The following is a 72,089-nucleotide window of genomic DNA, read 5'->3' on the forward strand; positions in this document are numbered from 1 at the left end:
GTGTTGCTCCTCCGCGAAGAGGGGGAGCGACACCATTTTGCCCATAATGTCATGTCAAAGAAGAATTGCCATGCAGACAGAGACTGTGTGCAAAACAAGCTTTAAGTGAGAAGGTTCCTGGTACTGTAGTAGGAGGGGGGCTCCAAGGGATATCTTGCCTTGGAAACTTGCCAGCAACTGGGACTTTTATACACAAAAGTGGCTACCTAGATATAAGCTCTCAGTGGAGAAGCTAACAACCAATCATAGAGTTAGGATAACAACCAATCATAGGTTGAGATAACAGCCAATCAGAGGCAAGAATAACACCCATCAGAGAGCTGGAGTTGGTAACATTATCCAGCCTGCTCATGATAAAAAACTAAGTGTTGTTACAGGTGGCCTCTGTGAGGAGGCAAGCACTTTGTCCGCTCTTAAATGGACTCTGCCCCTTTTCTATTTCTGACAGGAACCTCATCACACTGCCTATTAACCTGTCTAACTCCTCACAACCCTTCTCTCCACGCCTTGGTGTCAACTACCTATTAATGCTCATTGGTACAGGGAAACAGTATTCGGATGGATAGAGGGAATTGATAGGCTCCCAATTTGGGTAACAAGTTGATGGGCTCCAGACATGGTAAGATAAACTGGGTGCTCACTGGGAATCCTGTCTCTGACATTTGGGCTTCATGCTGTTTGGACCTAGTTTAGGTCCAAATGTTCTGTACTATTCCAGTACCAGTTGGCAGGACATCAGTCCCTCCACAAGAAGGATTTGGTTTGGAACAGTACTCTGTTGATTTGTATCAGAATTTCTTTTGCTTTGGTAAAAATATGTGTACTTCAATTTTAACTTTGTCCAAGAGCTCTCTGAGCTCTATCCTAGCTGATTCGGACATCCTATAGTTATGGTTGTATTGATGTAGGCAGGCAGATAGGACAAAATTGATTAGATTTGTGAGCTGGGTGACCATGCCCCTGTGTGATCTCATACCCCTACCTGACCCCACCTGTATGCTCAATCAGGCTACATAACCACTCCTTTTTGAAAGAAAACTCATATTTAAAAAGTAAAAACTTTTATACTTTTTTTAAAGTTTTAAGTAACTTTATTTAGTTGCAATTAAATCTGGTCTATAGCTGTTTAAATCACCCTGAATTAAGTGAATGATTTTTGTTATTTCATAGTGATTAGATATCAAATTTTTTTAAATTTGATATCTTTGACAGGTTTTCTCAAAATCAAGTCCTAAATTGAGTTTTTTGACCTTGAGGTTTCCAGCTGGGTCCCTGGATATCCTCAAAGGATGTAGTTCTCAGGCTTGTAGAGACAATAGCTAAGTAGTCTCATTTGTGTGGAAAGCAGTGTCAAGTATAATCATAAACTTTAAGCTACATTCATGTAGGCATGTTACTGATGTAAAGATTCTAAAGACTAATAACATCAATAGAGCTCTAATGTTCCTGCCAGTCATGATTGTTATCTTAAAAAGAGGGATGAGTGTAGTACAGTTCTCGGACAGAGAGATGTGACACTGAGACTTTTTATTAATGCTGGTATGAGGCCCAGTACATTTACATCCAAAAGACTTTGCACTGAACAAAGCAGGGCATTGCCTTAGACACTATCTTAGTCTCTTTGTCTCTCTTATATGGTCATATTCCAATTGGGTACTTCAAGGCTAATGGGCTGCTATAGGGTTGCACATGTATATGTAGTTACTGGTTAGGCCATGGTGCCCTTTCTTTGTTCTGGGAGGGCCCTTAACTTTCTGTTTGAAAGCCCCTAGCTCAGGGGACTTGGGGCTTTAGAAGATCTTTGAAATTGTTTTTAGCCCATCATTGCTTGAAATGGTGGAATAGCTTATAAAACACAGTTGTGGTTTTTGAAAACTGTTATATATAACAGAAACAGCTACATCTCCTTGTTCATTGCTAAATTGTCCAAATTTCAATCATAATTTTAAGTCTTTTGTAATACACAATTCTTGTTGTCCTCTGGAAACATTTTACAATGACAAAAGACTCTAACAAATATTATAAATACAGATTTCTGACAAAAGATCAATGGACTAAAAATTTCCAGAACTTTAAAGAAGAAAATGATAGATTTATGAAATTGCTACTGGACACCAAATAAGACAAGAAGTAATTATATGAGATTCAGTGACCAGGTGAAATCTGTGGGTTTACAAGTCATTTACTTAATCCATTGTTGTTTCTATTCTTAAATGTTTTCTCTTCTAGGTTTAAAGATTTTCATGAAATTTCAAAAATTTTCAACACTTTATTAAACTATATTTGTAAATAAGGATAAATAGATTTATCTCTTTCCTCCTAATTCTTCCAAAATTCCAAAGCTTTGGGGTATTTTTGTTTTTCATGGCAATCAGATTGTTTGCATGGGTTCAGTAAGAATCTGTTTTCTTCATAAAAGCATTCAATTTGAAACATTGGCATACCTAAAAATATAAGCAAAATGCCTGACTGCAAGGGCTCCCAGCCTTTCTGTGAGTAAATAAAATTATCATTTCTTAATAGGCATGAAACTTTTAAAAAAATTTTATTTAAGAGGGACCAGCACTGTGGTGCAGGTTAATCCTCCTCCTGCAGTGCCAGCATCCCTTATGGGCTCCAGTTTGAGTCCCGGTTGTTCCTCTTCTGATCCAGCTCTCTGCTAAGGCCTAGGAAAGTAGTAGAAGATGGTCCAAGTGCTTCAGCCCCTGCACCCATGTGGGAAGAAGCTCCAGGGTCCTGGATTTTGATTAGCCCAGCACCGACATTGCTGTCATTTGGGGAGTAAACCAGCAGATGGAAGACTTTTCTCTCTGTCTCTCCCTTTCACTGTCTGTAACTCTACCTCTCAAATAAAGAATAAATAAAATCTTTTAAAAAATTTTTAAGGCATACAAATTTCATGTATTTCCTGTATACAGATTCCATAATATGCTACTTCCTATCCTTCCCTCCCTCCTGCCCACACTCCCAAACTTCATCCTCCTCCCTCTCCTACTTTCATTCTTAATTTTTACAAAGATATATTTTCAGTTAACCTTATACTGATAAGATTAACCCTATACTAAGTAAAGTGTTCAAGAAACAGTATGTACAAAACAGTGTTCCTCAACAGTAGAGACAAGGGCTGTTCAAAATCATTGAGTCACAAAATGTAAATTTCACTTTGGTTTACTGCCTTTTAGGTATTCTATTAGTTATCACAGATCAGGGAAAACATGGTATTTGTCTTTTGGGGCTGGCTTATTTTCTAAGTATAATGGTTTCCAGTTGCACCTATTTTGCAGCAAATGACAGGATTTCATTTTTTTTCCACCGTATAGTGTTTCATAGTAATAGATGTGACACTTAAAAAGACTAAATACTAAACAAAAAAATCAAAAAAAGAACAACAACAAAAAAGATTAAGTGCTATACTATACTTAAAAAAAATCTGGAACCAGCTGCTCCACTTCTGATCCAGCTCTCTTCTGTGGCCTGGGAAAGCAGTAAAAGATGGCCCTGGCTTCAGATCAGTTCAGCTCCTGCCATTGCGGCCATCTTGGGAGTGAATCATCAGATGGAAGACTTTCTCTCTCTCTCTTCCTCTCCTTCTCTGTGTAACTCTGACTTTCAAGTAAAATAAATAAATCTTTTTTAAAAAATCTGAATCTGCCTTAGTTGGGCTTGCTGACTCTGAGAGTATTCCAAATCTGAGATTACTACATAGCCAATCAAATTTTCTTTCTGTGCTTAATACAAATGACCAATCAACAAACTATAATGTCTACTTCAGATTGTATATTTCTTTATTATTCCTATGATGCATGTTTTTATCATTTGTTTTGTTACTCATTTTTTTGAGCTTTGAGTCTACTGCCCATCAGAATTCTACAGAAGTACAACTCCCAGCAAGATAACTCTTGCCTTGCACTTAGAGCTGCAGAAGTGATTAAGTTATATTTTAACAATAGATTGCAGGTAAAGGTATCCTAAGGACTCTTCTACTTCTTTATCACTCAAATAAGTTAGAAAAGGTTTCTAATAATGATTCTTGGTCATCAGTGATTCCTCTGCAAAATGGAACCAGATAAGACCAAACAACCAGTACAGAGTTTATCCTGACAATGTGGAATATAGACTAGCTGAAGGATCACTGATGACAGTGTTTTGGAGAAAAACATGACACAAGTGGATATGGATATAGGAGTTAAGGTGGAATCACTGGTACCAATCTGAAAAGATCAAGAAGTTATGAAGAAGGAATTCTTTCAAATGATTATTTGATAGCAACTATCACAGTAAACTGCCAGAACTGTAACCTCTACAGAGGGCCACCACTTCAAAGATATGCGAGCAAGATATGATGCATGAGAACTCTCATATCCTTTTCTAGAATTTCTATGTAGCAACTGTACTGGGGTTTTCAGACTTGAGATAGCTGTTTGACTTGTTTATAAATAGGAAACAAGGTTTAGGACTGACAGTGTTGACTAAAATCTAAAAAATGGAGTACATGATATATTTTTTCAAAGTATCTGGGTGTTACCACCCAAGGCTTACCAACTTATCTGAGAAAAATAGCAGCTACCTGTGACATACTACAGGCTGCAGAGTAGTTTTCTCTTGAGTAGCCCACATCAACACATGCTACTATTTCTAGAATAGGGAGGTTACTGGCCCACTTACAGCTATTTGGGAAACATTTACTCATATTATCTGATAACCTAAACATTATTCTAAAAAATGTATCATATTAAATCACCATGCTTTCAGACTATCTGGGGAATATATGCACAAATGTGCTAAGCAATGTATTCTAGAGGCTGTGATACCTAATATCCATGAAGCTGGGATTTACAAGCTCCCACCCCATTTAATTCTATCCTACTTGTTAATCAGACACTCCCCTTTCCAGAATGCTTTGTTTCTTATACAGGTCCTTTGGAAAAGGCACCATGTAAGTATGTATACCAAGTCTACATGGAATTTGATGGAGATGTCATAAAACTCCCAGGTGACTACAGTACCTCAAAAAGGTAGGTACAGGAGGTGCTCACCTCTCTTTCATCAAAAACCAATGTTAAAACAGGTGCTGAGATGCCATCTCTCTATTTCCCCTCCCCTACCCCTTTTCTCCCTCTGGCCTTCTCCATTCCTCATGAATGCCCGTGTGTGTGTGTGTGCATGTGTGTGTGTGTGTGTGTGTGTTTGCTTTCTCACCTTTTAGATAAACTTTATCATTTTGTGCTTCATAGGGTCCCTGTATTAGAATGCTTCTATAAGTAGGAGCCATGGATCTGGAATAAAAATTTATTATGCTTTTTATTTTTTAAAAAAGATTTATTTGCTTATTTGAAAAGCAGAGCTACAGAGAGAGAGATAGAGACAGAGACAGAGAAAAGAGAGATCATCCTTTAGCTGATTCACTCTTCAACTAATTTTGGCTAAATGGTTTGACTCTCTGACAGCTTAAATTCCAAACCGAGTCTTCCAACTTTGGGCTTCCAGTCGGATCCCTGGAACTCTCAAAGGATGAGACTCTAAATTTGTTAAAGTAACAGCTGCTTGGGTCAATTCAAATTATATAAAATATATTAAAATCTTATAAATGATGTCAGACCTATGCTGTATTTATGTTTTTACTTTCCAGCTAAAGTGGTCTTATAAAAATAAGAGTAAATTCTGTGTATACAAGCCTTTATGTTGTTAACTAAAGTAAGCCAATGCAGATTGGTTCAGAAAATTGAGGTAATGCAAACGCCCTTGGGTTTGCTCAGTGGCTTGCTTGTTCAGTTTTACATGTCTTTGATATGTTTTAAACTTGTTTCTCTTAATGAGGAAGAATCTTTTCAAAGTTGTAAACATGCACTAGTGTTTGCTGTCCAGGAAGTGTTATCCTCATGTTACTTAAAAACATAAAAATGTAATTTTAACTTTTATTTCAGATAAAGGTGTGGTATTCATTAATAACTCAGTGTCTTAAGTCATCTAGGCATCAGTACTAAGTAAGACTTGGAAAAATATATTATATATACTTTTAACATCTCAAATTCAATTAAAAAAAACTGTTTGAGTTTCTTAACATGTATTCTCATAGGTTGTCCATACATGACAATTCAAGGCTATGTAAAAGTAACTACAGGTATAAAGTTTCAAAAGGTGTAAACAAGTCATAAAAAGTTTTAAAATGTTTACGATTTTAAAATATGGCTTACAGAGTTGAGTGCTAATGCTAAAATTACACTGACCTAAAGTTAGTTTGATCTTCTGTTATAACAATGCTTTTTTTTAAATGTGTACTAATGTTAGTAAATATATAAAAATGGTCTAAATCATAAATCTTGGAATCTGTTTTTGCAAAAACTGTAATGTCTATTTTAACAGTGTCTGCTTAATCGGTTACTCTGCCAATTCTAGAGTTAGGTCCTGTAAGCTCTTTTTGACTGTTAAATAATTCTAAATTATGTAAACTCTTATATACAAGGTTTTTTTTTTTTATTTCTGGTTTATTCGACAACAAGAGACATAAAATTAATGTTAATCCATTGTGTACTCTACTGTCTCTGTTAAGTTATGGTTATGCAGCAAATGCTAAAAAACTGGGTTCCAGAAATGTGCACACACACACACACACACACTCACACAGACAGTGGGGTATTACAGCTCAGGGACAGCTCTGCAGGTTGGCTTGTGCTGCTACCTGCTCCGTGCAAAGTAGCAGGCTGCCACTTCAGCTCCAGATGTGTGGTGATCCAGAATCTCACACACCGGGCCATGATCACTGAGAGGTTGAAGAGTGGTGCAAGGGCTCCCTTTTTATCCTCATTTTTGGAGGTTCTCCAGCTTGCCATTCTCTGACTTGTCCAATCAATGCTGTTTCCTCCTTGCTTAGAGTTGGACAGTCCAGTCTGCATGGGTAGGAGGGTATTGCCTGTAGTGCACTGTTATCTGACTGACCAGGGATGTCTGCTTGGTATGGTTAGGCATGTCTCCCTAACAGCTGTTAGTTATTGCCTCACCTCCTGACTTATAACTCCACTTTATTTTTATTTTGTGGCTAGTGGTACTTCTTAACTCAATGTTTTACTGTGTTTCCACAGTTCATCTTCTTTTCGGGTAAGCGGTGATCTGTGACTCTTTTTGAGATTCCTGTGGATTCCCCACACTGCACCTCCAGGACACATGGCCTTCAGGCCATGTGCTCTAGGCTTCCTGGCCCAGATACAGGCCTAGATGCTCTTCCATGTGGCTGGTTCCTGGTACTTGATATGAACCCCTGTTTACCTCTCTCTCTTAAATAAAGCTCTCACTCTCCTATGCATCTTTCTCACTAAAACCCTAAAACGTACCATGCTGCCTCGTTTATCTGTGCCGGTATTGAGAATTCTTCTCTAAATATTAGGCAAGAACCCTCTTGGGCTTATTAATATTGGGGATTTACTAATAAGCCCATGGTGAAATCGAAGGTGTGGGGAGCAACTGGGAGCAACTCGGACTAGACGAAGTTACTAGACTTATTCTATGCATCTGCTCTCCCACAATATGGCGCTGGGAGAGGAGGAAACAGCTTCTACACAGCTGCCTCCAGTTCAACCAATAAACTGTAGGACCTGCTCCTGATTGGAGGAGAGCAGTGTACTCGGCGTGTGGGTAGCAGAGTTGGGATTGGTGGAAGAGGACTATAAAGGAGGAGAGAGACAACATGCACCAGGAACATCTATCTGAAGGAACACCTGTGCAGCCCCCCGAGAGAGCCGGCCGGCGGTGTGCCACTCCCCTGCGGAAGTGGGGAATGTGGCAGGGGGAACCGCCCTTCCACGGAGGTGGAAGGGACGGTAGCCAACCCGGGAAGAACCAGCAGCAAACCCAGGGAGGGCCGAGCAGACGAAAGAACAGCGCAGGGTCCTGTGTCGTTCCTCCGTGAAGAGGGGGAGTGACATAATGGTGCCATGACTCTGATAGGAAACCTAGGAGGGAAGAAGTGGGAAGAAGTGGGAAAATACCAGAGAGACTAGCAAACAGCCTAGGAAAAAGCCAGACGGAAAAGGTGCCGGAAGAAGCTATTGAAAGCCTAGGCATAGACTCAGATACGGACTGTGGGAAAGAAGTTAGGATTTAAAAGTGAAAGCAAGAAGATACTTAGATACGGACTGCAGGTTGAAAGCGAAAGTGCAACCTAGAAGGAACACCACGGACTGTGGGGAGAGGCCAGGAGAAATGAGAGGGGAATATTGTTGGAAGAAAAGTTAGGAAACATACCGGGTAGAAAAAAAAAAATGTTAGGGAGGATGAAGCCGCGGGGGCAGGCCGAGGCAGAGATGTAAGCTATATTGGGATTCATCGAGTCAGCCCGGGGAACAAGAGGCAAAAATCTGGAACCAGAGGCAGAGACGTGGGCCGCCAGGTTGGAATCCATCAGATTAACCCCGGGGAGCAAAAGACGGGAAGCCAAACCAAAAGGCACAGACATAAGCTATAGGTTGCATTTCGCCAGGTTAGCCTGGGGAACTTAGACTGAATACCGGTGGCAGAAACGTGAGCTAGGCTGTGTGACTTGCAGAAGCCACCACGCGCAGAGAGAGTGCACGGGGCGCGAATAGATAGGGAATGTGGTGCTAGCGCAAAGGCCGTGGTTCCGGCGCGAAGGGCGTGGAGACCGCGGAGAGCGCGCGAAGCTGGGAAGTGGCTCAGAGCCGGGAAGCCAGCAGATGAGAAGCACGGGCTGAAGCTGCGCAGAGCCGGGAAGCAGCCTCGGGGCGGGTGCCGGGAAGCTGCGGGGATAAGAGAAACAGAAGTTTAGAAGTAAAATGAGAGAAATAGGAATGCTGGCAGATAGAAGTAAAATAGGAGAGATAGGAATGCCCGGAGGTAGAGAAATAGAGAAAAATAAGGCCTCCCCACAACACAACATGGCAATGAGAGAGCTTGGATTCGGTCTGCCTGATTAGTAAGACGATAAGCACCTGTGGGTGGCTGCAGGTCACCAAAGACAGGCACGTTATCAACACCAATAAGTCTCCCCACAATACGGCAATGAGAAGGCTTGGATTTGGTTTGCCTGATTGCTAGGGCTTGTAAGCACCTGCAGGCAATTCTAGCAGAGCAGAGCATGCGCTGCAGGGCACCGAACACAGGCACGCATCAGCGCCTAAAAACCTCCTCACAACATGGCAAAGAGAGGACCCGGATTCGGTTTGCCTGATTGATAGGGCTTGTAAGCACCTGTGGGCAACTCTAGCAAGCAGAGCAGAGTGTGTGCCGCGGGGCACCGAAGACAGGCGTGTATCAATACCAAAAATAAAAAGAAAGGGGGATCTGTGGGGAGCAACTGGGAGCAACTCGGACTAGACGAAGTTACTGGAATTAAGACTTATTCTATGCATCTGCTCTCCCACAATATGGCACTGGGAGAGGAGGAAACAGCTTCTACACAGCTGCCTCCAGTTCAACCAATAAACAGCAGGACCTGCTCCTGATTGGAGGAGAGCAGCGTACTCAGCGTGTGGGTAGCAGAGTTGGGATTGGTGGAAGAGGACTATAAAGGAGGAGAGAGACAACATGCACCGGGGAACATCTATCTGAAGGAACACCTGTGCAGCCCCCAAGAGAGCCGGCCAGCGGTGTGCCGCTCCCCCGCGGAAGTGGGGAAAGTGGCTAGGGGGAACCGCCCTTCCATGGAGGTGGAAGGGATGGTAGCCAACCCGGGAAGAACCAGCAGCAAACCCGGGGAGGGCCGAACAGACAAAAGAACAATGCAGGGTCCTGTGTCGTTCCTCCACGAAGAGGGGGAGTAACATAATGGTGCCATTACTCGGATAGGAAGCCTAGGCAGGGTTTAGTGTCGTTCCTCCATGAAGAGGGGGAGCGACAGAAGGCACCCCAAATTCCGGTAGCACATGTGGCACCCCGGATAGCATTTCTAGGGAACTTTAAGGGGCCACATTTTTAGTGGAAATTTTAGGGGGTCTTTCTGATTTCAAATTCCATTAGGATGAGAGTGGAGCTTGACACCAGTGGTTAGGCCATGTGGCCACCTGGATTCCAGTAATGGTGGCAGGGGCTAGGGCCTAGGATGTTGCCAGCCTGTAGAATGTGCCATAGATAAGACTGCATCGTTTTCCTAACACTTATGGCTGCTGTGGGAAGAGGTTTCTCATTTAAATAAATCTTGCTTTCCTCACTGCCTGTCCACATGAAATTCCTTGTGAGACAAGCACCCCAGACACCTTCTTTCATTACAATTTTCCCCCATTTCTTTGGTGTGGCGAAATCATGAAAGAGTTGAGTCTCTGGTTTCAGTGTCATGGCTTGTCACTAGATCGATGACAATGCTTAAGTTCTCTGATTCCTCCTGGTGGTCCTCAAACCTTCTAGCACCTGTGTCCTTCAGTTCTGCCTCAGTCTAATGGTAGAACAGAGACCTGGGACTTCCCTGCTCTCTTAAAAACCTACTGTAAATTTTCACAGATGCACCTGATGAAGTTGTGAGGAGCAAAAATTAATAATGGGGTTTCTAAGAGTTGAGTGTCTACTTCTCACTGTTTCTACACACACACACACACACACACACACACACACTCCTCTCCTGGACAAAAGATTTCCCAGGTACAAAATTAGGTGATGTTATCAGATTCAGTGGCCTTCTTTACACCAAGCAAGCAGTATTTTGGTGGTGTGCATTTGTTGAAGGGGAAGACTGGAACCACCTATGAAATAATTAGGATAAGGATAGGATTTTGAAGTGTAAAATACTGGGCTGTTTTCCAAGGCCTGCTTCTAAGGCTACTGCATTCCTTCTGCAGAGCACATGTTTTGCTTCCCATGGTTGCTTTCACACACATAGGCTAATTTCTATCTTCCTATCTAAAAATATTGAAGAACATGAAAACCTTGGATAGAAGAATACCCTTAGAAACAAAAGCTGAAGGAATTTTCTGATTACATGGGAAAAATTAAACACATTAAGGAAATGTCACTGGAGAAGAAGCTAAGGGTCCTTGTATTTGTGCAAGAAATAATTCAGGTGTGAGACAGAGAGCAGTGAAAGGCAATGTAGCAAAGTTTATTAGGGTTGGGACATACATAAGAATGGATGGGCACTTCTCCAGACAGAACCTGAGAGAGAGTGCTTAGTTCACATTTAGGTGAGGGTTTTTAAGGGGCTGGGTCATGCCTTTCCACTTTTTTTCTCCCCATCTCCTCCTCCAGAACAAAGGACGTCTTAGGTGTAAATAGGACAAATTTCTTTGTGAGTTTCCAACTGAACTTGTCAGACAGGGGAAGCCTGGCTAGCTTGGCCAAGGGGCTTCTCTCTAGGGTGCCCGCTTTAGAGGAAGGATGCTTATCAGGCCAGATAGAAGGGGTAGGACCCCCTGGAAGGTTATCAGGGTCTGAGGGCAGGACTTTGAAGTGCAGATACTGGATAGCACCTCGAATGTTATTGGGTGACTTTGAAATGAGAATGCTGGACTGCTGTAGATGTCAATTTCCTTAGGCCCTTGTCACACACATAGGTTCATTTCTGACTTCCCACCTAACAAAAAGACAGAAGAATCAAGTTATCCTATAATCTTAGGTTTCTAAAATAAAAGAGTTTTACTGTCAGATCAGAACAGTCAGAACCAAAGAGGAAGAAAAAACTTACAGGAGATGCCTAGAAATTTGACAAAGGAAATCATCAATTAAGGAAACTACTAAAATGGGAAACTGCATTAAAAATAGATTTCAAAATGAAACATTAAGACTTATATGTATATATACACATATATATAAAGTATATATATATGACTTATTACAGATACATATTATATATACACATACATGTATATATATGTAAATATCTGTAATTAAATAACTTTATTGGTTTAGAATGTTGACCAAATCCATAGTTCTGTCTTTGTACTTACATAACAATGCTCAATTTTGAGCAATTCATAGAAATAATTTCCTTCTAATCTCAGCCAAAGCAATCTCACACAAAATCATCTGCTACAAATCTGTAACATTCTTATATTCTCTTATATTCCTTAAGCTATATGTTCTGCTTTGTTCCTCTCTCTCCTTGCCAAACACCAGTTTTATTTCATGTTAGGACAAGTATCATTTGCATTCTTTGTGCAAGGTGTCCAATGTGTAACAAATCTTCCCAGCCAAATGAATCAGTTTACAGGTTTCTATTGGAATTCCACTCCTGGGCAAGGTTCACCAGTTCCAACAGAGTAGGGGCCAGGGAAGTCATGCATCAGAGGTTGGGAGGGCTCCTTTTATAGATACAGGGCATGGGGGTTAAAGGTAGAGGTGTGTCTGATCCTCATTGGTTGACTTTTAGGTGCACACAAGACCTTGGCAAGGAATTTTCATTCCTGGAATTGTGGGTCTTCTCTCTTGCAGATCCTGAAGCTACCACTTTGTAATTTGAAACACATCTTGGGTGCCAAGACACATTCTCATTCTCATTTTTCTCTTCCCTATTTTTGGTTTCTTAATTTGCATTTTGAAATAATCCTAAAAAGCCTCTAAAATAAGAGCAAAGTATTTTAATAAAAGAACATATAGAATTTCAATTTATTTTAAAGTAGTCTAAAATTATTTGTCTTATATCAATGATTCATGTAACCAAAAAAGTTCATTGTCTTTTATAATTGTTTTTCAGTTACAGAGCTCATTTTTATTTGTTTTTCTTAGAAATAATAATTACTCCATTTCTTCTGTTGTACAGTTTAAGGAAAGAGAAAGATAGCTATTCATAAAGGAGAAAACTAACCCTTTTTTATGTTTTTTTTTACTTTTATTTAATGAATATAAATTTCCAAGGTACAGCTTATGGATTACAATGGCTTCCCCTCCATAACATCCCTCCCACCTGCAACCCTCCCCTTTCCCACTCCCTCTCCCCTTCCATTCACATCAACATTCATTTTCGATTCTCTTTACATACAGAAGATCAGTTTAGCATACATTAAGTAAAGACTTCAACAGTTTGCTCCCACACAGAAACACAAAGTGAAAAATACTGTTTGAATACTACTTATAGCATTAAATCACACTACTAAACAGCAGTAAAAAAAAAAAAACAATGAAATCTGGTCATTTGAAACAAAATGGAGGAATCTGGAAAACATCATGCTGAGTGAAATAAGCCAGTCCCAAAGGGACAAATATCATATGTTCTCCCTGATAGGTGACAACTAACTGAGCACTGAAAAGGAAACCTGTTAAAGAAAAATGAACACTATAAGAAATGGTGACTTGATCAGCCCTCACACTGACTGTTGATGAACAACTTGATATGTTATCCCTCTTAGTATTTTTTTATTTGTTCTACTTAATACTTTTGGTGGAATACTGTAATCAATACACAATTCTTCTTAAGTGCTGAAACTTAACTGAAAAGTGATCACTGTTAAATAGAAGAGTGGGAATAAGAGAGGGAAGATATGTGTAATTTGGGACATGCGCAAGCTGACTTACCTCAAATGGTAGAGTTAGAAACATACCAGAGCATTCCAATTCAATCCCATCGAGGTGGCATGTACCAATGCCATCTCACTAGTCCCAGTGATCAATTTCTGTTCACAATTGATCATAATGATGGGACTAAGAACCAAAGAGATCACATAAACAAGACTAGTGTCTGCAAATACTAGCTGATAGAATAAAAAAGGGAGAGAACGATCCAACATGGGAAGTGAGATACACAGCAGACCCATAGAATGGCAGATGTCCTAACAGCACTCTGGCCTCATAATCAGCCCTTAAGGCATGCAGATCTGGCAAAAAGCCCATGAGAGTATTTCAGGCATGGAAAGCCAAGACACTCTGGGTGAAAAAAAAAAAAAACTAAATGAAAGATCTCCACGAGTGAGATCCCAGTGGAAAGAATGGGTCATCAAAGAAAGAGGTACCTTTCTCTGAAGGAGGAGAGAACTTCCACTTTGACCATGCCTTGTCTAAATATGATCAGAGTCGGTGAACTCAGGGGGCTTCCATAGCCTTGGCAGCTCATGACAAGAGCCTAGGGTGATTACTGATGCCATAAACAAGAGTGTCAATTTGTTAAGTCAACAACAGGAGTCACTGTGCACTTACTCCTCATGTAGGATCTCTGTCCTTAGTGTGCTGTACATTGAGATTTAATGCTATAACGAGTACTCAAACAGTATTTTTCACTTTACGTTGCTGTGTGGGAGCAAACTGTTGAAATCTTTACTTAATGTATGCTAAACTGATCTTCTGTATATAAAGAGAATCGAAAATGAATCTTGATTTGAATGGAAGGGGAGAGGGAGTGGGAAAGCGAGGATTGTGGGTGGGAGGGACATTATGGAGGGGAAGCCATTGTAATCCATAAGCTGTACTTTGGAAATTTATATTCATTAAATACAAGTTAAAAAAAGATTTGCTGCAGAATAAAGTCAACTATTAAGCTTAAAGCTCCCTTTCACTGGTTCATTCCCCAAATATCTGCAATGGTCAAGATTGTGCCAATATTTAATGTGGGGTCAAGAACTCTATATAGGTTTCCCAAATGGGTGGCAGAAACCCAGTAGGTTGAACCATCACCATTGCTTTCCAGGGTGTGCATTAACAGAAAACTGGAGTATGGTTCTGGATGAAGATATCAGACTCATGCACTGTAATGTAGGATTCAGACATCTAACTACTAAACCTGCCTGCTCCTCTTATCCATATTTTTAAAATACATATAATATATGAAGAGTAATTTTATTTACTCTTAGTTGTGGATTTAAGATTTTTTTAAAAGAATTATTTATTTGAAAGTCAGAGTTACACAGAGAAAGGAAGAAAGAGAGAGTGAGAGAGAGCACACAAGATCTCCTATCCACTGTTTCATGCCTCAAATGGCCACAGTGCTCTGGCTGTAACCAGGAGTCAGGAGTTTCTTTCAGATTCCTCACATGGGTACAGGGGCCCAAGAACATGGGCCATCCTCCACTGTATTTCCAGGCATATTAGCAGGGAAAAGGATTGGAACTGGAGAAGCTAGGTCTTGAACGAGCACCCATAAGAGATGCTAGTGTCAGAGTCAGTTTCTTTACCCACTATGCCACAATGCTGACCCCCTGGCTATAGATTTAAAAGGCATGTAACAATAAAAAATAATATTACATGACAATTTTTGGAATGACTGTTGAGATGGCATTAAATTAGAAATATTCTGTTTCCCATTTAGTAGATAGACTGGATAAGAGAAAAGGAAATGAGACAGGCACTATAGCATAGGGAGTTAATCCTCCTCCTGTGGTACTAGCATCTCATATGGCACTGTTTGGTGTCCTGGCTGCTCCACTTCTGATCCAGTTCCCTGAAAGGGACACTAACCCACTGTTGGTGGGAAGGCAAACTGGTTAAGCCACTATGGAAGTCAGTCTGGAGATTCCTCAGAAACCTGAAGATAACCCTACCATTCAACCCAGCCATCCCACTCCTTGGAATTTACCCAAAGGAAATTAAATTGGCAAACAAAAAAGCAGTCTGCACATTAATATTTATTGCAGCTCAATTCACAATAGCTAAGACCTGGAACCAACCCAAATGCCCATCCACAGTAGACTGGATAAAGAAATTATGGGATTTGTACTCTTTAGAATACTATACCGCAGTCAAAAACAACGAAATCCAGTCATTTGCAACAAGATGGAGGAATTTGGAAAACATCATGCTGAGTGAATTAAGCCAGTCCCAAAGGGACAAACATCATATGTTCTCCCTGATCGGCGACAACTAACTGAGCACCAAAGGGGAAACTTGTTGAAGTGAAATGAACACTATGAGAAACAGTGACTTGATCAGCTCTTGTCCTGACGGTTGATGTACAATGTAATACTTTATCCATTTTAGTATTTTTTTCTGTTCTAGTACCATTGGTTGAACTCTGTAATTAACACACAATTATTCTTAGGTGTTTAAATTTTAACTGAAAAGTGATCCCTGTTAGGAATTTGGAAAACATTATGTTGAGTGAAATAAGCCAATCCCAAAGGGACAAATACCACTTGTTCTCCTTGATAGGTGACAACTAACTGAGCACCAAAAAGGAAACCTGTTAAAGTGAAATGAACACTATGAGAAACGGTGACTTGATCAGCCCTCACCCTGACTGTTGATGAGCAGCTTAATATGTTATTCCTCTTAGTATTTTTTTGTTTGTTCCACTTAATACTTTTGGTTGAATACTGTAATCAATAGACAATTCTTCTTAAGAGCTGAAACTTAACTGAAAAGTGATCACTGTTAAATAGAAGAGTGGGAATAAGAGAGGGAAGAGATGTGCAATTTGGGACACGCGCAAGCTGACTTACCTCAAACGGTAGAGTTAGAAACATACCAGGGCATTCCAATTCAATCCCATCAAGGTGGCATGTACCAATGCCATCTCATTAGTCCCAGTGATCAATTTCTGTTCACAATTGATCATAATGATAGGACTAAGAACCAAAGGGATCACATAAACAAGACTAGTGTCTGCAAATACTAGCTGATAGAATAAAAAAGGGAGAGAACGATCCAACATGGGAAGTGAGATACACAGCAGACCCATAGAATGGCAAATGTCCTAACAGCACTCTGGCCTCATAATCAGCCCTTAAGGCATGCGGATCTGGCTGAAAAGCCCATGAGAGTATTTCAGGCATGGAAAGCCAAGACACTCTGGGTGAAAAAAAAAAAAAAAAAAACTAAATGAAAGATCTCCACGAGTGAGATCCCAGTGGAAAGAATGGGTCATCAAAGAAAGAGGTACCTTTCTCTGAAGGAGGAGAGAACTTCCACTTTGACCATGCCTTGTCTAAATATGATCAGAGTCGGTGAACTCAGGGGGCTTCCATAGCCTTGGCAGCTCATGACAAGAGCCTAGGGTGATTACTGATGCCATAAACAAGAGTGTCAATTTGTTAAGTCAACAACAGGAGTCACTGTGCACTTACTCCTCATGTAGGATCTCTGTCCTTAGTGTGCTGTACATTGAGATTTAATGCTATAACGAGTACTCAAACAGTATTTTTCACTTTACGTTGCTGTGTGGGAGCAAACTGTTGAAATCTTTACTTAATGTATGCTAAACTGATCTTCTGTATATAAAGAGAATCGAAAATGAATCTTGATTTGAATGGAAGGGGAGAGGGAGTGGGAAAGGGGAGGATTGTGGGTGGGAGGGACATTATGGAGGGGAAGCCATTGTAATCCATATTCTGTCCTTTGGAAATTTATATTCATTAAATGAAAGTTAAAAAAAAAAGCAGTGGAAGATGACTCAGGTGCATGGGCCCCTGCACTCACAGGGGAGACCCAAAGGAGATTCTCGCTCCTGGCTTGGGATTGGCGCATTGTGGCCAATTGGGGAATGGACCAGATGATGGAAGTGCTCTCTCGGTGTCTCTTCTCTTTGTCTAAAACTCTGCCTCTCAAATAAATAAATAATAATAGTAACAGATACAAAGAAAATAATAACTGATTTTTGGAAATCCCAGAGAAGAGAGAAGGAAGTCCTCACCACAAAAGATCAGGCTAAGACCATCATATTGCAGCAATTCAGGAATCTCAGCTTGTCTGGAATGGCTTCTTATTTATGACAGTGAACACAATGGAGATAGAGGTGAAAGACCTGTACCTGCTGAACCCCAGGTTTTGTATTTAGACTGTTCAGTCTGAAGAGTGCTGGTCACTGTTTCATCATCCTCTCCACCTTAACACAAACAGACATAAATCCCATTTATTATTTGCTACATAAGCAACACCTTATACTTTAGCTCTTTGCCTCTTCCAATGTTCAGTCATTTTGTGGAGGAACTTAAGGTTCCTATCAGAGAATAGTTAACTCATGGTCATAGTTGTTATGTCAGAATTAATTCATGTTTAGCTGTCTCATAATGAGTTAGGAGATGCATTTGAAACTGATAAGGAAATAGTTCTGTATTCTTAAGTTCAAAAATTTATAATCATGTATAATTTCCCACTTTACTCAGACATCTACAGGTTATTTCACAGCATAGCTGTGACACTCCCATATATTGAAATGACTGACTGTTCAGATTGTGTACATATCCCAGTGATTGTGTGGGAAAGACATGTGGAAGGCCAGCACAGGAAAATACTTGAGGGTAATCCCAACCATGGTTTAAATTTTCTATCCATAGAGCCACCCACTTGGTACAGTTATGACCTTCTCTCCTAGACATTGGTACAGATGGCCTTGGGTGAGCAAGGATGTCCATCTTTTAGGAGTTAGTCACATTCAAGGATATGGTTATGGATGTCACCAAGGAAGTTCAGGCCCTGCTTGAGACATCTGAGGGGAAGCTGTACAGGACATGATTCTGAAGAACATCTGTTTTATGAGCAGTAAGACATATGGATTCTAATTCAAGGAAGAGTTTTTAGGAAAAAAATGTAGCATTCATTTATCTAACATTTTAACCCTCAGGTATTCACCCAAGGGAAGTAAAAATACATATTATAGAACATTTTCCCAAATCTGCCAGTAGGCAAGGAGACAAGACTAGAGAGTCCTGGATTATATAAAGCAAAAGGTCATAAATGAGATTAAAATAAAATCAGAGAGATGTTTTTCAGATATAGGATAGGATTGAAAATTGGGAGACAGATTCAGTTTAAAGTGAACCATGGTTCTTCTGAGGTAAAGCAGGACTGAGGCTTTTAAAATAAAGAAAGGGGGGGATGTCCAGATTTGCATTCTTTGAATACATATAGGATAGGATGAATGCACTGGTTTGAATTGATGCAGGAACTAGCATGTGATTCAATAGTTCAAGCTGCTCTTCTGACATTGACATCTCATACAAGAGTGCAGGTTTGAGTCCTGGCAACTCCTCTTCCAATCTAGATTCTTGCTAATCTGTGGAGAAGGCAGTGGATAATGGCCCAACCATTTCTGTCAACCATATGGAAGACCTGGATGAAACTCCTGGCTCCTGTCTTTCATCTAATTCAGCCCTGATTGTGGAGGGCATTGTGTAGTAAGCCAATAGATGAGTGATTTCTGCTGCTTGTCTTTCTCAGTCTCTCTGACTTTCAAATAAAAACTAAATTAAAAATTAAGGAGTGGCCATTTGACATAGTGGTTGGACCACTGCTTGGGATGCCTGCATCCCATGTCAGAGAGCCTGGGAAAAGTCCCAGCTCTGCTTCTGATTCCAGCTTCATGTTGGTGTGCATTCTGAGAGACAGTGATGAGGGTTAAAGGAGTTGAGTCCATGCCACCTTTGTAGAGACCCAAATTTTGTTTCAGGTTGCTGGTTTGAACTTGGTACTTCCCCAGCTGTGGTATAAAGTTGGGGGTGAACCAACAGATTTGAGATACACCCCATGTCTACTTTTCAAGTACAAAAATAAAATAATTATTTTTAAAGAGCAACAGGGTTTTCAAAACCTTTAAAATAGAAAGATCAAGCTGTTTCCAAAGTATCACAAATATATTCACAAAAAGAAATGCATAGTGAATATTATTCTATTTTTGTGCAGTCTCCACACAGGCATGTAGATGCTTAGAAGGGTGTCACTCCCCCTCTTCGCGGAGGAATGACACAGGACCCTGCACTGCTCTTTTGTCTGCTCGGCCCTTCCCGGGTTTCGGCACCATTATGTCGCTCCCCGTCTTCGTGGAGGAACGACACAGGACCCCACCTAGGCTTCATATCCGAGTGACGGCACCATTATGTCGCTCCCCCTCTTCATGGAGGAATGACACTAAACCCTGCCTAGGCTTCCTATCTGAGTCATGGCACCATTATGTCACTCCCCCTCTTCGTGGAGGAACGACACAGGACCCTGCGCTGTTCTTTCATCTGCTCGGCCCTCCCCGGGTTTGCTGCTGGTTCTTCCCGTGTTGGCTACCGACCCTTCCACCTCCGTCGAAGGGCGGTTCCCCCTGCCACTTTCCCCACTTCCGTGGGGGAGCGGCACACTGCCGGCCCGCTCTCTCGGGGGCTGCACAGGTGTTCCTCTTAGATGTTCCCGGTGCACACGTTGTCTCTCTCCTCCTTTATAGTCCTCTTCCACCAATCCCAACTCTGCTACCCACACGCCGAGTATGCTGCTCTCCTCAAATCAGGAGCAGGTCCTGCTGTTTATTGGTTGAACTGGAGGCAGCTGTGTAGAAGCTGTTTCCTCCTCTCCCAGCGCCATATTGTGGGAGAGCAGATGCATAGAATAAGTCTTAATTTGAGTAACAGTCTAGTCTGAGTTGCTCCCCACAGAAGGGGACAAGTTTTACAACTTCGGCCTAATAGGAATTGGGCAAGGTTTAGCCTGCATAATATTTGATGCTGTCCCTGCTTTACTAACATGATATGGATATTGTCATCTTAAAATTTGGTCATTTTAAGAGTAGTTAATTTTGAAATTATCTCAAACTTACAGAAATACCATGAGTCCTATTCACTGAGAATGCCCAGTTATTATCCTTAAGTACTTTTGCCCCTGACCCACCTCAAGCTGGGTCCCTCCAGTGCTCCTTTATGAGAAAATGTGGGCCCTGTATTCTCATCGGAAGCACCCTGGTCCGATGCTGGACTCTGCTCGGTCTCCCATCTGCGCTATGATGGATGCTATCAACTTGGTATTTAGTGAATTTCTGCTAGATTGATTCACACACAACCTTTTAAGGATTTATTTAGGTGTGTTCTCATGGGAAGGGAAGGAGTGTTGGGGATCCGGAGTCTCAAGGTTGAGACATTTTTGGCCACTACACCCGACCCATGCCCACCCTTCCTCCCTTTGTCCAGCCCAGCTCTGCAGCGCTGCCTCTTCCTACAGTCTCCCTCCTCAGCTCTCCCCGTGTGTTGAGTGGTCGCTGGGCACCAGGGCTGCTGCAAGGAGCATGCCGGAGTCTGGTCATGTTGGGTGGGCGGCACTGGTAGCATTCTGAAGTTTACATTAAACTTCTCCCAGTGAAACCCAAGACTTCTGGTCAGGATGCTAAAGTTGTGGCTGAACTGCAGGCACAGCAAGGCCGAGAGGGCAAGGACAGCTCTCATCTGATGAATGGTCCTATATCTCAAACCACTTCTCAAAGAAGTTCCATCCCAGCTTTGAGTCAGGTGCCAACAACTAAGGTTTCAGAGCTAAACCCTAATGTGAAAGTGTGGGGGACTCATGTTACATTTGGAAGCAAGTAGTGCAGCTGTCAGTTTGAGTGCTGCATGGGAGGAGACAGCTGGCCGTGGGGCAGACTGCAGCCCACAGGGACTAGATGTCAATGGTGATGGTGACAAAAGTCATGAGAATGCAGCATTACCAGACTTAGATGAGTCAAAACAGACATGAATGCTTTGGATCTGGATCATGCAGAATACGGATCTCTACCTGAAAATAGTAAAACAGGGCGAAATGAATCTCAACCAGAAAGCCAGGAAGACTCTCAAGAAGTACTTAAAAAAATTGGAATTTTGTTTATCCAGGGAGACTCTCGCTAGTGCCATGTATCGTACATCACAGATGGATGATGATCAGTATGCTCTAATTACAATGGTAGCTAACCTTGACCATATCAAGAAACTCAGTACTAGTGTGGATTTGATTGTTGAAGTGCTGAGATCTTTACTTTTAGTCCAGGTGGATGAGAAGAGAGAACAAGTAAGCCCAAATCAATCGTTGCATAGTAATATTGGGAGAAATATGTGAATCTATGCCTGTGGAAGAAGTAGAAGCACTATTTAAAGGAAATAATTTACTGAAATTTATAAACTGTGAATTTGCCTATAATGATAATTTATTTATTACATTTGAAACAGAATCTGATGCACAACAGGTTTACAAATACCTGTGAAAAGTCAAAACTTTTCAAGGGAAACCAATTAAGGTGCAGCTAAAAGCAAAGGCAATAGCTATAAACCCACTTTTGCCAAAGAATGGATTTAGATCTCACGACATGAACCTTTATACACAGCCAGGTTACACATCATTTATTTATACAGTCCCCGACAACAGTTGCCTCTGCACAACCCGACTGCCCCCCATTGTCAACAATGCATAGCTATTCCGATCCACCCCTGGTAACTCTATTTCCAAATACTGGATTTATACATGGGTTTTTACGTCTCCAACCTTCAAGCCTGCAGCCTCTCCTCTGACTTCACTCAGACAGTATCCTCCCAGAAGCAGGAAAAAATCCTTTGGCTATAGGAAGAAAAGGGAGGAGAAGTTTACAAGCAGACAAACTCAGTCTCCAACATGACCAAAGCCTCCATCACCAAACTTTGAACTGGGGTTGTCCAACTTCCCCCCATTACCTGGAGCTGCAGGCAATTTGAAGCCAGAGGACTTGTTTGAAAACAGGTTATCTAGCTTGATAAAAGGGTTATCAAAGGAAAGGAGCCTCAATGCAGATGCAAGTAGGAATGCTATTCCTGTAGTGGTCCCCAGAGAGCCCTCACTGCTGGCTTCTTGTGCTGTATCAGCAACATATGAACAATCCCTCTCCCCAGCCCATTTACCTGAGGATCCCAAGGTGGTAGAAAAGCAGAGGGAAACCACAGTGTGGACAGACTGCCTTCTGTCCTTACTACAACTGTGTGTAAATTGGTGCAGGTGAGTGGAGCTGCCACAGAATTGCGAAATCCCAGCTACATGGAGATTTGTCAGAGAACGAGTAAAGAGCTGCCTTCTTCCCCACTGCAACCCCCAAAAGGACAAAAGTCAAATGTTGACAGCTGTAGGAAGGAGGAGAAGAAGCTCACTGCACCTGTGGAGAAATAGAGGAAGCCTCTGCCCTCAAGTCCACTCCCGGAGTCCCCAAAGACCAGAGGGGGCAGCCTGGGCCCCAGCCCTCACCCCCAGCTGTTGGAAAGTGTCTTCACAGAGGACAGAACACTCCCCCCAAGTCTCCTCAGTGAAAATCCTATGTCTGGGAGCGGTTGCATAGAGCTGCATTAGCCACAAATGAAACACTCTTCCCACTCAGTATGAGAATGAGTCGCTGGTTAGGCGCTTGCAGTGTCTGTGAGCCCCACGGAATGCCTGCAAGTTATTTTTTTCTTCTGAGAGTCAGATTCTCCCCCTCTTGAAAAAAAAAAGCTGTTTTTCAGGATTTAATTAGCATAAACCTTATTTTTGGTTGATGGTTAACTGGAGGTGATGTGTAAGTCTGATTTTTTTTCAGGATAGAAAATGCATTTATCCCAATAGATTTGTGTTTTTTATTAAGCCTCTGTGTGGTTCTGAATGCAAGCTATATATAGTAAATTTTTCTAAATTAAGGGAACTATGCTACTTTAATTTTTTTAAATCATATTGGTCTAGAAGTGTGTATCTCAGATGCCCCAGCAGATAGATGAGGGATGGCAAGGGTGGCCTTGGCCTCAAGGTGGAAAGGGGTTGGCAGTGTCAGGTTGCTGACACACTGGCATGGGAGCTGTGCTTTCATCTAAACTGTTAACAAGTGAGTCTAGCATTTAAAAATACATATAAATGTACATATAGGCCTTTTTGGATCCAGTGGGCAGAAAGAACCTGCAGAGTGCACCCTAGAAAAACCTGAAAGCTTTGAGTTTTGACATCCTGCCAGCAAGTAGCCAGCTTCTCCCCTCAATTGCAAGTGGCTACCACCTAAAATCAATTCAAAACATGTGAATAGAACCTAAATGAAAATATACTTTGTTGGCCACTGACACATTGCCAGGATGTTGTATCATGGAGTGGTTTTGATCCCTGTGAGCTGGCTGCTCTGGCTCTTGGCCTAGTGCACCTGTTCCATGCACATTTCTGTTCATGTTCCACTGGCCCTGGGTACTCTCTCAGAAGAGTCCTCATCTTAACTCCATGAGGATGTCTTCCTGAACCTCTGCATCAGCACATGGATTTAAAAGGTATGCAATGGTGAGAGAATGGTGTTTGTGGTTTTATTCCCCCTCTTTGGCTGGTAGAGGGGGAATAAAACAAAAATTGATGCTATTTTTACCTCCAAGATGAGGGTCTCATTGATTCACGTCTAGAAGTGTTGTACTTCTGAATAAGGATGCACTAAAGTTACCAAGTTTATAATAAATTTAAATATAAATTATTTTGTTTTAAAATGCCTAAAATTTTTCTTTCTTTATTTATTTACTTGACAGATAGAGTTATATAAGTGAGAGAGAGAGACAGAGAGACACATCTTCCTTCCATTGGTTCACCCCCCCCAAATGGCTGCCACAGCCAGAGCTATGCCAATCTGAAGCCAGGAGCCAGGTGCCTCCTCCTGGTCTCCCATGTGAGTGCAGGGGCCCAAGCACCTGGGCCATCATCCACTGCCTTCCAGGGCCACAGCAGAGCACTGGACTGGAAAAGGAATAACTGGGACTAGAACCCGGTGCCCATATGGGATGTCAGCACCGCAGGTGGAGGATTAACCCAGTGAGGCATGGTGCTGGCCCCCAACATTTTTAAGTATCCTAAGCAGCAGACATTAAAATATTTCCTGCTACATGTAACCATACAGTTTATTCCATGAAATGTTATTTAACAAGACTGAGGTTTTTTTTAAAAAATATTTCCATCCAATATTTAAAGACTTGAATTGCATTTAAACTTGAAAATGACTTTGCCTTAACTTTTGTATAAGACAGCTTAGAGTTCATGGGGACTCACCCCGGGTTGGCATGAGTGGATCAGAATTACTCAGTTACTGTGTGGATATTTTGTCACTAGTTTGACTGAGTAAGCATACCATAGTACAAGAACTAGCAGTAGTTTTTGTAATATACCTTAAGGATCTTAAACAGTTGATCTTTTTTCCGATTGTTGAAAAATCCTGTAAATGCAAATAGTTGATACTGTATTAAGTATGTGCACTTTGGGAATGTGCTTTGCTTGTACAGTTGTAAATAATCATAACATATTAAAAAATGTTCCTGAGCCTAGGGAGATTACTGATGCCATAAATAAGAGTGTCAAATTGTTAAGTCAACAACAGGAGTCACTGTGTACTTACTTCTCATGTGGGATCTGTTCTTAATGTGTTGTCCAATGTGAAGTAATGCTATAACTAGTACTGAGACAATATTTTACACTTTGTGTTTCTGTGTGGGTGCAAACTGATGAAATCTTTACTTAATATATACTAAATCAATCTTCTGTATATAAAGATAATTGAAAATTAATCTTGATGTGAATGGAATGGGAGAGGGAGTGGGAGATGGGAGGGGTGTGAGTCCATAAACTACTTTGGAAATTTATATTTACTAAATAAAAAAATTTTCCCTACAGAGAAAATCTGATAAAATTATTGATATATTATAAATGTTGATGTTGAGCTGGATGTAGATATACTGAATGCTGTGGTTTGAATATTATTTTAATTTGTTGAGTTTTTTTTCCATTCTCATAATGGTGTGTTGAACTAATTTTGCCTCTTTGCTGCAAAAGGGAAATGGAAAGTTTTATTAAAAGCCATGAGATGTTTTTATACTCTCTTTCAAAATATGGAAATGCATATTAGTCATATTTAATGTGAAAGTACAATATAGTAAGCAGAAACTGGTAGGATCTTTAAGTCTAAATGGAAAATGATCTACTAATTCGAATCATATATTACTAAGTGTCATTATCCTACCAGAGGAAAATCTGCCTGGTGTCTCTCACTGTTTCCTTCAGAGAAGTAGTCATTATTCAAAGATGGAGAAATACACATATTGCTAATAAGTTTCAAATGCCTGATAAAGGAATGGGAGAATTAATTTCTTGGTAGCTGTCAGATCGCTGGACCAAAAACTCAGAAATAATTGACCTCTTAAAACCAAACCAAGAGATGCTGTAAACACTCAAAGGGCAAGCTCTGAGATCTGGGGCCCTTTGTGTCACTTCTTAGGAGGAGGTGCCAGGGTGTGCTCAGCTATCCCCGTCCCCATGCACCAGTGGGTCTGTAACAGTAAGTCCTTTCCCCAGTGCGTGAGCTTTGCAGCATGATGTGGGTGTGATTAGAGCCAACTATGGTTGGTTGTTTGCAAGTTAAAAGGCTAGAGCTCAAGAGCAGCATGCAGGGGAGCAGTGGGCATGTGGAGTGGCATCATCACAGAGAAGGGGCTGCTCTGGTGGGTTCTTCTGCCAGCGGACGAGGTCAGTACACTGTAATTACCACTTAGCCAGTGACCATCTGTTGTATCCAGAGCCTAAACCTTGCTCAGATGTGATTTTTATAGTAAAGGTGATATGCCAAATAACTTTTTTAAAAAAAGATTTATTTATTCAAAATCAGAGTAACATAGAGAGAGGAGAGGCAGAGAGAAAGAGGTCTTCCATCTGATGGTTCACTCCTCAATTGTCCATAACGTCCAGAGCTATGCCATTTGGAAGCCAAGAGCCAGGAGCTTCTTCTATGTCTCTCTTGTGGGTGCAGGGGCCCAAGAATTTGGGCCATCTTCTACTGCTTTCCCAGGCCATAGCAGAGAGTTGAATCAAAAGTAGAGCAGCCAGGTCTTGAAGCAGCACCCATAAGTGATGCTGGCATTTCAGGCCAGGGCGTTAACCCACTGCACCACAGCACCAGCCCTGCCAAATAACTATTTAATGTCCAATGAAAAGCCTGTCTGATATTGCTTTTGAGATGTTCCACTCATAAAAAATGGGAGTTTTCACAATAGGAAGCTGTGATGGCACATAGAGACTGTTGCTATTTCACATACAGCTAATGATATGTGGCTTTTGTACATTTTTTACAATTCAACTCATTCTTTTCCCCACCCCCAGCAGTACCTCAAGTTATAGAATCAGAGTTACAACAATCACAAATGATATTTTAACTTGTAAAATTGTGTGATGTTACTTACCGTTTGAAAATATAGAAATAAGGACCTGGCCCCATTTCACCAGACATGAATTTCAAATAGAGTAGTTGTTCTCTTGAGAATTGGTGTCATGATGTTTCTGAAAAGTCCTTCCTGTCATCACATCACTGGTCACCACTAGTCAGTGGTGTGAATGTTTCATGTTGCTGTATTGGTCAGGATGCCTGCAGTTTACATTTAAAAACTGGTTCAGTGTATTCCAACAGGTGACGAATGTTGCATACCTGTCATTGTGTTGCCTTCAGTGAGTTGTGGGTTTTGGGGGCTTCATAGCCTGTTACACAGAAAGTAGCAGACAATCAAAGATTTAAGGAGCAGTAACAGTTGCCAGTTCACAAAATGGGAGTGTAATATGGAAGCTTTCTTGAGGGTTTTTGTTTTTGTTCTACTTCTTTTCGTTAAGACTGGAATCAAGCTTACATGTAAACTATTGGCAATTTAAGTTTCCTTTTGTGTCATTCAGTGTAAAACTGCCTAATTTGGAAAAAAAAAAGTAGGTTGCAAAAAGTAGATTTAGGCACTGCTTATAAAAGCATTTATTTATTTTCAAGGCATAATGACAATATGAGAGGAATCTATACCTACATCTATATCTACATCTATTTCTCTATATTTCTATATCTCTGTATCACTATCACTATCACTATCACTATCACTATCTCTAACTATCTACTGGTTCATTTCCAAAAGGAATGCAACAGTAATTTCTTTGTCAAGCTGAAGCTAAGAGGGAGGGACTATATCCTCATCTTTCACATGGGTGGCAGGGGTCCAAGTACTTGGACCATATTCTGGGCCTTCCCAGGTGCATTCACACTATGCTTGATCAAAAGCAGAGAAGCTGGGACTAGAAGCAGCACTCTGATGTGGAATGCCGGGGTAGCAAGCAGTGGCAGAATTTGCTGCACCACAATGCTAGCCCTATATACAAATTGTTATTCCTTTTTGTAATGTGTGGACTCTTACTAAAAAAAATTCTAATATTATGCCAGTATCCCATTTTTTATATGTTTTTAATTTTTTATTTATTTAGTTATTTTTTTGACAGGCAGAGTGGACAGTGAGAGAGAGACAGAGAGAAAGGTCTTCCTTTGCCATTGGTTCACCCTGCAATGACCGCCGACGCTGGCCGGTGCACCGCACTGATCCGATGGCAGGAGCCAGGTGCTTCTCCTGGTCTCCCATGGGGTGCAGGGCCCAAGGACTTGGGCCATCCTCCACTGCACTCCCTGGCCACAGCAGAGAGCTGGCCTGGAAGAGGGGCAACCGGGACAGAATCTGGCACCCCGACCGGGACTAGAACCTGGTGGGCCAGTGCCGCAAGGCTGAGGATTAGCCTAGTGAGCCACGACACTGGCCCAGTGTCCCATTTCCTATTAAATTTTCACCCAGTACCTTTGATACTGGATTCCTTATTTTTAATCATCAACATTATGAAAGGTTGGTGTTTTAATTCCCAATATTGTTTCTCTATTCATATTTTGATCTAGCATCAAAGCAAAGGGCTCACTTTTCTTTCCCAGTTATTTTGTCATTATGACTCTATTATTATGAGTTCTTTGATTCTTATCTTGTTAAATGTGTTATAGTCTGAAATTACATGTTCTGATGCTCAAGTTATCCCAGATCCTAGTGGAATCTTCTTCAACACACCAAATTAAGACCCTAATACCTAAAGTTAGTGTAAATACCATTCTAAGAGAAAAGATTCACTAATTCTTATCTCCCTTCTCTGAATTATATTTCCCTTAAAGGTCCCATTTCTTTCATCAAGTCTTGTTAGTAGCTATCATTGAATATTTACAATTCAGCAGTTCTCTCCTAAGTTTTCTCTGGAGATGAACTTTAGTACAAATTTCATCAAGTCACACTCCTCTTCCAACTGTGTGGATGGCTTCCCACTGACCTTTGAACAGGGACCATAGGCCTTACTGTGGTCTTCAGAAAAACAATGCTATGGGTTGTACCCTATTAAGTCTTGTCTACCAGCTGTCTGATCACTATTCTCTTCTTAAATGTAGGACTCAGAAGGCTCTCAGTTGTATCACAGACTTTACAAATTTCCTCTCAACACATCAAAAATTGCTAAAAGTTCCAAACTTGAGGCTGAACCTTTTTTAAAAAGATTTTATTATTTTGTTTGAGAGGTAGAGTTATAAACAGAGAAGAAGAGACAAAGAGAAAGATCTTCTATCCACTGATTCGCTCCCCAAATAGCCAACAGGACTGAGCTGTGCTGATCTGCAGCCAGGAGTCAGAAGCCAGATGCCAGGAGCTTCACTCTTCTCTCCCACATGGGTGCAGGAACCCAAGCATTTAGTCCATCTTCTACTGCTTTTCCAGGCCAAAGCAGAGATGGATTGCAAGAGGGACAGCTGGGACTTGAACTGGCACCACAGGCAGAGGCTAGACCCTAAGCTCTTTTAAAATAAGATTTACTGTATTTTTTTGAAATATAGTAGATACAGAGAAGGTTGCAGGGAGAGATAGAGATCTTCCATCTGCTGGTTCATTCCCCCAAATAGATGCAGTAACAAGGAGATGGATCATAATGGAGCAGCTGGGACTCAAACCAGTGTTCACATGAGATGCTAGCATTACAGGCAATGGTTCAACATGTCAGTTACTTCATTTCTTCTTTCAAAGGAGGGCTCATCTCTAATGATTCAGAATGTTGTACCAAAGGATCTTTGAGGTGGTTATGCTAACTTATCTCTTTTAAACTTTAAATTCTTAGGGGCCAGTGCTGTGGCGCAGTAGGTTAATCTTCTGCCTGTGGTGCTGGCATCCCATATGGGCACTGCTTCTAGTCCTGGCTACTCCTCTTCCAATCCAGCTGTCTGCTATGGCCTGGGAAAGCAGTAGAAGATGGCTCAAGTCCTTGGGCCCATGCACCTGTGTGGGAAACCAGAGGAACCTCCTGGCTCCTGAATTTAGATCAGCACAGTTCCAGCCATTGTGGCCATTTGGGGAGTGAACCAAAGGACAGAGGACCTTTCTCTCTGTCTATCCCTCTCACTGCCTGTAACTCTACCTCTCAAGTAAATAAATAAAATATTAAAAATAAACCTTTAAATTCCACAGAACACACAATATAACTAAATTGTTTACCAACACAACCTCATTCCTTGATAGTGGCCTAACTCAGAGGAGATGTGTAGTGAATACTTATCTCTGGGTAAAAAGTAATGATCATGACCATAAAGAAGATTGCAGTATAGCTCAGCTGAGCAGGTGAAGGATAGCATGATACTGTGAGTTGGTCAATAGCAACACAAAAATATAATAAGTGATTATTTAAGATGCCCGATATTAAAATAGTGCACTCAGAGAATTTCATCATGACAGCTTCCATTTTGGACTACACATTCAGCCTCTAATTTTCTACAGCATGAGCAGCAGTGTGGGCCATGAAGGATTCTTGCTGGGAGAGATAAGAGGAAACTTCTAGCATCAGTGATGCATACATTAGCAAGACAGAATTTCTGCAAATAATTGAAATCCATAACCATCAGCTTTGTTCAAAACTTTGTTTTCCATGACTGTGAAAGTGAAATTAAGGGAAGAGATTTGAGACAGAATTCTTAAAGATACGTGAAAGAAGGTTATTGAGTGGTACATAACTTGGCAAACCTGTAGCAGCAGGTTTTATATAAGGAACAGATCACCCATCAACAGCTCACTCACACCATCAATGTGCCCAATCTTGTCTTCTCCTCAGCTTCATCTCCACTCTCAGAAATTTTATTCCTGTGTTAGAATTTAGGCTCTCTTTAGTTCAATTTGAAGGTATAATTAGAGGATATCACTACTCCCAATCTAGCTAATACTAGCAAGCAAAAACACAGTGTCTTCAGTGTCAAACACCTTTCAGTATTATGACAAACTTATTAAAGGACAGGATACTGGCATTTTTACAATGATGGAATAATAAAAATTGTTAGGGCAATTTATCAGATTTATAATGCACATCAAGAGAAAGTGCTGGCAGAGTGTGCAGGTATAAAGCACAATGTGCAATTTGTTGAGTATTGTCAGGGAGAAGTGAAAAAAATCAAGATAAATCATGCTGGGTAACAATATATGGGAACAAGAAGAGTTCAGCAAGCAAGGTTAAGCAGAGAAGCACCACATGGAAGTATGGAATCATTGTTTATTCGTTGGATGCCCTATTCTGGGTTCACAGTTGGGAGGTAGAAATACACTTGGAGATGCAGAGGTCCCTGATCCTCTTCATGATGACTTTTACCCAATCAAGACAGTATTCTTAGTCAATCTCACATGGAAGCAAGTGTCTGTATGCCTTGACCTCAGCTGTGGGCTCTTTCAATTATGTTTCCACCAGTGCTAGACTTAAGTATCCTGCAAGTGGAGCAGATTTTCTTCCCCAGAAGAGCAGCTGGAGACAACAGTGGGGAATCAGGTGTCAATGATTGTGAAAATTTCATTGACCCTACAGAGCCCTCTAGTGGTGAATAGTCACATTCAAATGATTCATGACCCATGATATATCCCAATGAGGACCCCAGCAACACTCAGACCTCCCAGAGTTAATTAAACCAAACATGCTGTCCAGTTAGCACACCGCCTCTCGCTTGTTATTGAGAGAGGCACTTGAGGACTTAATCTAGGAGAGCTTCCTTGCCAGATGCTTTGACCCTGAAGAGGAGAGATCTTGAACACAGTAATCCTAAGCCTCTTTCCCTGGTCCATGTCCTTGGATGCAGTGTACAAGCTTCATGACACAGAAAAAAAATTAACAAAAAGAAAGAAAGAAAAAAGGAAAAAGAAAGAAGAAAAGAAAAAGTAATAGAGAAAGAAAGAAGAAGAAAGAAAGAAAGAAAGAAAGAAAGAAAGAAAGAAAGAAAGAAAGGAAGGAAGGAAGGAAGGAAGGAAGGAAGGAAGGAAGGAAGGATGGGAGGGAGGGAGGGAGGGAGGGAGGAAGGAAGGAAAATTGTGTTGTGGTGCAACTCATGGGTTTACCATAAATTTAAATAAAGTGGGGGCTGGTGCTCTGCCATAGTCATTAAGCCTTTGCCTGTGGCACTGGTATCCCATACATGTGCCAGTTCATGTTTTGGCTGCTCCACTTTTTTTTTTTTGACAGGCAGAGTGGACAGTGAGAGAGAGAGAGACAGACAGAAAGAAAGGTCTTCCTTTTGCCGTTGGTTCACCCTCCAATGGCTACCGCGGCTGATGCCTTGTGGCCCGCGCATTGCGCTGATCTGAAGCCAGGAGCCAGGTGCTTCTCCTGGTCTCCCATGTGGGTGCAGGGCCCAAGGGCTTGGGCCATCCTCAACTGCACTCCCGGGCCATAGCAGAGAGCTGGCCTGGAAGAGGGGCAACTGGGATAGAATCTGGCACCCCGACCGGGAATAGAACCCGGTGTGCCCACGCCACAGGTGCAGAATTAGCCTATTGAGCCATGGCACCGGCTGCTCCACTTTCAATCCAGATCTGTGCTGATGACCTGGGAAAGCAGTGGAAGGTGGCCCAAGTTCTTGGACCCCTGTACCCATGTGAGAGACTCAGAAAAATCTCCTGGCTCCTGGCTTTGGATTGGCCCAACTCTGACCATTGTGGCTATTGGGGAGTGAACCAGCAAAGGGAAGGACTCTCTGTTTCTTTCCTGATTGTTTGTCAAATAAGTAAATTTTTTTAAAAAATAGATAAAGTGAAAATTTTCTGTGTAATTTCTGTTCTATAAAGTAAATCAGAAATTAGAGACTAAGCATTATTGGTTTTCCAAATTTCTATAAATCAAAAATTTACCTCTTGTAGATTCATGCAGTAAAATTTACCTTTTCAAAGAGGAACAAGTTTAACAAGAGGCTTCAAAGATTTTTCTATGATGAGCCAAATTCACTTTTGTCAGAAAAAAAATTGTAAATTTTAGGAAGGCTGATTAGAATAAATCAGATATGCCTTCTATTCACATGACTTTGTGAGATTAAGAGAGAGTGCTTTATTTCAACCTTTTTATTTTGGACAGGCAGAGTTACACAGTGAGAGAGAGAGACAGAGAGAAAGGTCTTCCTTCTGCTGGATCACACCCCAAATGGCCACTATGGCCAGCGCTGCACCAATCTGAAGCCAGGAGTCAGGTGCATCCTCCTGGTCTCTCATGTGGGTGCAGGGCCCAAGGACCTGAGCCATCCTCCACTGCACTCATGGGCCACAGCAAAGAGCTGCACTGGCAGAGGAACAACTGGGACAGATCTGGTGCCCCAACTGGAACTAGAACCTGGAGTGCCAGTACTGCAGGCAGAGGATTCGCCTAGTGCGCCATGGAACTGGCCTGTTTCAATCTCTACTAAGCTGATGAATATTATCACTTGAAATGTTTTCATTTAAAACCAAATTCTAATTACCACTAATCAATCATTCAAATTAGTACATGATAATATACATTAATTATTTTTCTTTTAGTACATCATAGTGACAAAATGCAGTAGTAGCACATTTATAGTCTGTTCTGGAGTCTTTATTAAAATATTTTTTTTTCTGTTTTGCTTTCTTAGTTTCTCTTTTAAAAAGTTATTGATTTACTTACCTGAAAATCAGACTTTCCAAAAGAGAGAGAGGGAGAAGGGGAGAGAGGGAGACAGGGAGAGTATAAAGTACTGTTTGAAGATTACTTTTTTTTTGACAGGCAGAGTTAGAGAGAGAGAGAGAGACAGGGAGAAAGGTCTTCCTTCCACTGGTTCACCCCCTAAATGGCCACTATGGCTGGCATGCTGAGCCGATCCAAAGCCAGGAGCCAGGTGCTTCCTCCTGGTCTTCCATGTGGGTGCAGGGCCCAAGCACTTGGGCCATCCTTCACTGCCTTTCTGGGCCACAGCAGTAAGCTGGACTGGAAGAGGAGCAACTGGGACAGAATCCAGCACCCCAACCGAGAGTAGAACCCAGGGTGCCAGCGCTGTTGGTGGAGGATTAGCCAAGTGAGCTGTGGTGCCAGCCCTGAAGATTACTTTTACAGTTAATTGTCATAGTACGACACATTAAGGACAGAGGTCCTACATGGGGAGCAAGTGTACAGTGACTCCTGTTGTTGATTTAACAATTGACACTCATTTCTTATGTCAGTGATCAACCAAGGCTCTTGTCATGAGCTGCAAAGGCTATGGAAGTCTCTTGAGTTCACAAACTCTGACCTTATTTACACAAGGCCATAATCAAAGTGGAAGTTCTCTCCTCCCTTCAGAGAAAGGTACCTCCTTCTTTGATGGCCCTTTCTTTCCACCAGGATCTCACTCACAGAGATCTTCCATATAGATCATTTTTTGCCAGAGTGTCTTGGCTTTCCATGCCTGAGAAACTCTCATGGGCTTTTTTAGCCAGATTTAAATGCCTTAAGGGCTGATTCTGAGGCCAGAGTGCTGTTTAGGGCATTTGTCATTCTATGAGTCTGCTGTGTACCCTATTTCCCATGTTGAATTGTTCTCTCCTTTTTAATTCTTTCAATTATTATTAGCAGGCCCTGATCTTATTTATGTGATCCACTTGACACTGAATCCTATATTTATGATCAATTATGAGCTTAAACTGATCACTTTAACTAGTAAGATGACATTGGTACCTGCCAACTTAATAGGATTTGGAGTCCCATGACCCATGGCAAGAAAATAAGTTTTTCAAATGCTGTTTAATTAAAAGCATATCCATGGGTTTTTGTATATTTTTTCTTATTTAATCTTTGAAGTACACCTGCTACTTATGGATTGAATTCTTAATTCCATGTGAGGAGAAATATAGGTCAAAACTTTAGTAATATAACAAAATTGCCTTGCAAAATATGACAAAACAAGAATTTGCATTCAGGTGTGCTTCTTTTCAAAGCTCAGAATCCTAAACATGTACGTCTTTAGGGGTACATATCAGATGCAAGTTTTACCTATAATATCACCTTCTAGCTTACTCACACTGTCGTTCTATATGACTCATTTATAGTACTGCAAGGGGATTCCCCCTCTATTGGACCCACTTCCAATAATACCAACCTCTTATTCATATTTTCCAGTTCACTGTAGTTATTCATTTAATCATACATCATAAAGACTCTAAATTCTCATTCACCACATCTTCTGGTTAAGGATGTAAGCTTGGTAACTCCAAACATTTGCATATCCTGTGGCTGCATCTGACAGAGTATATGACTAGTGTATTTATACTGGTTGAAATAAACTCATCTTTACAAAATCACTTAATATGTGTATCTGTCTATAGCTAAAAGTTACACAATTTTTTGTCCATGAATACTTCATATCATCATGCGTGGATCGAGTATTTTCACATATTCACATCACCATTCCCTGTTCATGTGTAGTGGATAATATGACATAATGTCTCTACTGATGCCATAAGATTTATACATAGGGCCTGGCACTGTGGCATAGTGGGAAACACCACTGCCTGCAGTGCCAGCATCCCATATGGGAACCAGTTCAAGTCCTGGCTACTCCACTTCCAATTCATTTCAATAATAATTTTATTTTGCACATTGAAATCTAAGGGAAAACCCAACTACAACTCTCTCCATTCATCTTTCTTCCAGTTATGATCCTAAGGACATCTATATATTTCCAAGATCAAAGAAAATTAATTTTCTTCCAGTAAGGTGATCACTTAATTATTCTTCAGCTTATTTTCAGTCTTCTCTTATTTTTAACTCAACTTTCTGCAAACTTTTTGAAGTATGCTTCTTATGTTGGTTGCTAAATAATCTCATGGTCCTGGCACTGTGGCATAGTGGGTAAAGCCACTGCCTGCATTGCTGGATCCCATATAGATGCTGGTTCAAGTCCTGCCTGCTTCACTTCCCATCCAGCTTTCTGCTATGGACTTGGAAAGCAGTGGAAGATGGCCCTAGTCCTTGAGACCCTGCAATCACGTGGCAGGCCCAGGAGAAGCTCTGGATCCTGGATTCAGATCATCTCAGCTCTGGCTGTTTGTAGTCATTTGGGGAGTGAACCAGTAGATGGAAGACCTCTCTCTCTCTCTCTCTCTCTCTCTCTCTCTCCTTCTTCCTCTCTGTAAACCTGCCTTTCTAATAAACAAATAAATCTTAAGAAAATCTTTCCCTATTCTCATTAGAAAACAGATATGAACTAAATTAAAAAAAGATGGGTCCAGTGCTGTGGAATAACTGGTAAGCCTGTTGCCAGCAGTGCTGGCATCCATATGGGCACCGGTTCAAGTCCCAGCTGCTCCACTTCCAATTCAGCTCTCTCTATGGCCTAGGAAAGCAGCAGAAGATGGCCCAAGTCCTTGGGCTCCTGCACCTGCTTGGGAATCCTGGAAGAAGCTCTGTGTCCCTGGCTTCAAATCAGAGCATCTCCAGCTGTTTGCAGCCAGATGTGGAGTGAACCAGCAGATAGAAGACCTCTCTCTCTCTCTGCCACTCCTTCTTTCTCTGTGTAACTCTGATTTTCAAATAAATGAATGAATCTTTAAAAATTTTTAAAAATAAAAAATAATAGTTTCATGGCTTTCTAAAGTTCTGTGCATTTTCCTTCTCTTTTTTCAATTAACATGCTGTCCTTCAGAAGCTGGTGTTCTGTTTTGTTTTAAAGATTTATTTATTTAATAGGCAGTATTACAGAGAGAGGGGAAGAGACAAGGAGAGAGAGAGAGAGAGAGAGAGAGAGAGTATTCCATCCATCCGTTCACTCACCAATGGCTGCTATATCCAGGGCTGGGTCAAGCTGAAGCCAGGAGTCAGGATCTCCATCCAATTCTTCCACATGAGTGCACACTCTCAAGTACTTAGGGCATCTTTCATTGCTTTTCCAGGCATATTAATAAGGAGTTATCAGAAGTAAAGCAAGCCAGGACTTGAATCAGTGCCCAAATAGGATGCCAGCACTCCAGGCAGCAGTTTAACCTGCTAAGCCACATGCTAGCTCTCCATTTTCCTTCTTTCTTCCCTAAAGATGAGAAAATATGTATTGATCTATTTTCAGTCTTAGTCTATTTTGTGTTGTTACAAAACCAGTGTAAAATGAGTAATTTATAGAGAAAAAGTGTATCTTACAGTCCATACAAGAAGTCCATGATCAAGAGGCCCCAACAGGAGAGGGCCATATTCCTGTAACTGAACTTGGCAGAAGTCATTACATGGTGAGAGAGAGTGTAAGAGTTAAAACTTTTCACCTCAATGTCCTTTCAAAATTGGGGTCAATCTATTCCTGAGGGTTGAAACAATTGTCTTGGGGATTTTTTAAAAGATTTTGTTTATTTGAGAGGTAGAGCTACAGACAGAGAGAGGGAGAGACAGAGAGAAAGGTCTTCCATCTGATGGTTCACTCCTCAAATGGTAACAATGGCTGGAGCTTGGCCAGTCTGAACCTAGGAGCTAGGAGCTTCCTCCAAGTCTCCCATATCAATGTAGGAGCAAAGCACTTGGGTCATCCTCCACTGCTTTCTCAGGTGGTTGAGAGCTGGATTGGAAGAGGATCAGCCAGTACATGAACTGGTAACATATGGGATGCTGGCACCACAGGCAGAGGCTCAGCCCACAGTGCCACAGCACCAGTCCCAGGTATTAGGTTTTCAATACATCATCTGTCTGGGATGATATAAGTTAAAGTCAGACCATTTTTAAAATTATATTGCATTTTTATTACTATTCCAATTTATTTGGCCTACAAGTAGAATTTTTTATTGTAGTTACTCTATTTCACAGCTATTGAAATTAAATGTCAGCTTTTAATTTTTTAAATTTAAGGTAAACAGGTTTCACATATTTCATATATACAGATTTAGGAACATAGTGATACTTCCCACCCTATCCTCTCTCCCATCCACACATCCTCTCTCATCCTTCCTCTATAACTCCCTGTCTTATTTTTCCTTAAAGATCCATTCATTTTTTATTTGAAAGGCAAAGTTACAAACACAAAGGAAGGGAGAGACAGAGAGAGATCTTCCATCCACTGGTTTACTCCCCACATGGCTGTGATGGCTGAAGATGGGCTGGTCCAAAGCCAGGAGCCAGGAACTTCTTCCAAGTTTCCCACATGGTTGCAGGGGCCCAAGCCCCTGAGTGATCTTCTGATCTTTTCCAGACACATTAGCAGGGAGCTGGATTGGAAGTGGAGCCTCTGGGACTGAAACTGGGCATAGTTCTCCCCACTACACCAGAGTGTCAGCCCTATTTCTCTTACTTTTTACTATGATCTATTTTCAGTGGATTTTATACTCTTAATATTAACACTATAGTAAGTCAAGAGTACAGCATTGTTGTTCAGCAGTAGAGACAAGGGCTGTAAACAATCATAAAATCTCAAAATGTCAATTTCACTCCTATGCATTCCATATTTTGCAGCTCTATTCGTTACCACAGATCAAGGAGAACATAAGGTATTTGCCTATTTGGGATTGGCTTATTTCACTGAATTTAATGGTTTTCAATTGTATTTATTTTGTTGCAAAACAAAGAATTTCATTATATTCTATAGCTGAGTAGTTGTTTATTACATATTTATATATATCTATATATATATCACAATTTTTTTATCCAATCATCAGTTGATGGACATCTAGGTTAAATCCATATCTTAGCTATTGTTAATTGAGTTGCAATGAACATGAGGATACAGATAGCTCTTTCATATGCCAATTTCTTTTTTTAAAGATTTAATTTATTTGAAATACAGAGTTACAGAGAGAGGTAGAGACAGAGAGAGAGGTCTTCCATCCACTGGTTCACTCCCCAGATGACAGCAATGGCCAGAGCTGCACTAATCTTAAGCCAGGAGCCAAGAGCTTCCTCCAGGTCTCCCATGTGATGCAGGGGTCCAAGGACTTGGGCCATCTTCCACTGCTATCCCAGGACATAGCAGAGAGCTGGATCAGAGGAGGAGCAGGCAAGACTAGAACTGGCACACATATGGGATGCCGCTGCTTCAGGCCAGGGCATTAACCCACTGTACCACAGTGCTGGCCCCTCATATGCCTATTTCATTTCACTTAGATTAATTTCCAGGATTGAGATTGCTGAGTCATATGGTATACCTACTTTCAAGTTTCTGAGGTGTCTCCATACATCTTCCACAATAGCTGTGCTAGTTTATTTTCTAACCAATAGTGGATTAAGATGCCTTTTCCCCACATCCTGGCAAGCATTTGTTGATTGTTGATTTCAGTATGAGAGCCACTCTGACAGGGGTGAGGTCAAACCTCATTGTGGTTGTGATTTGTATTTCCCTGAAGACTAGCGATATTGAGCATTTTTCACTTGCCTGTGGTTTTTAAAATTTTCTCTTTTGATGAGTGCCTGTAGAGCAGCTCACACTGATTGCCCAGAGAACCAGCTGTACCCTGTGCCCTCTTATGCACACAAGGTTCCCACTGTCAATGGGTGCAGAGGATTTGCTCCACCTTGCTAGACTCTCATTCACAGAGAGGCAGAGACATTCCCAGAGCCTTGACAGTTTGAGCACTGGAGCCTGTGACATGTTGAGAGATTGGGGGGACCTCAGTAATATGTGGGTGCACAGACTCTAGTCAATTTGCCCAGCCATGTTCAAAGTCAGTGGGAAACATGGAGTTTTCCTTCTGTTAGAATCTCTGGATCACACACATGCACAATAGCCACCAACCAAATGCTTCCTTCCCCCTACCAGTTGCAAGTTGCATGCATTCAAGTTGCTGCCACTGGTACTGTTAGAAGATGGCGTCTTGTCTCAGCCAGGTGCAGGGCACATGCACAAGAGCTTCTGCATCTGCTGTTTATGTCCAAAATGGTGCCCACCTACTCTAAACTGCTTGGTAGGCACCATAGCTTAGTGAATGTAGTGAGAGAAACATGCCCCCTTAGTTTTTTACTGGGTCAGTGGGTACACTTTCCCCCTCAGAGCTCCAGGCCAGACTCACTTCAAAGTCTCCCTCTGTCTATATTACCACTGGTAGGGGTTGCTGCAGTCTGATCTCACCTCACTCTCCAAAGCTGGTGCTTTCTCCTCCTCTTGGCTGCTGGCATCATGTTGTGTCTGTGTTCATGCTGCATGTCTGCATCTTCCACACTGATCCATGGTGTTTCTCTCCTATAGAATTTCCACCACAGTTTTCTCTAACTCTTCCCCAACAATGTACTTCCAACATTTTTTGAAACTAGTTACCTCTAGTATATACCCTTCCCTATTCCACCATCTTGGAATCCTCCAACATGCATGCTTTTTATGGAATTTTAGGAATATAAAATCCAGAGATACTCTATTGAAAAATGCTAACATGGAATCCCATGGGTACCTCTGTATTAAGAAGAACATATTTAATATCATTGAATTATTTTTCCATTGTTCAGTTGTTGGTGACACATGATCTTTCTTTGGAATTCTGTAATTTATTTGGATAAGAATTCTTAAAATTATGTTATCTTTACTAACTGTAATTTTTTACAAAATCAGTAGCAAATGAATGTCTTCATGAAACTAAGTTGTGTTTAATATTTACCAATTAATACACTGTGATTGCCCTTTCAGGAATGTCTTTCCAGCCTGTAACCATGGGTAAAACACTATTCTTGCAGAGGGAGGTTTATGGTTCTTGTTCTTCCAGCTTTTATATCTGTTATTCTGTATACATTTCTATCATAATCTTGTTTTGCACAGTAGAATGTCAGTACAATCCTGACCAGTTCCCCCAATACCACCTTCTTTCACTTTCTCTTCCAGATATAGTTCTATTGACTTCTACATGTCTACATGTTTCTCAGACCAGAGAAATTAATATATCTCAGTGACTTGCTTACTTTATCATTCCTCAGCACATTTTACATTATGCTTTAGGACCTTTATGAAAATTTGTTAATTAAAATGGAAAGGCAAACACAACATTTATCTTTAGAGAATGCACATGAATAAGATAAAGTTGGCATGGTTATAAAACAATATAGCCATGTAAGCTGAGAGCAAATTAGTATCTTGTCTTTCTCCCATCCATGTTCTAACCAGGCCTGACCCATCTTAGTTTTCAAGATCAGATGAGATTGGGGGTGGGAGATTCAGGGTTGTATGGCTTTAGACAGTCTCTTGTCTTTCTGATGCTATAGCAAAAAGATATATTTGTTACATTTCAAATTAAAAATTAAGAGGAAATTTACTAAATACTTAGGAGATGTATTCTGAAACAGAACCTTTATGAGTCATAAATATGATGTTGTGCATAATGTTTTAGTGCAAGGCTGGAAATAAACACTCAATATGCTGCAGAGCCAAGAATTACCTAATGTTAAAACATAAACAGGGGCCAGTGCCATGGCTTAGTTGGTTAATCCTCTGCCTGTGTGCCAGTATCTCATATGGGTACCAGAACCCATATGGGTTCTAGTCCTGGTTTCTCCTCTTCCAGTCCAGCTTTCTGCTGTGGCCCAGGAAGGCAGTGAAGGATGGCCCAGGTGCTTGGGCCCCTGCACCTGCATGGAAGACCAGGAGTAAGCACCTGGCTCCTGGCTTCAGATCAGCACAGTGCCATCCATAGCTGCCATTTGGGGGCTGAACCAATAGAAGGAAGCATTCTCTCTCTCACTGTCTAACTCTACCTGTCAAATTAAAAAAAAGCATAAACAGGTTATTTAGGTTATTTTGCAATTGCTAAAACAGTATGATCTTTGATAGCTTTTTGGAGCCTGTACTTATATATAGATAAGACCAGAAGTGTGTGGAGGACAGAATCTATTGTGTGGCCTTCAATAATTCTCCATGCATTTCTCTCAGTCTATTAATGTAGGTTGCACAGACACTTTTTAATGTTATATTTTCAGGGAAATCATTCTATTATACATTTGAATTTTAAGCTACTCAAATTAGTCTTAATTGAAGCCCTGAAACACTTACCAGTAACATAGATTATAGTCAGAGCCAAAGGCTATTCCCTAATCATTGCATTAATTGAATCTTTTGTCATGTCTAAAAAATATTGTTACCTTCAAGAGAAAGGGAGCTAGGTAGAATGAGACATATAGGTAGAGAGAACACTTTTTTGCATCAATTCATTCCTCCAAACCCACAGCAGCCAGACCTGAGCCAAGAGTGAATACAAGAGGGAAGTCCAGGGCTCCGAGTCCACACATCGGCGCTGGAAGGGGAGCAGACCTGCGTGGAGAGCGTGGGAGCCCACAGTTCGGGACGTCAGCGGCAGACTCAACACACCAGCGCTGGAACGCGAGGTGAGCCGAACCTCAATAACCCGAGACACCGGCAGGCAAGCGGAGAGAGGAGACTAGAGGGAACGACCCCCGGGGCGGGGGGGACTTCACCAAGCTAACTGGAAGAGAGAGAGAGGGAAAAAAAAAAAAAAAGAAAAGAAAAAAGGTGACTGGTATGGACACGGGTTTCTCTCTCTCCGCTCACCTCTCAAGGGCGAGCAAGACAAAGAGCAGGCGCCATCTTGGACATACGTCATAAGCAGAGCGACCTCAGGTCTGCACCGGCCCTGAGCCTAGCAGTAAAACCTGACTCTGGGTGGGGCGAATTAACAGGAGATTAGGACTTAGTAAATTTATGGTGCTACTGAACTGAGACTGTGAAAAAAGAGACGGTGGGGGAGAGAACTCATGGAATTCACGTGAGCACTCTCCAGAGACGCTACAATTCCGTAACTTTGGCAACCCAGTGGGAGACTGAAGGAGAATTTGAGCGCACTCTAAGGGCCGAACAGATTCCCTGTGTGGTCCTTGGGAAAGAGCTTCTGATCTCTGGCTCCTGTGGGTATATCATTTGCCTGCTAACTACCTCCAACTTTGTTCAGCTGTGCAGAATAACTTCCCTGTTGAATCAAAAAAAAAAGAGAGAGAGAGAGAGAGAGAGAGAGAGAGAGAGGTTTACCACGCCTAACCTGGGAGTGTCACCTTTGGCACACCAAACAGAGCTCTCAGGCCACACCCATCTCAAGCCCTAAGGCTCCATCAAAAACAGATAGTCCACTTAATCTAGAGTCATAGTATAACAAGAAAAAGCACCACAGTGAAGAAACCAAATATCTCCAATATGACAAATAACAAACGCAAAAACCAAGGTAATAAAAACAAGGAAGTCACCATGAAGCCCTCAAATGAAAAAGACACCCCAATTCAAGATTATGAGGATGATGACATAGAAGAAATGCAAGAAGCAGATCTCAAAAAATTGATAAGAACATTAAGAAGTTCTCAAAAACAAATTCTTGAACTACAGAAATCCTTAATGGACAAGATAGAAAATCTCTCTCGTGAAAATGAAATATTAAGGAGGAATCAAAATGAAACGAAACAACTAGTACAACAGGAAACTGGGATAGTGACTGAAGTGAAGAATTCAATAGATCAAATGAAAAACACAATAGAGAGCCTTACAAACAGAATGGGAGAAGCAGAAGAGAGAATATCGGACTTAGAAGACAGAGAACAGGAAAGGATACAGTCAGACCAAAGAAAGGAAGAGGAAATTAGGAATCTAAAACATATTGTCGGGAATCTTCAGGATACTATTAAAAAACCCAACATTCGGGTTCTAGGAGTTCCTGAAGGCATGGAGAGGGAGAAAGGATTAGAAGGCCTTTTTAGTGAGATATTAGCAGAAAATTTCCCAGGATTGGAGAAGGACAGAGAAATCCTAGTACAGGAAGCTCACAGAACCCCTAATAAACACGACCAAAAGAGACCCTCACCACGGCACGTTGTAATTAAACTCTCCACAGTGAAACATAAAGAAAAGATCCTAAAATGTGCAAGAGAGAAACGTCAGATTACTCTCAGAGGATCTCCAATCAGACTCACAGCTGACTTCTCATCAGAAACTCTACAAGCTAGGAGGGAATGGCAAGATATAGCCCAGGTACTAAGAGAGAACAACTGCCAGCCCAGAATATTATATCCTGCAAAGCTATCATTTGTGAATGAAGGTGAAATAAAGACTTTTCATAACAAACAGAAATTGAAAGAATTTGTTGCCACTCGTCCAGCCCTGCAAAAGATGCTTAAAGATGTGTTACACACAGAAACAAAGAAACACGGTCATCAATATGAAAGAAGGTAAAGGAAGGAAACCAAGGAAGGAAAGCTCACAGCAAAAGATCACAGGGAATTCAAAGCATATATTAGAACTTATCTTTGGCAAATGGCAGGGCAAAGTTACCACTTATCATTAGTCACATTGAACGTGAATGGCCTGAACTGTCCAGTTAAAAGACACCGTTTGGCTGATTGCGTTAAAAAACAAAACCCATCTATTTGCTGCCTACAAGAAACACATCTTTCCAACAAAGATCCATACAGACTGAAAGTGAAAGGCTGGAAAAAGATATACCATGCCAACAGAAATGAAAAAAGAGCAGGCGTAGCCATCTTAATATCAGACACCATAAACTTTACCACAAAAACCATTAAGAGAGACAAAGAGGGACACTACATAATGATTAAGGGATCAATTCAACAGGAAGATATAACAATTATCAATGTATATGCACCTAACTACAGGGCACCGGTTTATCTAAAAGATTTGTTAACGGACTTAAAGGGAGACTTAGACCCCAATACAATAGTACTGGGGGACTTCAATACTCCACTCTCAGAAATAGACAGATCAATAGGACAGAAGATCAACAAGGATACAGTAGATTTAAATGACACTATAGCCCAAATGGATCTAACAGATATATACAGAACTTTCAATCCTACAGCTAAAGATTATACATTCTTCTCAGCAGTACATGGAACCTTCTCTAGGATTGACCACATACTAGGCCATAAAGCAAGTCTCAGCAAATTCAAAAGAATTAGAATCATACCATGCAGCTTCTCAGACCATAAAGGAATGAAGTTGGAAATGAACAACTCAGGAATCCCTAGAGCATACGCAAACACATGGAGATTGAACAACATGCTCCTGAATGAACAATGGGTCATAGAAGAAATCAAAAGAGAAATCAAAAACTTTCTGGAAGTAAATGAGGATAACAGCACAACATACCAAAACTTATGGGACGCAGCAAAAGCAGTGTTAAGAGGAAAGTTTATATCAATAGGTGCCTACATCAAGAAATTGGAAAGGCACCAAATAGATGAGCTTTCTATTCACCTCAAGGATCTAGAAAACCTACAGCAAACCAGACCCAAATCTAGTAGGAGAAGAGAAATAATTAAAATCAGAGAAGAAATCAACAGGATTGAATCAAGAAAAACATTACAAAAAATCAGCCAAACGAGGAGCTGGTTTTTTGAAAAAATAAACAAAATTGACACCCCATTGGCCCAACTAACTAAAAAAAGAAGAGAAAAGACCCAAATCAATAAAATCAGAGATGAAAAAGGAAATGTAACAACAGACACCACAGAAATAAAAAGAATCATCAGAAATTACTACAAGGACTTGTATGCCAGCAAACAGGGAAACCTATCAGAAATGGATAGATTCCTGGACACATGCAACCTACCTAAATTGAACCAGGAAGACATCGAAAACCTAAACAGACCCATAACTGAGACAGAAATTGAAACAGTAATAAAGGCCCTCCCAACAAAGAAAAGCCCAGGACCAGATGGATTCACTGCTGAATTCTACCAGACATTTAAAGAAGAACTAACTCCAATTCTTCTCAAACTATTCAGAACAATTGAAGAAGAGGGAATCCTCCCAAATTCTTTCTATGAAGCCAGCATCACCTTAATTCCTAAGCCGGGAAAAGATGCAGCACTGAAAGAGAATTACAGACCAATATCCCTGATGAACATAGATGCAAAAATCCTCAATAAAATTCTCGCCAATAGAATGCAACAACACATCAGAAAGATCATCCACCCAGACCAAGTGGGATTTATCCCTGGTATGCAGGGATGGTTTAATGTGCGCAAGACAATCAATGTGATACACCACATTAACAGACTGCAGAAGAAAAACCATATGATTCTCTCAATAGATGCCGAGAAAGCATTTGATAAAATACAACACCCGTTCATGATGAAAACTCTAAGCAAACTGGGTTTGGAAGGAACATTCCTCAATACAATCAAAGCAATCTATGAAAAACCCACAGCCAACATCCTATTGAATGGGGAAAAGTTGGAAGCATTTCCACTGAGATCTGGGACCAGACAGGGATGTCCACTCTCACCACTGCTATTCAATATAGTTCTGGAGGTTCTAGCCAGAGCTATTAGGCAAGAAAAAGAAATTAAAGGGATACAAATTGGGAAGGAAGAACTCAAACTATCCCTCTTTGCAGATGACATGATTCTTTATTTAGGGGACCCAAAGAACTCTACCAAGAGACTATTGGAACTCATAGAAGAGTTTGGCAAAGTAGCAGGGTATAAAATCAATGCACAAAAATCAACAGCCTTTGTATACACAGACAATGCCATGGCTGAGGAAGAAATTCTAAGATCAATCCCATTCACAATAGCTACAAAAACAATCAAATACCTTGGAATAAACTTAACCAAGGACGTTAAAGATCTCTACGATGAAAATTACAAAACCTTAAAGAAAGAAATAGAAGAGGATACCAAGAAATGGAAAAATCTTCCATGCTCATGGATTGGAAGAATCAATATCATCAAAATGTCCATTCTCCCAAAAGCAATTTATAGATTCAATGCAATACCAATCAAGATACCGAAGACCTTCTTCTCAGATCTGGAAAAATTGGTGCTGAAATTTATATGGAGGCACAAGAGACCTCGAATAGCTAAAGCAATCTTGTACAACAAAAACAAAGCCGGAGGCATCACAATACCAGATTTCAGGACATACTACAGGGCAGTTGTAATCAAAACAGCATGGTACTGGTACAGAAACAGAAGGATAGACCAATGGAACAGAATTGAAATACCAGAAATCAACCCAAACATCTACAGCCAACTTATATTTGATCAAGGATCTAAAACTAATTCCTTGAGCAAGGACAGTCTATTCAATAAATGGTGCTGGGAAAATTGGATTTCCACGTGCAGAATCATGAAGCAAGACCCCTACCTTACACCTTACACAAAAATCCACTCAACATGGATTAAAGACCTAAATCTACGACCTGACACCATCAAGTTACTAGAGAACATTGGAGAAACCCTTCAAGATATTGGCACAGGCAAAGAGTTTCTGGAAAAGACCCGGGAGGCACAGGCAGTCAAAGCCAAAATTAACTATTGGGATTGCATCAAATTGAGAAGTTTCTGTACTGCAAAAGAAACAGTCAGGAGAGTGAAGAGACAACCGTCAGAATGGGAAAAAATATTTGCAAACTATGCAACAGATAAAGGGTTAATAACCAGAATCTACAAAGAGATCAAGAAACTCCACAAAAACAAAACCAACAACCCACTTAAGAGATGGGCCAAGGACCTCAATAGACATTTTTCAAAAGAGGAAATCCAAATGGCCAACAGACACATGAAAAAATGTTCAAGGTCATTAGCAATCAGGGAAATGCAAATCAAAACCACAATGAGGTTCCACCTCACCCCGGTTAGAATGGCTCACATTCAGAAATCTACCAACAACAGATGCTGGCGAGGATGTGGGGAAAAAGGGACACTAACCCACTGTTGGTGGGAATGCAAACTGGTCAAGCCACTATGGAAATCAGTCTGGAGATTCCTCAGAAACCTGAAGATAACCCTACCGTTCGACCCAGCCATCCCACTCCTTGGAATTTACCCAAAGGAATTTAAATTGGCAAACAAAAAAGCGGTCTGCAGCCTAATGTTTATTGCAGCACAATTCACAATAGCTAAGACCTGGAACCAACCTAAATGCCCATCAACGGTAGACTGGATAAAGAAATTATGGGATATGTACTCTTTAGAATACTATACTGCAGTAAGAAACAACGAAATCCAGTCATTTGCAACAAAATGGAGGAATCTGGAACACATCATGCTGAGTGAAATAAGCCAGTCCCAAAGGGACAAATACCATATGTTCTCCCTGATCGGTGACAACTGACTGAACACCAAAAAGGAAACTTGTTGAAGTGAAAGGGACACTATGGGAAACGGTGACTTGATCAGCATAGCCCTGACTGTTAATGAACAACTTAATACATTATCCCTCTTAGTAGTTTTTTTGTCTGTTCTACTTAATATGACTGATTTAATTCTGTAATTAATACACAGTTATTCTTAAGTGTTGAAATTTAACTGAATTGTGATCCCTGTTAAACATAAGAGTAGGAATAAGAGAGGGAAGAGATATATAATTTGGGACATGCTCAAGCTGACTTGCCCCAAATGGTAGAGTTAGAAACATACTAGGGGATTCCAATTTAATCCCATCAAGGTGGCATGTACCAATGCCATCTCACTAGTCCAAGTGATCAATTTCAGTTCGCAATTGATCATAATGAAAGGACTAAGAGTCAAAGGGAGCACATAAGCAAGTCTAGTACCTGCTAACACTAACCGATAGAATAAATAAAGGGGAGAGTGATCCAACATGGGAAGTGAGATACTCAGCAGACTCATAGAATGGCAGATGCCCTAAATAGCACTCTGGCCTCAGAATCAGCCCTAAAGGCACTCGGATCTGGCTGAAAAGCCCATGAGAGTATTTCAGGCATGGAAAGCCAAGACACTCTGGCAAAAGATCTCTGTGAGTGAGATCTCAGTGGAAAGAACAGGTCTTCAAAGAAGGAGGTACCTTTCTCTGAAGGGAGGAGAGAACCTCCACTCTGACTATGACCTTGTCTAAACAAGATAAGAGTCGGAGAACTCAAGGGGCTTCCATAGCCTTGGAAACTCATGACTGGTGCATAGGGAGATTACTGATGCCATAGACAGGAGTGTCAATTGGTAAAGTCAACAACAGGAGTCACTGTGCACTTACTCCTCATGTAGGATCTCTGTCCTTAATGTGCTGTGCATTGAGATTTAATGCTATAATGAGTACTCAAATAATATATTTCACTTTGTGTTTCTATGGGGGTGCAAACTGTTGAAATCTTTACTTAATGCATACTAAACTGATCCTCTGTAAAAAAAAAAAAAAAAAAAAAAAAAAAAAAAAAAAAGAAAAGAAACTATCAACTCCCAACTTGACTCTCACTGGGATTAAACATGACAATAGGTCTGATCTGATTTCATCATCATTAAAAAAAATCATCTATTATTTTTCACTTTATGTTTCTGTGTGGGAGCAAACTGTTGAAAGCCTTACTTAATGTATACTAAGCTGATCTTCTGTATATTAAGATAATCGAAAATGAATCTTGATGTGAATGGAAGGGGAGAGGGAGTGGGAAAGGGGAGGGTTGTGGGTGGGAGGGACGGTATGGGGGGTAAGCCATTGTAATCCATAAATCGTACTTTGGAAATTTATATTCATTATATAAAAGTTAAAAATAAATAAAAAATAAATAAAAAATTAAAAAAAAAAAAAAAAAAGAGTGAATACAAGAGCCAGAAATGTAGTCCCAGTCTCTCACAGGTGTGATAGAAGCCTAATTAATTGATTCTGGAAGTCACACCCAGGTACTGTAAAGTAGAACTAGGGTATCTTAATAGGCATCATAGGCCAGCACCGCAGCTCACTAGGCTAATCCTCAGCCTGTGCCACCAGTACTCCAGGTTCTAGTCCTGGTTGGGGTGCCGGTTCTGTCCCGGTTGCTCCTCTTGCAGTTCAGCTCTCTGCTGTAGCTCAGGAAGGCAGTGGAGGATGGTTCAAGTGCTTGGGCCCCTGCACCCACATGGGAGACCAGGAGGAAGCACCTGGCTCCTGGTTTCAGATTGGCACAGTGTGAGGACTGTAGTGGCCATTTGTGGGTGAACCAATGGGAGGAAAACCTTTCTCTCTGTCTCTCTCTCCTACTGTCTAAGCCTGCTTGTCAAAAAAAAATAGGCATCATAACCACTACACTAAATGCATAATGCCCATTTAAATATTTTTCTTTGTCATATTTGAAAGTACTATATATGATTTTCCCCTGATAATTCCTCTCTGTTTCTATCAGAACTCCACGGATGGTTTCTTGTATTTTCCTCCTGAAACCATTTGCATTCTCCTTAACATTACCCATCTAGTTATTCCCTCTAAAATCCCATTCTTTCCAATCTCTGATTCTGCCTGACTAATTTTGCCATCTGTAATCAGACACTTCTCTTTCTAGAATGAATGTCTTCCATGACCTTTAGATTATAGTTTCTTCTCCATGTTGAATGCGTCTTGGTAGTTGTTCAAATAATACCTCACACTTGACTAATCTCAAATGAAACCTGCAGCACTCATTCTTTTTTATTTGTATATGGTAGTAGTACAAGCCAGCCATGAGTTAAATCAACATAATGGGATTTTTGTTGGACTCCTCATTATCCATCAGGTCTAATTTCAGATCTTTCTGTTTCTTTGCCTTTAAATTTGTAATCTTGGTTTTTCATTACTTGATTTTATTTTTACACTAGGTGGACAGAAAGCAATCCTCCTTAATAAAGTTGACAATTAGCTTCACTCAGAACATTTTTGGCAATGCACGTTAAAAAATTCATCTTACAACTTGTTCTGAAATCCAAATATACAACAACTTGAAAAATGATATTTAGAAAACAAAAGCCAATGTAAAAAGACAGATTAAAGGCTATGGAGATGTACCTGGACTCAAATTGAGTTTTGCCCAATTGCTGTATGTTGTCATCTTGCTTACGCCTGGTCCCCATCACAGTCTGGTTTATCCAATCTCTGAACTGCAATTCCTCCTGTTCCGTTATGGGTCTGAAGACTCTCATTTCCTCCTTGAATGACTTTGCATCCCTGTCTTCTGCTGAGAGTTGGGACAATGTTGGATTGCTGGTGGAACCAAGCCCACCACAAACTATAAATACACTCTTCCTGACCAATGACTTGACTGATCAGGTGATGGAGGAGGCTCTGCATAAGAAGGCACATCTCATCTTTTCCTACCTTCCACCTATCTTCCTACACATAAAGCCTATTACCTGGATGTCCTGAGAGGAGCACCTGGTGTTCCGGGCTTTGGAGAACAGAGTTGGCATCTACTCTCTTCACACAGCCTATGATGCTGCACCCCAGGGATGGAAAAACTGGCTTTCCAAAGGGCTTGGAGCCTGCACATCCAGGTATATATATATCCTTCCAAAGCTATCCTATAGAGGGAACCACTGAGTACAATTCAACATTAAGCATACCCAAGATATGGACAAAGTTGTGTCTGCAGTGAGAGAAGCTGAAGGTGTTCCTGTTACTTCTTTTTCTGCTAGGATTGATGAGGAGAATAATAAGGATCAGCCTGAATTGTACTGAGAAGACTTTGATGCAGGTGGTGGCTCAGCTCTCTTAAAACGGATAACTTTACCAGAGAACTGATTCTGTCACTGCAGAAGCCTTTGCCCTACATACTGGAATGGGTGGATCATGCACCCTGGATGAATCTGTTGCCCTGGCAACCATGATTGAGAGAATCAAAAGAAACCTCAAACTAACTCATATTCAATTAGTTCATGGGGTAGGAAGGACCTTAGCATCATGAGTCAAAGCTGTGGCCCTGTGTGCTGGTTCTGGGAGCAGTGTCCTGCAGGGTGTGGAAGCAGACCTGTACCTCACAGGTGGGATGTCCCATCATGATGGTCTAGATGCTACTTCCTAAGGAATAAATGCCATCCTCTGTGAACACAGTAACACTGAATGAGGCTTTCTTTCTGACCTTTGTGATATGCTGGGTGGGTGCCCACTTGGAGAATCAGATTAATATTATCCTGTCAGAAGCAGATAGGGATCTTCTTTGTGTGGTATAAGGCATACAGAAACATCAAGGTGATACAACCTACAGATTGCATTTCCACTCCTGTGGATGTGTAACATGAGTCAGTGGAATCAATATATCTTTCTAGAAGAGTATCTTAAGATGTATGAGGATGCTTCAAAAAAGTTCATGGAAATGTTTATTTTGAGAAAACTGCATAGATTTAAAAAATTCACAAAATAAAAACTTTTAACTCCATTTTCTGCAAACCTTTTGAACATCCCTTATATTATCTTTCTAGTTTATCTGATTCAACAAATGTTTTCTAGTTCATAATGAAATAACTGAACTACTATAATGAAGAGCAAATAATAAGAAAGATCAACTAAAATCAGTTTACTAAAGTTTCTGGGGAAGTAACCAAGTAATTCTTTACTTAGTTTAATTATAGTTGGGATATGTTAACCTAGATATCTCCGCCATTGGTTAGTTTTAAAATGTCCTTTATAAACTTGGAATTGAACACCTATTTTTAGGCAGTAGCCAGTTTGGGATGATATGGTCTGTCTCTGTGTCCAGTTCTGCAGAACTGTCGCTCCCCCTCTTCGTGGAGGAACGACACAGGACCCTGCGCTGTTCTTTTGTCTGCTCGGCCCTCCCCGGGTTTGCTGCTGGTTCTTCCCGGGTTGGCTACCATCCCTTCCACCTCCGTGGAAGGGCGGTTCCCCCTGGCCACTTTCCCCACTTCCGCAGGGGAGCGGCACACCACCGGCCGGCTCTCTTGGGGGCTGCACAGGTGTTCCTTCAGATAGATGTTCCCCTTAGATGTTCCTGGTGCATGCTGTCTCTCTCCTCCTTTATAGTCCTCTTCCACCAATCCCAACTCAGCTGCCCACACACCGAGTATGCTGCTCTCCTCCAATCAGGAGCAGGATCAGCTCCTGGAGGTCATCACTCAAGTTGGCAAGAGGCAGCTGCGTGGAAGCTGTTTTCTCCTCTCCCAGCGCCATATTGTGGTAGAGCAGATGCATAGAATAAGTCTTAATTCCAGTAACTTAGTCTAGTCCAGGTTGCTCCCCACAGATCCCCCTTTCTTTTTATTTTTGGCGTTGATACGTGCCTGTCTTTGGTGCCCCATGGCACACACTCTGCTCTGCTTGCTAGAGTTGCCCACAGGTGCTTACAAGCCCTACCAATCAGGCAAACTGAATCCGGGTCCTCTCTTCGCCATGTTGTGAGGAGGTTTTTAGGCGCTGATGCATGCCTGTGTTCCGTGCCCTGCAGCGCATGCTCTGCTCTGCTAGAACTGCCTGCAGGTGCTCACCACCTCCCTAATCAGGCAGACTGAATCCAAGCTCTCTCATTGCCATGTTGAGGGGAGGCCTTATTTTTCTCTATTTCTCTACCTCCGGGCATTCCTATCTCTCCTATTTTACTTCTATCTGCCAGCATTCCTATTTCTCTCATTTTACTTCTAAACTTCTGTTTCTCTTATCCCTGCAGCTTCCCGGCGCCCGCCCCGAGGCTGCTTCTCAGTGGCTTCCCGGCTCTGAGCCACTTCAGCCCACGCTTCTCTCATCTGTGCGGCTTCCCAGCTTTGCGCGCGCACTCCACGGTCTCCGCGCCCGCACCACGGCCTCGCGCTAGCCCCACGTTACCTATCTATTCACGCCCCACGCGCTCGCTCTGGCTCTGCACGCGGCGGCTTCCGTGAGTCACACAGCGTAGCTCATGTTTCCGCCACCGGTATTCAATCTAAGTTCCCCAGGCTAACCTGGCGAATTCAACCTAGCTTATGCGTCTCCGCCTTATGGTTTGGCTTCCCGTCTTTTGCTCCCCGGGCTAATCTAACGGATTCCAACCTGGCCCACGTTTCCGCCTCTGGTTTAACTTTTCCCCTTTTGCTCCCTGGGCTGACTTAAAGAATTCCAAGCTGGCTTACGTTTCCACCTTGGCCTGCCCCCGCAGCTTCAATTTCCCTAACATTTTTCTCTACCCGGTATGTTTCCCTAAGTTTTCTTCCAACAATATTCCTCCCTCATTTCTCCTGACTTCTCCCCACAGTCCATATCCAAGTCTGTTTGTTCTAGCTTTCACTTTCGCTTTCGACCTTAGAGATTTCTCCCAGCTTCCCCCCGTAGTCCGTATCTGAGTCTATGCCTAGGCTTTCAATAGCTTCTTCCGGCACCTTTTCCGTCCAGCTTTTCCCTAGGCTCTTTTCTAGTCTCTCTCTCCGGTATTTTCCCGCTTCTTCTCACTTCTTCCCTCCTGGGTTTCCTATCCGAGTCACGGCACCATTATGTCACTCCCCCTCTTCGTGGAGGAACGACACAGGACCCTGCGCTGTTCTTTTGTCTGCTCGGCCCTCCCCGGGTTTGCTGCTGGTTCTTCCCGGGTTGGCTACCATCCCTTCCACCTCCGTGGAAGGGCGGTTCCCCCTGGCCACTTTCCCCACTTCCGCAGGGGAGCGGCACACCACCGGCCGGCTCTCTTGGGGGCTGCACAGGTGTTCCTTCAGATAGATGTTCCCCTTAGATGTTCCTGCTGCATATTGTCTCTCTCCTCCTTTATAATCCTCTTCCACCAATCCCAACTCGGCTGCCCACACACCGAGTATGCTGCTCTCCTCCAATCAGGAGCAGGATCAGCTCCTGGAGGTCATCACTCAAGTTGGCAAGAGGCAGCTGCGTGGAAGCTGTTTTCTCCTCTCCCAGCGCCATATTGTGGTAGAGCAGATGCATAGAATAAATCTTAATTCCAGTAACTTAGTCTAGTCCGGGTTGCTCCCCACAAGAACCACCTAAACTCAGTCTTTCACTTCAGTTTTGGAATCAACATGAGATTTATTAGGAGGAATATTTTTTAAAAAAATATGATTGCTATTCATGTTACTATGTCGTTATTGCTTTTCATTTTATAAAAATAAACCAAATTATAACATTAGTCCAAGCCCTAATCCTTACCTGGCCCTAGCCCTAGCCTTAGTCCTAGCCCTAAGCCTAAACCTAATCCTAGATCTAAACAAATTCTGAAGCCTAATACTAAGTCTATCCCTAGACAAAGCATTAACCCTAAATTTGGGCCTCATCTTAACCATAACCTTACCTTAACTCTATACTTAGCCAAAATCCTAATTGTATCCCAACATGGTGTTTTAACCCAATCTAAACTCTAACACTAGCACTAATCCTATCCCTATCTTTAGCCTTAATAACTCAAGCATTACCCTTAATCCTAATCTGAGCCCCAACTCTAACCCTAACACTAATACCAAAACTTAAACTTAACCCTGCCTTAACCCTAACCCTAACCCTGGCCTAAAACCTATCCATAGTCCTAACTTTAACTATCACACTAGCTCTAACCATAGTCCTAACTCTGGCTCTAACTCTAAAATTTACCATAGAACTAAATATAACCCTAATCTTAAACTAATTTTAAATCTCACCCCAACACTAGTGCTACCTTTCTGCTTAGGCCTAACCCTAAAACAAACTAGCCTTCAGTGTGAACTTGACCATAGTCCTGATGCTAACTTTAATGCTATATCTAACACTAGCCTTAAACTAACCATCATGCTACCCAAAGACTAAGCCTCATCCTAGTGAGGATGACCCTAACTTCAACTATAACTGGGATTTGGAGTGCTAGTTGTTTTATATCTCAGCATTTCAATTATATTCTTTTGTATGCATCAAATATTACATAAGAATGTAAAATGGTCTTTACAAAACAGAAGTAAATATAAGAAGAGTAAACATTGCTAATATGCAGCAGTACATATTTTATTATTTGCAAATGTTTCAAAGCTTACAAGGCCCATTATTAATAGGATAACCACACATGTGAATTATGACTTAGCAACATAGAGTGTAAAGGAAGTTACATATTTATGTTAAAAATACACATGCAAATGCATAACAGTCTCTCTCAAGTGCTCAGCATAGACTGCTTCAGAAGCAGGAGGCATGAAGCTGTAGAAGTTTGAATGTACACAACATATGGAAATCTCTCAAGCATAAAAACTGTACCTAATTTGCCATAATGGTTTCTTTCTTCAAGTATTTGGATCTGAACTCAAGCAAAGAAAATAATGAACAACAATGATTTTCATACTATGAAAATATAAACAGGTTAACAGTTGCAAAAATCTTGAAAAACATGGAGTTTATGAGAATGAATAATGTATTTCATAAAAAAGGCCATAGCAGATCTATTTCATTGTGGCTCTACTTTGTTTTTTTAATTTAAGATCTCTCTCTTTTTTCTTCCCCCTCCCTCTTTGTAACTCTGCCTTTCAATTAAATAAGTAAACCAATCTTTAAAAAAAGATGGACAGATTTGCTGCACATACCCAAAGGAATAGATACACAAAGGCAAAACATTGGATACATGCAATCTCCAAGTGCAGGATTTGACTGATATTGAACAATCAGTGGTAGGATGACAGCTGCACTGCAGTTATTTTCAGATCAGTGGCAACCCTCAGTTCCACAATCCAACTTGCAAAAGTTAGAATTTAGAATTCTCTTTTCCCACTCAAGGATTATCTGAGCTAAGAGGGAGGATCTTCAAGCACATGTAGTCATCATTCAATTTCAAAGCCAGAGTTTTAAATGCTAAAGTTAATCTGAAAGATATCAGGCCCTTTTAGCTTCTTAGGGAACACACACTATATCTATTTTTTTAAGAAAGCTTTTATTTAATAAACATAAATTTCATAGGTACAACTATTGGAATATAGCAATTGTTCCCCCCATACCCACCCTCCCAACCCCAGGTTGTCCCACCTCCTATTGCCTCTCCCATCCTTCTTTGATGGCCCCTTCTTTCTACTGGGATCACACTCACAGAGATCCTTCATGTAGATCATTTTTTGCCACAGTGTCTTGGCTTTCCATGCCTGAAATGCTCTCATTGGGTTTTCAGCAGCTCTATGCTTTTTTTTAATTTATTTTTTATTTTTTTGACAGGCAGAGTGGACAGTGAGAGAGAGACAGACAGACAGAAAGGTCTTCCTTTTGCCGTTGGTTCACCCTCCAGTGGCCACTGCGGCCAGCGCGCTGAAGCCAGCACACCGCACTGATCTGATGGCAGGAGCCAGGTATTTCTCCTGGTCTCCCATGGGGTACAGGGCCCAAGGACTTGGGCCATCCTCCACTGCACTCCCTGGCCACAGCACAGAGCTGGCCTGGAAGAGGGGCAACTGGGACAGAATCCGGCGCCCCAACCGGGACTAGAACCCGCTGTGCCGGTGCCGCAAGGCGGAGGATTAGCCTAGTGAGCCACAGTGTCGGCAGCTCTATGTTTTTAGGAATTATAATTCTCAGGGCCGGCACTGTGGCACAGTGGGTTAGTACCCTAGCTTGAAGCGTTGGCATCCCATAGGGGTGCCAATTCAGGTCTCGGCTGCTCCACTTCCAATACAGCTCTCTGCTGTCACCTGGGAAAGTAGTAGAAGATGGCCCAAGTCCTTGGGCCCCCACACCCATTGGGAGACCAGAGGAAGCTCCTGGCTCCTGGCTTCAGATCAGCACAGCTCCAGCTGCAGCAGCCCTCTGGGGAGTGAACCAGTGGACAGAAGACCTTTCTCTGTGTTTCTCCTTCTCACTGTAGCTCTAACTCAAAATAAAGAAAATCTTTTTTAAAAAAATAATTATAATTCTCTATACAAGCTGCAAGTAAAGCTAGAACAAGCCTGTGACAACATCTGAGAACTTTTGTACTATGAGGTTCCTGATTTGAAGGGATTTAAGTAAATAGATGTGGTTGATTTCCAATGAATCATTATTTACAAAAAGAGATATAATTGGCCTACAGGAACTACTAATGCAGTGAATCTTCCTTTTCAGAATATCTTGCATGCATGTTATTACCCATTTTATGGATACCAATGTGTGCCATACCACATTTTTCAAGTGGAAATTCAAATAAAACTTTCAAATCTTTAATTACAAAATAAGGTTTCTTTCTGCTTTTTTATTTTATTTTTTAAGTAACTCAAAATTTAAATATGATTAAGAAATTTTATATTTGACTAGGGTAGAATTACCTCGTCGTTAAGTTTTTCAAACATTTTATGTTATCTATAAACCTAAGCAAGATGATAAATAGTATACATAACACATATTTGGGAATTTTGAAGAAGTCATTTTATTCTTTAGCTTTAGATGTGCATCATTTAGTACCTTGATCTGCCTTTTACTGCTGTATATTCACTTCATAGTTTAAAAGCTTTGAAGTATTGCCAATATAATTTGTAACCATTATTTAAGGATTAGAAAACACAGATAAAGTAAAACTAGATTGTGTATGATTACGTCACTCAACAATGATGACTGTGAAAGGCTGCCTTTATGATTTGTCTCAAATATCCCTTTCCTTTACTCCTTAACTCATTCCAGTAATTTCCACTCCCCTGACCATTCAAAATTTGTTCTCTCCAGGTTCACAGTGATTTTTATAAAATTAGAGATCATTTCTTCAATGTCATTTAATGTAACCTGCCAGTAGTATTGTTCTCAACAGAACACTGTTCTCCAAAATAGCTTCCTCATTTTTCTTCCAAAATATTTGCATCCAAAGAGTAATTTTAGCTCATCTGTCAAATGATAGTTGGTTGTCAATGTGTGTTTTCCTTTCTGGGGTTTCTATTTTGTCCCATTTGTTTACATGCCTATTGTGAAGAATGTCCTTGGACATTTTCATGATATTAATTTTTCTGTTCTGTGAACATGGGAGATTTTTCCCATTTTTATGTCCTTTTGTTTTTGATAGGCAGAATGGAAAGTGAGTGAGAGAGAAAAAGGTCTTCCTTTTGCCATTGGTTCACCCTCCAATGGCCACCACGGCCAGCGTGCTGTGGCCAGCACACCGCACTGATCCGATGGCAGGAGCCAGGTACTTATCCTGGTCTCCCATGGGGTACAGGGCCCAAGCACTTGGGTCATCCTCCACTGCATTCCCTTGCCACAGCAGACAGCTGGCCTGGAAGAGGGGCAACCAGGACAGAATCCAGCACCCCAACCGGGACTAGAACTTGGTGTGCTGGCACCACAAGGCGGAGGATTTGCATAGTGAACCGTGGCGCTGGCCTTGTCCTTTGTTTCTTTAATTAAGGTTTTGTAATTTTCATTGTAGAGATCTTTCACATTCTTGATTAAGTTTATCCCAAGGGTTTTTTTTTTTTTTTTTTAGCTATTGTAAATGGGCCTAATCTTACAGTTCTTTCTCAGGCAGAGAATTGTTCATGTATAAGAATGACACTGGTTTGTGTGTGTTGATCTTACATCCTGCAAATTTTCTTAATTCTCTTATGAGATCTAATAGTCTCTTAGTGGAGTCTTTTGGTTCCTGTATACAAAGGACTATATTATCTGCAAACAGGGATAATTAAAATTCCTCCTTTCAAATTTGTATCACTTTTTTTTGCCTAATGCCTGACTAAAACTTCAAGAAGTATACTGAAAAAATAATAATGAAAATGGTCATCTTTGGTTCCAGACTTAGTGAAATCCTTCACAGCTTTTCCTCATTCAATATGATGCTGCCTGTGGTTTAGTCATATATTGCTTTGATTGTGTCAATGTATGCTTCTTCTATCCCAAATGTTAAGGGTTTTTATCATGAAAGGATGTCATTTTATCAAATGGTTCTCTGCATCTATCAGAAAATCAAATCATTTTATTGATTTCTTTAACTTTTATTTAATGAATATAAATTTCCAAAGTACAGCTTATCGATTACAATGGCTTCCCCCCCATAATGTACCTCCCACCCGCAACCCTCTCCTTTCCCACTCCCTCTCCCCTTCCATTCACATCAAGCTTCATTTTCGATTCTCTTTATATACAGAAGATCAGTTTAGCATACATTAAGTAAAGATTTCAACAGTTTGCTCCCACACAGAAACATAAAGTGAAAAATAACAGATGATTTTTTAAATGATGATGAAATCACATCGGACCTATTGTCATGTTTAATCCCAGTGAGAGTCAAGTTGGGAATTGATAATTTCTTTCTTTTTTTTTTTTACAGAAGATCAGTTTAGCATACATTAAGTAAAGATTTCAACAGTTTGCACCCCCATAGAAACACAAAGTGAAATATACTGTTTGAGTACTCGTTATGGCATTAAATCTCAATGTACAGCACATTAAGGACAGAGATCCTACATGAGGAGTAAGTGCACAGTGACTCCTGTTGTTGACTTTACAAATTGACACTCCTATTTATGGCATCAGTAATCTCCCTATGCTCCAGTCATGAGTTTCCAAGGCTATGGAAGCCTTTTGAGTTCTCTGACTCTTGTCTTGTTTAGATAAGGTCATAGTCAAAGTGGAAGTTCTGTCCTCCCTTCAGAGAAAGGTACCTCCTTCTTTGAAGACCTGTTCTTTCCACTGGGATCTCACTCACAAAGATCTTTCATTTAGGCTTTTTTTTTTTTTTTGCCAGAGTGTTTTGGCTTTCCATGCCTGAAATACTCTCATGGCCTTTTCAGCCGGATCCAAATGCCTTTAGGGCTGATTCTGAGGCCAGAGTGCTGTTTAGGACATCTGCCATTCTATGGGTCTGCTGTGTATCTCGCTTCCCATGTGGATCGTTCTCTCCCTTTTTGATTCTATCCGCTAGTATTTGCAGACACTAGTCTTGTTTCTGTGATCCCTTTGGTTCTTAGCCCTATCCTTATGATCAATTGTGAACAGAAATTGATCAGTGGGACTAGTGAGATGGCATTGGTACATGCCACCTTGATGGGATTGAATTGGAATCCCCTGGTATGTTTCTAACTCTACCATTTGGGGCAAGTCAGCTTGAGCATGTCCCAAATTGTACATCTCTTCCCTCTCTTATTCCCACTCTTATGTTTACCAGGGATCACATTTCAGTTAAATTTCAACTCTTAAGAATAACTGTGTATTAATTACAGAATTAAACCAGTCATATTACGTTGAACAGACATAAAACTACTAAGAGGGATAATGTATTAAATTGTTCATTAACAGTCAGTGCTATGCTGATCAAGTCACCGTTTCTCATAGTGTCCATTTCACTTCAACAGGTTTCCTTTTTTGAGCCTTTTTGTGTTTATTGCTTGGCATAATTAATCTTCTTCTCTGACTCTGCATTTGTTTTTTTATTTTTTTATTTTATACTATGTCTGTGTTAAGGGAACTGCTTGCTGTTGGAGGAGCCTTGGAGGCTTGAGATGGGTGTGGTTGAGAGCTCTGCTTGGGTGTGCAAAGGTGACACTCTCAGGTTATGCGTGATAAATCTCTCTCTTTTTATTTATTTCTTTATTTATTTATTTAATTTTATTTATTTATTTTATTTTATTTATTCAGGAGGTAAGTAATACTGCACCACACAGCTGTGCAGAATTGATGGTATTTAGCTTCCAATCTCTGGCTTCTACCCAAAGAGTCTGTGCAGGCTCCATTTCTCCTCTGGACTCCCACTGGGTTGCCTAGGCTACTGAACTGTAGTGACTCGGTTCCTTAGCTCTCCCCTGTTGTTATGTAAATCCTGAGTTGGGCCTGCTCTTTGTCTCTTGCTCGCCTTTGCAAGGTTGGCGGAGAGAGAGAAACTCTTCTGTACCAGTACCCCCCCACCCTTTTTCCTTCTCTCCTGTAGTCAGTCTGGTGAACTTTCCCACTCCCCTATATATTCTGACCGCCGTTTCCCCATCAATGTCTAGGGTTACTGAGCTCACCTCCCCTTCCAGCGCCGATGTGTGGACTTGGAGGCCTGGGCGTCCCTGCTCTCCCCGCTGGTGTCTGTGTGACATCCACTCCCCTTCCTGCACTGGCGCGCAGACCCTGCAGCTCCTGCGGCTTGGCTTCCACGCGGTGGGAGACCATGTTCTCCCAATAGGTACTCCAAGTCACAGCCACTAGACCCGGAAGAGTTTCCTCTGCAATTTTTTCCTGATCCTTTTTCTGAGGCTACCGTAACTCCACTTTTATTAAATTAAATTTTCCCGGACTATCGGTGTGCACCCTCACTATTCCACCATCTTGGCTCCACCTTCATTTTATTGATTTTAAAAATGTATTTATTTATTTACATATGTAGAACTACCCCTGAATCCCTTGAATAAATTCTACTTTGGGTCTTATTGATGTATTATTGGTGGTTTTTTTTGATGTATTTCATACCATTTTGTTGAGGATTTTGAAGCTATGTCCATTATGGATATTGGTGTATAGTTCTTATTTATTGCATCTCTGTGCTTTTGTAATTGAGCTAATTTTTGTCTCAAAGAATAGATTTGGATTGATTTTATCCCTTTCAATTTTTTTGAATAATTTAAGAATGGGGATCAGTTCTTCCTTCAAAGTTTGATAAAATTCAGCTGCCTCTAGGCTGGCTCTGGGGCATAAAATGTCAAGCTTCCACCTGCAGGTTCTGCATCCCATATGGGTGCTGGTTCAAGCCTCAGCTGCTCCACTTCCAATCCACCTTTCTTGTAATGCACCTTGGGTCCCAGTGCCCATGTGAGAGACCCCGAAGGAGTCTATGCTCCTGGATTTGACCTGGGCCAGCCTTGACCATTGCAGCCATTTGGGGAGAGAACTGGCAGACTGAAAATCTCTGTCTCTGTCTCTCTTCCTCTCCCTCCCTGTGTCTCTCTCTTTTAAATAAATAAATATTTTAGAAATGAATTCTATCTCTTCCATAAATGATGTTTGGAAAGCTGGATTTCCACTTCTGTAGTTCAAAATCAAACCTATATCTTACTCCCTATACAAGAATCAACTCACAATGGATCAAGGATCTAAACCTAATATCTGAAACCATCACATTACTGATGAACAACATAAGGGAAAGGCTATTGGCCTAGGCAGTGAATTCTTGAATAAGATAGCAGAAGCACAAGTAATAAAACACCAATAGGCTAATGTGATTACATCAATCTAAGAAATTGTTTCACAAAAACAAAATAATTAACAAAGTGAAGAGGTAATCAAAACAATGAGAGAAAATATTTGAAAACTATGTATCCAATAAAGGATTAATATCAAGAATATATAAGGAGTTCCAGAAACCCAACAACAACAAAATAATGCAGTTAAAAATGTACCAAGGGCAGGAACAAGCATTTTCAAAGGTGAAATAAAAAAGGCCAACATGGGGATAGCACTCTGATATAGCAGGTACAGCCACCGCCTGCAGTTCCAGTATTCCATATGGGTGCTGGTTCAAGTCTCAGCTGCTCCACTTCTGATCCAGCTCTCTGCTATGGCCCAGGAAAGAGTAGAAATGGCCCAAATCCTTGGGCCCCTGCACCCATGTGGGAGACCCAGAAGAAGCTCCTGGCTCCTTGCTCCATACTGGCTCAGCTCCAGCCATTGCAGCCATGTGGGGGGTGAACCAGTGGGTGGAAGCCCCCCTCCTTCTCTCTGTGTGTAACTCTGACTTTAAAATAAATAAATAAATATTTAAAAAAGGCCAACAGACAGATGAAAAAACTCCAGGATCACTGCCATCAAGGAAATGCAAATAAGAATTACAGTGTGTGTCCCCTCACCCCAGTCAGAATGGCCATCATACAAAATCAGTAATGGCAAATGCTGGGCATTATTACTCATACATATTCTGAAATAAGCATTAAAACTGTCACCTAGTTTTTCTATTGCTTTTCTAGTGAATCCACCATAGCCTATTTCTTTTTTTTTCTCATCTCCTCCTTTTTGAACTGAAGTGCTGTAGAGCTCAGTCTTTTATATTCTTTCTAATGACTTTTACAACCTTGTTTGTACTAATGGTTTCCAAATGTGCATCTCCAGCCCAGGAATCATTCCTTAATTTTAGATTGGCATATCACACTGCCTACTTGAGACCTCTCTTTGATTATCTATTGTGTACTTAAATTCCAACAGGTCCAAAATATTACTAATATTATTCTTTCTCAAACCTCCATTCTATGACCTATTGTTCATTCAGGAGAATGTTGTTCAATCTCCATGTGTTTGCGTATGCTCTAGGGATTCCTGGTCTGCTAATTTCCAACTTCACTCCTTTATGGTCTGAGAAGCTGCATGTTATGATTCTAATTCTTTTGAATTTGCCGAGACTTGCTTTATGGCCTAGTATGTGGTCAATCCTAGAGAAGCTTAAGGATCTCTATGATGAAAATTACAGAACCTTAAAGAAAGAAATAGAAGAGGATAGCAAAAAATGGAAAAATCTTCCATGCTCATGGATTGGAAGAATCAACATCATCAAAATGTCCATTCTCCCAAAAGCAATTTATAGATTCAATGCAATACCAATCAAGATACTGAAGACCTTCTTCTCAGATCTGGAAAAAATGATGCTGAAATTCATATGGAGACACAGGAGACTTTGAATAGCTAAAGCAATCTTGTACAACAAAAACAAAGCCGGAGGCATCGCAATACCAGATTTCAGGACATACTATAGGGCAGTTGTAATCAAAACAGCATGGTACTGGTACAGAAACAAATGGATAGAACAATGGAACAGAAAAGAAACACCAGAAATCAATCCAAACATCTACAGCCAACTCATATTTGATCAAGGATCCAAAACCAATCCCTGGAGTAAGGACAGTCTATTCAATAAATGTGCTGGGTAAATTGGATTTCCACATGCAGAATAATGAAGCAAGACCCCTACCTTTCACCTTACACAAACATTCACTCAACATGGATTAAAGACTTAAATCTATGACTTGACACCATCAAATTATTAGAGAGCATTGGAAAATACCCCAGAAGCACAGGCAGTCAAAGCCAAAATTAACATTTGAGATTGTATCAAATTGAGAAGTTTCTGTACTGCAAAAGAAACAGTCAGGAGAGTGAAGAGACAACCAACAGAATGGGAAAATATATTTGCAAATTATGCAGCTGATAAAGGGTTTAAAACCAGAATCTACAAGGAAATCAAGAAACTCCACAACATCAAAACAAAGAACCCATTTACGAGATGGGCCAAGGACTTCAATAGACATTTTTCAAAAGAGGAAATCCAAATGGCCAACAGGCACATGAAAAAATGTTCAAGATCACTAGCAATCAGGGAAATGCAAATCAAAACAACAATGAGGTTTCACCTCACCCCGGTGAGAATGGCTCACATTCAGAAATCTACGAACATCAGATGCTGGAGAGGATGTGGGGAAAAAGGAACACTAACCCACTGTTGGTGGGAATGCAAACTGGTTAAGCCACTAAGGAAGTCAGTCTGGAGATTCCTCAGAAACCTGAAGATAACACTACCATTCAACTCAGCGCCATCCCACTCCTTGGAATGTACCCAAAGGAAATTAAATTGGCAAACAAAAAAGCAGTCTGCACATTAATGTTTATTGCAGCTCAATTCACAATAGCTAAGACCTGGAACCAACCCAAATGCCCAGCAACAGTAGACTGGATAAAGAAATTATGGGACATGTACTCTATAGAATACTATACAGCAGTCAAAAACAGTGAAACCCTGTAATTTGCAACAAGATGGAGGAATCTGGAAAACATCATGCTGAGTGAATTAAGCCAGTCCAAAAGGGACAAATATCATATGTTCTCCCTGATCAGCGACAACTAACTGAGCACCAAAAAGGAAACCTGTTGAAGTGAAATGGACACTATGAGAAACAGTGACTTGATCAGCTCTTGTCCTGACTGTTGATATACACTGTAATACTTTATCCATTTTAGTATTTTTTTGTTCTAGTACCATTGGTTGAAGTCTGTAATTAACACACAATTATTCTTAGGTGTTTAAATTTTAACTGAAAAGTGATCCAAGTTAGGAATTTGGAAAACATTTTGCTGAGTGAAATAAGCCAATCCCAAAGGGACAAATACCACTTGTTCTCCCTCATAGGTGACAACTAACTAAGCACCAAAAAGGTAACCTGTTAAAGTGAAAAGAACACTATGAGAAACAGTGACTTGATCAGTCCTCACCCTGACTGTTGATGAGCAACTTAATCTGTTATCCCTCTTAGTATTTTTTTTGTTTGTTCTACTTAATACTTTTGGTTGAATACTGTAATCAATAGACAATTCTTCTTAAGAGCTGAAACTTAACTGAAAAGTGATCACTGTTAAATAGAAGAGTGGGAATAAGAGAGGGAAGAGATGTGCAATTTGGGACATGCTCAAGCTGTCTTACCTCAAATGGTAGAGTTAGAAACATACCAGGGGATTCCAATTCAATCCCATCAAGGTGGCATGTACCAATGCCATCTCACTAGTCCCACTGATCAATTTCTGTTCACAATTGATCATAAGGATAGGGCTAAGAACCAAAGGGATCACAGAAACAAGACTAGTGTCTGCAAATACTAGCGGATAGAATCAAAAAGGGAGAGAACGATCCACATGGGAAGCAAGATACACAGCAGACCCATAGAATGGCAGATGTCCTAAACAGCACTCTGGCCTTAGAGTGCCCTTAAGGCATGCAGATCTGGCTGAAAAGGCCATGAGAGTATTTCAGGCATGGAAAGCCAAGACACTCTGGGGGAAAAAAAAGACCTAAATGAAAAATCTCTGTCAGTGAGATCCCAGTGGAAAGAACGGGTCATCATCTAGCCCAAGGGGATTTGGGATCCCATGGTGAGTAAATCCAGCTGTGAAATTATGATTTAAGCTTTCATTTTGGCTATGTTGTTACACAGAATATGTTAGTCAGTCCTTTCATAAGATCTAAAAATCAAACTACATCTTGAGGAATCCCTCAGGACAGAGTCAGTGTCCCGTCTTAAAGAGAATAGAGAAATGTGGGAACAAGTCAGGCTTGCCAGAATACACACTGACAATGCCAAATGGAATCTTAGCAAGTGGTTTTAACCATTAAATAATAGCTTATAAAATATTTACTGGAAGGTCCAATGCCTTCTATAAATTTTAAGAATACATGTATTTAAATATACTTTAAATATCTAACAAGATGTGGCTTGTTTAAACAGCAAACAAAAACATAAAACATTTTTAGTTTCTTTCTATCATCAAATTTAAAACATCTGACAAAGAGATTCAGGTCACATGAATCAAATGAATTTTCAATTAATTTTAGCTATTAAATTTATAGCAATTTTTCCTTGATAAACCAATTAAGACAGAGCTCAAAATAAATTTTCCCATGTAGACATACAATATGAACACACACATAACACAACATACATATAGAACAATAAAGCAGTTTTAGTAATAGTTTTCTAAAATCTTTAGCTGTTTTTTTATTATCAACCAATTAAAATTACTTTCTGTTCTTGGTGAACTTGATTAACCATGCTTTCTTCCAGTTGGAACCTGTAGTGCATTATTGACTTCATCTGTTTACAGAACAATTCAAAACTACTGAATACAGAAGTGGCTGGGAAAAGTCCATCAGAACCTATAGGAGGGCGGCTAAACACAGAACCAACAATGTTTTAGTTTAATGAGCAGCAAATCTGATATACAAAACTGTGGATGAGAAAAGACTTTAGCCATGTTTCAAATGATGAACTCATTAACCAACAAGAGGTATTTGCTTACTTCACACAGTATTTTCAAAAGCACCTATAGGATTTTACAAAACATTTCATTCTTTTAGGCCTCTGCGCCTTTCTCATTAAGATAACCATCATGTCTAGTAACACGAGATCATTAGACTTTTTAACTTTCAGACATTTGTATCAGTGGCATTTTACATTATCAAAACTTAAAATTTAGCACGACTTCACATTTTAACAGTACCTGTAATACAACCCAAGATGCCTGATTGATTAGCTGGTGTCTCTTGAAGATGAGAGACATAGATCCTTTGACATTTCCAGGGACCCAACTGGAAATATCAAAGTCCAAATTCTTTGGAACTTCGATTTTTTTGAATGCCTGTCAAAGATGACAAGAAGGCTTAAAATATATGGCTTAACATCATGACAAAGTATAGACCAGATTTGATTAAATCATGACTCCTTTAAAACTCAGTTTTTTTTTTGCTGACTTTAAAATGTTTATTCTTTAAAAAATTAGTTGCTTTTTATACAGCTATACAAAGTTCTTAATGTTTCTTTGGCAATGGAATATAATGGAATTTTACAACTATATAAAAAAGTTACCTTTGCCTAAGAAACAGTATTTACTGTGTGTACATAGTTGACTGACAAAATTCTCTACCATCCAGCACCCTAATTAATTGATGAAATAGGCTACCTCATATTACAGGATTTCCAAAAAGAAAGAAAGAAAAAGAGAGAAAGATATAGACACACACACACCCACACACATACACACACACAACCTGCTGTGGCTCAAAACACAGTATCACGGCCCTATCTGCAGGCAACCTGCAATAATTGCCAAATACAATTTAGTGATAAGAAAAATCCTTTCAGTGATGAAAAAATACTTATAAGTCCCATTGAAGTACTGCTTTAGTTTAACTATACATAAGAAATTACTTAACCTTCTGCTATTCCAAATATATTTAATGCTCATTTTTTAAAGATGAGCCTTCCTCCCCCCAAAAGTAACTGCATTTTATCTTTGAAATGAAGCAGAAAAACAAACGAACAAAAACCCAGTGCTGGTGACAAATATACAGCAAATTCACTTCTTCATTCTTCGCAAAGACTGAAACCAATTTCCAGGACCATGAAGAGCTAGAAATTCACTTATTTTCAAAGACTGGTTTGTTGACTATGCAGCAACTTTGTTGTCTTTTCTATACTCAAAATCTGCAAACTCTCTGCCCCCACGACCTCCTCTGAATGCACCACGAAATCCTCGAGGAGTGGTAAAGGCACCACCTCTCCCGCTACCACACCCTCGGCCACCATGGAAACCAAGACCTCCTCTGCCTCTGTATCCCCCACGGCCACGGTTTGGACGGAGTGGGATTCCAAACGTTTCGGCATTTAATCTTCTTTCCTCAGCCCAGGTTGGTCTTCGTTCTCTGTTATCATCACAAGAAATATTGTCAAAGAAAGATTTAGTTTTGTCATAGTAGCAATTAGGTCCAAGCGGATCTTCTTCATCTGCATTTCCTTCACTGTTTTGTGTATCAACTCCTGAGTCTCCTTTATCTTCACCATTTACAGGTTTCTCCTGTTTCTCAAGTTTATCTTCTTTTAATTTAAATTTGTTATGAAACTCTCTGTGGATCTCTTCCTTGTTAAATTGTGCATTTGCACTTTCAAAGTCAAAGTCTTTCTCAAATTTCATTGGACCATCTCGCCAGATACCAAACCTTCCTCTGCCACCTCGATGACCTCCACGCCCTCTCCTTGGAGCTGAAGGAGCACCTGGAACTACTTGTCTCTTGTTATCATTTCTGAGTTGCTCATTTTCTGGTCTTGAAACTTTGTGTACTTCAGCTAGCCTGTGCTCTTGATTCTCTATTGCTTTTTGGCTGGTAGATGGCAAAGGCCTGCTTGATACAGGGCTCCTTCTCCCAACAGGTGCTGGAGCAGATAAGTGGGCCGAGGCGGTCTGTACTGCTTGTTCCATGGTTGGGCTTTTTCTCAAAGGATCTAACTGAGGGCTTGACCGACCTTGAGATAACTGCGTTTTTATAGCTCGTGTATCCTGTGTAAAGGCAGAACCAACTGCACTGCTTTGGGACAAAGTACCACTGTTTGATGTTTCAGTTCCAAATGATGTCAAGGAACTTCCAGCAACACCAACAGTACCAAACTGCTGCCCGACTAATGAACTTGGACTGAACTGACTATATGTCGGCATCCTGCCAAAAGGTCCGTAGGAACCCACTGACTGGAATGAAGAAGCAGATGAACCTAGTGAAGACTGCACGATAGCTGGGTCCTGAGGCAAAGAGCACTGTGGTTTCGGTGGCTCACAAACGGTGAGGTCTTTAATATCACTTCCACGGAATATGATGTATTCAAAGACTTCATCTCGAGGTGGTATTGGACAATCTGTTGGTCTGTCTTCTGTACCAAAGGATCGAACTTTGGCGAGGGCTACCGTGGAGTTCTCGGTGTCGATGGTGTAGAGGATGCCCTCGTAGCGGATCTCCGCTTTGGAGATGAGGCTGATCTTGCTGCCGATGTAAGGGGTGCCCCCGCTCATGGCGCCGCCGCGGCCGCCGCTCCGGGCCGCTCGCAGAGAGGCAGATCCCGCGCCGCTGTCGCCGCGCCGCACGCCCGCTAGCTCCGTCGGCGCCTACAGCAGCCGCCTCAGACCCAACATGGCGGCGCCACCGGCTCCGCTACCCTCCCCCAGCCTCCCGCCCTCAAGCCCCGGCGCGGCGGCGGCGGCGGCGGCGGCGGCGGCGGCGGCGGTGACAGCGGCGGCGGCGCGGGGCCAAAACTCAGTTGTTTTAAACAATTAGAACTTAAGAGGCATGAAGAGAACTAAATAGATTACTTTAAAATAACACAAAATCTGTCTCTTTGGTTGTTCAGAAGTCAGAAATAAAACTTTAAATTTAAGACCTGGTGCATTGAATCAAATCCCATAATTTGGAACAGTTTTAAGAGTCAGAACTAGGGAAGAAAGAATAGCACCTTCATGGGAGACCAGGAGGAAGTACCTGGCTCCTGGCTTCAGATCAGCACAGTGTGCTGGCTGCAGCACGCCAGCCATAGTGGCCATTTGGGGGGTGGACCAATGGAAGGAAGACCTTTCTCTCTCTCTCACTCTCTCAATGACTAACTCTGCCTGTCAAAAAAAAAAAAAAAAGAAAAGAAATCAACAAATGACAAAACTGATGAGGATGTGGACTATTTATTGAGGTGTAATAATAAATTTGAATAAACATGAAAAATAGAGAAATGTATTCATTTCAATATATGTTGTATATTGACAGTTGTGTGTACAAATGGTAAATTTAGTAGAAGCAGGAATAAGGTTACAGGGAGATGTAACAGATATTAAAAAAAATAGCCCTAAATACACATTTAAATACAGAAAATTTGCACTCTCTTACATCAAAGAAAGCTTATGTCTTTGAATTCAGTAATTTTAAAACAGAGATAAAATTGTCTTGATCTAATGCATGGAAATTTTAAAGAGAATGACAATTTTGATTCTCTAAATATAAAGAAGCTATAAAAAAGTGTCCATGAAAGTGTAAAAGAATGTAATGTTCTAAAATTATTTGATAGGCCATAAAGATGGAGGTTGCTAAGACAACTTGAACATTCTTTAGTGCATTCATAACATGAAAATGTAAGTGCCCCAAAGAATCAGCATACCTTGGCAGCGCTAAGATTGGTTTCCATGTGGATATTGACATACTCAGATGAAATTAATAAAATGAAAGACAAAATAAAAAATAGAAACCTGATACACATGGAAGTTAAAACTTTGCCTTGCCCTTAGTAACAATGTGTATTTTAATGTGAGCCATAATTAAAAAACAAATATGTGGATGACTATTTGGAGAAAAAACAGTCCGGAATAAACTGGAAAAATTACAGTATGATACAGACTTATCGTTTGAAAAGTTTCCACAATCAGAAAATAATTTAAAGTTCCAGGAGCGTCTAGAAACATTAAGAATGTATCCTATGCTGATGACCATGATGGTGCTGGCACTGCGATGTACTCAAATCCTATACACATGACAGTTGCTGGGACAACTTCCAGCATTTAGAGTGAGTTGATGACCACACAATTAGAAACCAAACCATGGTACCCATCATTTCCCTGTGTTAGGAATGTCACAAATTGGGTTATTCACTACACATGCAGGTGACAGTAGCAAATGACAACATAAATATGCATTCCAGGGAAGGCATTTAATTTTGATTATATAGTGTATAAATTAGTAATTTGGCAGAAACAGAGGCATAATCATATACAGATGGGCTAATAATTGGATGGTGGAGTAGGGAGGGCACTTACTGCTCTAGCCCAGGAGAAGATAGTTTTAAAAAAGTGTAAATAGAGTAGTCTCAGGGAAGAGTTAGGGAAAAAATGACAGAGGAAATTCTACTGACATTAGAGGGACATGGTAGAGGTGGACACCTGGAGGGCATGGTGCCCACAGCTCACACCTCCTACAGCTGAGAGCCTATGCACCAGAACTGTAAAGTGAGGTGAGTGAGACAAGACCACAGTAGCCCGAGCCACCAGCAAAAATGGGGCAGGAACCTAGAGGGAATGAGGCTTAAGTCTCTGAGGGAAAGTGTGTCAGCCAAAATAGAGGAGAGAAACAAAAGGGGACAGTACAGACACCTTTCTTTCTCTCCAATCACCTCACAAAGGCATGCAAGCTGATAGAGCAGGAGCCATTTTGAACATACATAACAGCTGTGCCAGCTTGTGTCTGCACCAGGTAAGCAGCCGACTCCTGACTCTGGTGGGGAGAAATAACAGGAAACTAGGAACTTATAACTGTGTGAAGCTTCTGAAGCAGGACTGAGAAAAAATAAAAAACTGAGTGTGTGTGGGAAGACTTTCAGTGTGGCTGGGACTTTGAGCACTCTCAGTGGGAGATGCCACAAGCTTGGGGGTTCTTGGTTACCTGATGAGAGACATTTCTGGAGAATCTGAACTTATACTGAGGACTACACAGATCCTTTGTGTGGTTCTTTGGACAGAGCAGACAAATATTATACCTACTGGGGCTAGTACTCAAGCACTGGTCTCCATTGAGGAGAAGAGCCCAACTGAGCAGAATATACTTCCCTTCTGATTAAAAAAAGGAGAGAGAAGA

The 72,089-nt window shown here is 41.0% G+C and overlaps 2 protein-coding genes and 3 pseudogenes across 3 annotated transcripts in view; 3 read left to right on the forward strand and 2 right to left on the reverse strand.

Annotated features, from left to right (window-relative positions):
* Nucleotides 1-4,959: 4,959 nt before the first annotated feature.
* On the forward strand, nt 4,960-22,850 carry LOC100357528 (la-related protein 4B pseudogene; annotated as a pseudogene).
* A 3,072-nt stretch (nt 22,851-25,922) lies between these two features.
* On the forward strand, nt 25,923-31,331 carry LOC127488074 (BRISC complex subunit Abraxas 2 pseudogene; annotated as a pseudogene).
* An 18,693-nt stretch (nt 31,332-50,024) lies between these two features.
* On the forward strand, nt 50,025-51,495 carry LOC138846650 (NIF3-like protein 1 pseudogene; annotated as a pseudogene).
* Nucleotides 51,496-67,393: 15,898 nt separating this feature from the next.
* Nucleotides 67,394-69,602, reverse strand: LOC100355244 (protein LSM14 homolog A-like). 2 transcript variants are annotated; one of them, XM_008249259.4, is made up of 2 exons: nt 68,959-69,602; nt 67,394-68,781 (listed from the first exon to the last, which is right to left on the reverse strand). In XM_008249259.4, the coding sequence occupies exons 1-2, from the start codon at nt 69,494-69,496 to the stop codon at nt 68,105-68,107; spliced, it is 1,215 nt and encodes a 404-aa protein (XP_008247481.2). In that variant the 5' UTR covers nt 69,497-69,602; the 3' UTR covers nt 67,394-68,104. The 2 variants fall into 2 exon arrangements, with proteins under 2 accessions (XP_008247481.2, XP_002722116.2); XM_002722070.5 differs by having other exon boundaries at nt 67,394-69,602.
* A 554-nt stretch (nt 69,603-70,156) lies between these two features.
* Nucleotides 70,157-72,089, reverse strand: part of LOC127488067 (zinc finger protein 717-like) — a 19,391-nt gene continuing 17,458 nt past the window's right edge. Inside the window, exon 3 of the mRNA XM_051835630.2 lies at nt 70,157-72,089. This exon is cut by the window's right edge and continues 7,168 nt beyond it. The gene's annotated coding sequence lies outside the window, so the exon portion shown is untranslated.

This window comes from Oryctolagus cuniculus, chromosome 1 (assembly GCF_964237555.1).
Source record: "Oryctolagus cuniculus chromosome 1, mOryCun1.1, whole genome shotgun sequence".
NCBI classification, from domain to species: domain Eukaryota; kingdom Metazoa; phylum Chordata; class Mammalia; order Lagomorpha; family Leporidae; genus Oryctolagus; species Oryctolagus cuniculus.

Excerpts from the sequence above, each read along its gene's own strand:
- LOC100355244 (XM_002722070.5), bottom strand. The coding sequence starts at position 69,496 with ATGAGCGGGGGCACCCCTTACATCGGCAGCAAGATCAGCCTCATCTCC.